Raw genomic sequence first — 72,089 nt, 5'->3', positions numbered from 1 at the left:
AATATGTGGCTGCAGCAACAACCTGGCGGCACTGAAGCAGCAACAACTTTCCTAAATAAAACCTGAATGTATTAAATCCAAGGCTTCATCCTTGTATTTTTTTTAAATGGACAGCATAATAAGATAAATTACAGGCTGCTGAACAACATGGTTTCATGGTTTCTAAAATTTCTAAATGTCTAGAATTTAAGAAATAATTAGGAGGTTTTAGACATTTTTTTTTTGCTTTAATTTATATGCCGCCCTTCTTCAGAGACTCAAGGCGGCTTACAATGTATTAAGCAATAGCCTTCATACTTTTGAATATTTATACAAACTCAGCTTATTGCCCCCACAAACTGGGTCCTCATTTCACCTACCTTTGAAAGGATGGAAGGCTGAGTCAACCTTGAGTCTGGTGAGATTTGAACTTGCAGTAATTGCAAGCAGCAGATGTTAATCTGTTAATAACAGTGCTTTAGTCCACTGTACTACAGGCTCTTTCACTACAGCTTTTTAATATTGACATTAAAAAGCTTTTTTTTATCTGTTATGCTTTCTACTGAGCCTTAGCATATGCATCTGAGTATCTTGCTATTTAATAGTACTTTTCTATTCAACAATTTATTTTTCATCATCTTTAGGAGCACAACCACCCAGCACATCTCTCATGGATCCAGAACGGCTGGTTCAGTGTCCCTATGACAAAAACCATCAGATCAGAGCCAGCCGTTTCCCTTATCACTTGGTGAAGTGCAAGGAGGTAAGGAGAAAATGAAATGTGCTATAATGGCAATGTGTGTTGACATTTAAAGCCAAGCTAGATAAAACTAAAGAGAGAGAAGTTCAAAACATTTAATTACCAAAAGTTCCAACCAGATGTGCTGTCCCCAATGTTGAACTGTTCTCTCTTGTTTCTTAGTCAACATCAAAGCAGAACTCATTCCAAGTGAGTTTTTGGAGTGAAAACACAAAGCAGACCTAAAATGAAAATACAAAACAGGCCTGTTCCATATCGTACCACTTCCTGAAAACTCACAACTGCCTACAACAGAACATTTTGCAGGTTCCAAAGCAGAATGTTAATTCAGTAAAATTGTGGATGAAAAATATATGGAAAATTTATACTGGTGTTGTTTTGCGATCTTGCCATAGCAAGCCCATACAGTTTCCTTGGAACAGTCAATTGTTCAATTTAATTTAAACTCTTTTCCTAAAGTAGGGAGATTTTTTTTTAATCTTGAAATTTCCTGTTGCCAAGATCTATTTTCATGTTCCACATGCCATTGCTCCTTAGGAAATTGTGTTACGTGTCAAAAGATTGCTAAATCCCTTAATTTTCCATTCCCGAGATATTCGTGGCACCAGGAGGGCTCCTCCATATTAAAAAAAAATGGGTTGACAATTACTTTTCTGCTGTATCTTTTATATTTCAAAAACATATTTCTTGCAGTATCACTGATGACAGGATTTTGGAGACAGCCATAATTTCTACATTATAATCATCTCTTGGGTTTTGTTTTGTTTTTGCCTAGAACAATGAGAAGATTGCTAAAAAACTAGCAACATGCCCCTATAATGCTCGCCATAGAATTCCCAAGGAAGAATTCAATTTCCATCTTGAAAATTGTGAGAATAAAATTGCTCTGGATGTGTCCAATGGTAAGAGTTTTATTCTTTTTTCTGCTTGAATGCTCGCTGTGACTCTTGCATGGTGTAATAGGTTATGTTGTTAACAAAAATTTGTGAATTAAGATGAGAGTTATGCTGGCTACAGAAATCAGCATCCCCAAATATTTCAACCAAATAAATACATTGCCTAGACTATACACTGAATATTCAAATGGGTTGTAAAATAAGGTACAAAGAGAAGAAATGAATTTATAGTGAGCAATGCAGGTATGAAAAGTATTTTTTTTTAAATGATCACGAGTCCATTCTTTTAAAAAATTAGACATCACGAATAAGAAGATCAAAGTGAAAAGCTAACATGACTGACATATAATGCAGTCAAATAAGTGAAGGAAGATTACAATAGCTACATATAAACCTTGGCATTATATGGGAGTCTACAAGGAGACATGGGAGGTTCAATGAACTTTTCAAACAGAGAAAGATGACCACTTTCTATATTTCTGTACATGCCATAAAATTAAATTTTCCTGGGCAAAGAATACAAAATACACTATTATGAAGTAGAATAAGTAACGTTCTGGAAAAGGGTTTGATTCCCCTCTGTTCTTTGATTTTATGAAATGAAATTTAGGAATATTTTATGCATTGTTCCTCCAAACAGAAGCAAAAAAGATATGCAATTAACATATTTTCCCCCACATTTAAACTTGGACAAGAAGCAATAAAGTGGGCAGTACTGAACCTTTGTTCCTGGAAGATTTAATGGTCCAATTCCCATGTTGATTGCCTGACTTAGATGTGTCTGAAATTATCTGTTGTACAAAGTAGAAGCTGTTCTTCTGTTCCCCTTTCCTTTCTCAGTAAATAATCAAGAAACGTTTATGTATTTAAGAAGGGATCTCACCTGAGACAATGGAGAGCTTCCATTAATTTTCATATTTGATGCCAAAGCAAGTTCTTCCTCATAAAACGACCCCTTTTTTATTTTTATTCATTTAACTTGATAGAGCAGTTATCAAAGTTTAAAATGAATTGTACATTTAAAATCAACGTTAAAAACATTTCATTAAAAGCGAGTAAAGCAAATGTAAAATCATTAAAATTAACAACTGTAGTCTGCAGTTAAAAGCCTATACAAAATTATGTATTTCAAGAGCTTGTTTTTAAAAGCTAAGAAAGATACTGGTTATCAGATCTGATCTGTTATCAGTGACCAGGATCTTACCCTTTGCTCTGCCTTGCAACAGAGTTGCTTTGAATTTCAATATCTCATTATGTGAATTCACAAACATGAGCTCTAACGTCGTAAAGAGACACGCTCGGCCCGGGAACTAAATCATCACTCTACATAACTGTTCATAACTGCTTGATATCAATATCACTGTTCATAACTGTTTCTGAACATTGTGCTTGCAGGGGCTTCCAATCTAAACATGGGAATCAAAGAGGTAACTGGCGCGCAATGCCCACCTTCGCAGGAAGACTGGGAAGCTGGTGAGTTTTTATTTCCAGAATGCAGCACCACAACTGTGCACAATTTTTCTCAAATTGAAAAACACATTATAATTGAACTGAACGCTTTTTTTTTTTTACGATAAAGCAGTAACTCCTTCCCTCTTGGAAACCCCAGCTTAAAACAGATTTAAGGAACCAGATCTCTTTCTCGAAATGATTAGGTGTTCCTGCCGATTTAGGCCAAGAGGTCTTTTTCCACTTTTGAATTGCAACCATCGAGACAAATTTAGATTTAGATAATATGAAAACTTGAGAGCATCCTTTACCTGTTTGTCTGGAATGCTCTATGAAGTATAGTGTTGTCCTTTGATGAGAAAAATGTTCAAAACAGCATGCAGGGGTGCTGCCCTAGATGATGGGAAGAACAGCAAGGTCACTCATCACTGATATAAGAACAATGGTTTAAGAAAGAGCTTAAGTAGACCTGAGACTTAATGAAACTGATCAAACAACTCCACCTCCATCTTTCTCCTGACAGGAGCTTGAGTATTATACTCGCTGTCTTCCCTTCCTATTATTTTTTGCTTAGGCTATCCCTGCTTCTTAGATTCTGAACCAATGGGTAAGATCCAAACAATATTTTTGTGTTTGTATCTAGAATGCTTTTGATTTTTTTGGCAAAATAATTTTAACAGTGCCATTAAGCATAACTATCCCATGAGAGTATGTAGTTCATGTCTTATCAACTTGAGCGCTTCGGGCAAAACCCAAAAGAGAGCTTCCCAGCTATGTAATTATGCAAACAGCATCGAATACTTGTTTACTACTTTTCTTTTTTTCTAAAGATGCTGATAAATGTCCTGCTCCTCTTTTTGTTTTTGGGAAGAGGTGAGTCAACAAAACAACTGCTTTGCCTGTTATTTCATCTGTTAATTCAGCATCAAAATGGTTTAACAAATGACGCAAGGTCAATAGCGTTTCTTAAATCTGGGACAATCAACTTTTTATGTCAACGGGGTGTATCATGTTTTGTGGTGTAAAAGACCTATGTAATAATATGCCATATTATGGGGAATGGAGGGAGAATAAGCATAGTACAATGGGTGTAAGTTGCATACTAAAAATGCTTTTGCTTAGACAACATACATGTTGTTTCTGAGTCGTCTACAAATGCAACTGCATATAGAATGCAAAGTAGTGGAAACAAGACGAACAAAGCAAGAGTCAGTATTGGCAGGCATCAGTCGTTTTTGGATAGTTGTTGTTTTGAAGAATTGATTCTATAACTAAGTTATCAAATATGTCTACATGTTATCAAACATATCTATGATATGTCAAATATATCTTCTCTCAATCTCTGGATATTGTTTCTTTTCCTATTGACTCTGAGAGGGAATTCTTCATAGAATAGTATATTAGTTGTCCTAGGGTCAATTTCTATTTTGGAAGAAGGAATTGCATATCTAATCTTCCATACAAATTAAAGCATAGAATCCCAGCACTGTATCATTCCAGTCCTATTTGCATGAAAGAAAGCTGCTCTACTGTTATTTGGAGAACTGTTTAAGTCCATTTTATTTTATTTTATTATTAGAAAAAGAATGTTAGAAGAGGCTAATTTAAGACGTACACAATTACTGATGCTCATATTTTTCTTCCTGATAGCTATTCTGAACAGAAAAAGTAGAATCTACAACTTCAAGGGTAATGTATTATAGAATTAAATAATCTATTATAGAATTTCTAATTTTTAGCTTGAGATGTTCCAGGCAATCCAGTGTGATTTATAAACCATGGTTTCCTTGAGACATACTGAGGTGCAGATTGTTTAAGGCCTATATATCCACAAAAGCGAACAAGTTTCATTGCTAATGAGTAATTGTAAAAGCTAGGTATTTCTCTGGGGAGATGGCACTTTAAAAAATGTTGTTTGGCCATTACAAAGGCCATCTAAGTTAATTATAACAAGCAACAAAAAAGGCTCATCTTTTGAGGTGAATTTTTTTTTTGAGCCAATAATATTGGTACCACAAGAAATTGAACCACAGACTACCATGTGAATTGACACCAGTCAAACACTGCTCATAATAGAGGTTAAATGTGGTGAGAGGTTATAAGACTCAGGGCTAGCCGCCCTGAGTCTTCGGAGAAAGGTAGCATATAAATTGAAATAATAATAATAACTAATAATAATAAAGTTTCCCATTATATCTGAGCTGCTACATGGTTAAATTTACATTAGCTTAGTGATAGCTTGTTGAATAAGCTAGAACTGAATTGGTTAGCACATGTTTAGCAAAGTACTGAAGCTAGTCATTTTTTCCTATTTGAAATGGTACTAATGTAGTCAAAGTGAATGGTGAAAGGATAGCAAGAAAAGCAATTTTTTTTGCCTACGATACAAGAAAATGGGACTAGAGGCTGTGCTAGGAAAGGCAGCCTTAGAGTCTCAGCATCGGTAGTATATGCTACAATTTGCAAAATGGTGGATGTGGCATAAACACACTCTGTGGATATCATTGCTTGGAGTTTTGACATAGCTTTCCCTAGCTTAGGACTTCTTGTTCAAATAAACTAATAATAGTGTCGGGGGCAGGGTTCTTTTCACAACTCAAAACTAGTATATGCTAAACAATAAATAATTAACAGTTTCTCCCCTTCCTCCTCCTTTGTTTTGGACCTTTATCAACATTGACAGATTGCAAGCAGTTTGAGGGAGTGGTATGAGCCATTCTGAGATTATTAAAAATTAATTAACTCCTGTTATTCCAGGTTTTATCATGAAGATCCCATTGGAAGAAGAAATCGGGACAAATTTTTTTAAAAATTCAAGACAATCCTTTTAAACATTTTAATTTTTTAAAAATGTGTTTTATTCGAATGTTTTAATAAAATTGAAAATAAAGAATCGCCAACTCTTTTTTTTTTGTCTGTTTTGTCTGTTTTTTTATTACACATTCAGCTCTTTCCGAAAACATGAGACTGCAGATACACGATTCTCTCCTTAAAACAAGAGAGCCTTAGCTAAGAGGGAACGATTGCTTCAAACTTATCAGTGATCTTTATAATTAAGTGGGAAATTTGAATTTTGCTTGGTCCTAACCACTCAAAACAGTTTGCCACACTGGCACTCACGTGCTGCTACTTCTTAGCAGCCATTCTCAGGAGAAACCTCTAGGTTCTATCTCTCTATATTGAAGTAGAAGTGAGATTCTTTAATGTTGTAAGAAGCTTAAAGATGGCATTCTGATCAGAAGAACTGTACTTCATGAACATAAAATGCCTCTCGGCCACAGTCCCTTCCAAACTACCATACAGGGCAAATAGCAATAGCACTTAGACTTGCATACCACTTTACAGTGCTTTTACAGCCCTCTCTAAGCAGTTTACAGAGTCAGCATATTCCCCCCAACAATTTGGCTTCTCATTTTACCCACCTTGGAAGGATGGAAGGCTGAGTCAACCTTGAGCCTGGTGAGATTTGAACCGCCAAATTGCAGTCAGCTGGCAGTCAGCAGAAGTAGCCTGCAGTACTGCACTCTAACCACTGTGCTACCCTGGCTCAAATGGACGACTATAGAATGCAGATCACTTGCAAAACTATAGTCAAAAGCTTTTCATGCTATTATTAATCATATCTTTTAACTTTCATATTCGTTCTTCATCCTAAAAATTTAAAGTATACTCCGGGTTGCTCTTCTATCATTCCATATCTCCCTTATTTCACAACCCTTCCTCTGTATGATTAATAATGGCTAAGAGATTGTACATTTATGTATGTTTATGAGAAATAAAAATAAAAAAAAACTTTCTACAAAAAAAAGCTTTTCATGCTAAATGAGAACTCGAGAGTAAATTCCTTTGTAGAGCACTCACCAATCTTTGTTCTATTTGCATGAACTGTCACATCATGCCTAGCCAAAACCTAAACAAGGTTCACTTACATAGGGATTATGCATGAGATAAACCAAGAATTTAGCCAAACCCTCATCCCTTTTCTGGACCTAAAGGAGGAGAGAGGAAGGATAAAAGTAAAAGGTAACTATCCCTAGAAACTTACTGTCTGGCAAAGTGTGAATTTTGTAGGATTTCTTTAAGCTCTACTCTTTACAACATATTTTTACGCATTTTTACTTTTCATTTCTTTAAGGATCACAAAACTGAGCCAAAAGAGGACAACTCCAGCAATTTCTTTTTTGTCTCCCTTCTGTGCTCCAGGCATTCTTTCTGGCTGTCAGGAAATTGTGAAGTCTTCCTTACCTTCTTTTTCACCAGGGGTGGGCTTCAAAAATTTTAGCAACGTGTTCTCTGCCCGGTTGCTGGGTGGGTGTGGCCATGGTGGGCATGGCCTAGTCAGCCTCCTGCACCACGGTGGGGGGATATTTTTGCCCTCCCCAGGCTCTGGAGGCTCTCTGGAGGCCAGAAACAGGCCCATTTCTGGCCTTCCGGAATTTCCGGGAAGTCCAGTTTTTGCCCTCCCTGGGCTCCGGAGGCTTTCCTTGAGCCTCTGTGAGGGCAAAAACAGCCTCCCCTGGGTTCCAGAGGCCCATCGGAAGCTGGAAATGGGCCCATTTCCAGCCTTCCGGAGCTTCCGGGAGGCCCGTTTTTCACCCTCCCCAAGCCTCTGCGCAGGCCCTACACTTACCTGGCATCCAAAACAGGCCACATGGAGACTTCTGGGAGGGGAGGGGAGGGGTGAGAGCGGCCACCCAGAAGTGGGATTTGGGAGTTCGCTGAACTGCATAGAATCTTCACTAGAGGATCGCCCGAACCCAGGCAAATTTGGAGCAACCCACCCCTGCTTTTCACTGGTCTCTCGCTGTTTGCCATCAGTTCAATTTCCCCTCTTTTTTAAATCCGTGGCTACTGAACGTGCTTAGTCTCTACTGGGCACTTCCACAATTCAGATCCCCCTTAAATTCTTGAAGGAAATTTATACCAGCTTTTTAATATGCAGCAATACTCAACTAAAAGTAGAAATCAACTGAAGATGTACTACTTACACAGTATTCAGAGACTGCTTTGAACATAACAGCTGTGTTTAACCAACTGCAATGGACGATATGAACCTAATTTGTACAATACACTGAGACACCAGCCACCCAATTGCAAGTTAACCATGGCTATGTTCACATGATGCATTACATTGTAAAGTTCAGTGACGAATCCCTCCATACTACCACCAGCTGCATGAAGCTCTTTACCTGACATTTTGCAATGTATGGTATTGCATGGATCAAAACATTTTGCTATCTTGTCTAGAAACACCAAGACATGCACAATAAGGTACATATGACAGTTTACACTAATCATCCAAAAGTTATAGCTTTGTATATTGTGTAGATAGAGCTAATGCCTGTGTTCATACAATGTACTACAATATGCTATGGTTGCTATTATGCAGTGTAAACCTAATCAACTATAAAATATTAAATCTACCCTAATTACAACCGGCTGGGTTGCAGCTTCCGGGAACTGTTAGCTGATCTCAAGAAATTAAGTAAGATCAAGATATTACTAAGACAGGTGACCATCAGGAACTCCTATGGTTGTAAACTGGATTAGAAAATGAAAACAAACCAAAGCAAAACATCCTGGAGAAAGCCAATGGCCCATCACTTTTATTCTTCTGCCTAGACATCCATGTGGATATGACCATAAATCACCAGGTCAAATTAAAAGGAGATTTGCCTTAGTAGGATTAGACAATTATGCTTAGAGTTGCATTAACACAACTAGTGGCTTCGTACTTCATTAAATTACTCTTTTGTTAGTGATGCTACATTAAGGAAATCACAATTGGTTGGCTTCATGTAACACACTAATCCATAGTCTGCTTTGATTTAGCATAATATCTGAAGCCAATAATCATAGTTAGACATAGTTTAAAGCTAATGAGTACATGAAGTGTATGAAGCCAATTAGTGGAAATTACGTCTGACTAGACTGGCATAGGAATGACTGTTACAATTGGGTAAAATCAGATATTATGGCCATTGTCCAAAGTTAATCTTATGCAGGAAAAAAAAAAACCCTAATTTCTTGTGAATGCTTTCCGTACTAAAGAGTCTATAGGAAGCCATACTTGGTTGCAAAGTTCCACCTAATATTTCTGGCAGTTCCTCTCATACCTTGACAGAAAATACCTGCATATATCTATATTTTTGAATGGCACAATGGCATCCATTTTGTTCCACGTCTTTCTGGGTGTGGGGCGCTTTATCCATGAACCAGGACATGATGTATTGTTCCACAAACTATGGTTAAATAAAGCCACCACTGAGAGCAACAGACATACAGGTAGTGCTTGACTTATGGCTGTATTGGAGCCTGCCATCACGTTACCTATCCGATTTTACAACTTGTTTTTGCAGTGGTTGTTATGTGAATGCTGAGGTCATTGAGCAAATCCATTGTTCATTATAGGGCATTTTTGGCAAAAAAACTGGAAATAACTGCCAGTTTTCAGCAAAAATCTAGTAAATCACTGTCAAATTACCACAGGACACTGCAAATGGCCATAAATGTGGGCCACCTGCCAAGCACTTGAAATGTGAGGGCAGCCATCAGAACTTCAGAACTGGGTTGTAAATAACCTTTGGGGATGAGATCCATTATAACTTTGAATGGTCATTAAGGGTTGAGTTGTAAGTCAAGGACTACCTGTATAGGTTCATTTTGAGAATGGGGATGATTATTAATATGATTGCGCTCTACATTTTCCATACACTATATATTATCAGGAATGAATGCAAGAAGGGTAATTAAAAAAAAAAAGGCAAGGTGGCAACTGTAACTATGCTGTTGAAGCCCTGTCTCTTTCGTATCAGCTTCATGTACACAAGACATGTAAAAAGGACAGGCCTCTATCTTTAAACTGGTTTGTATAATTCGAATTATTTGTCATTCATTGTAAGGTTTTTTGTATATCTAAATGCTTTCATCGTTTCTAGTTCTCATGCTGTAAAGTAAACTTTTATCTTATTCTTGATAATGCAGCACTTGGTTTTAAATCTGTTTAATGAAAACATAGTCTAAGGGTAAAATAATCTCCCATTTACTTGGTAAACAGTAATTGGGCTTTTCATAAAAATGTATTACAATGAAAGGAACAATCAAGATGTTCTCTCTCTCCCTTCTGATTTCTACTGACATTAAAATTATTGGCAAAGAAAATATGACAGGAAATAAAATTTCAAGAATTAAGTTATCTAGTCAAAAACCATTTACAACAATATGCAGAAGATATTCCATCTACAGTTATCTGCCTAAAGGACTTTTTAGAACTATTTACGGAATATACAAAGAAGCATAATTAATTATCTCAATATCAGTTTAATAACAAAACTCAAAATATGCCATATGAATGTCCTGTGAACCTATCTGAAAATGAAAAAATGTGTTTTTAGCAAAGAACGGGTTAGAATTAATGAATCTGGGTATTTTACAAAAAATAATGCTTAATTGACAACAATTATTCCCAGAAAAGTAAAGTAAAAGTAAAACGGTAGATATCTTAAGATAGAGAAAAATGTTTGGAAAAATTGCATCAGTAAAAATGAACATTTTACCAAGGCTTAATTTTTTGTTTCAAATTATTCTAGTAAGAATTGAAGACAAACAGCTGGTGGAAAAATCTGCTAATTTTATATGGCCTAATAATAAAAGAAGTCAGGTAAAGATTAAGAGTGTAAAAACTTAAAAGATCAAGCTGCACTGACAGGACCATATTTTAAACTGTACTACGTATTGTGCTTTTTGCTTAACTCCAATAATAAATTCAATTATAATACTTTTGGTTGGATTGCTTCTATGAACTTCTAGATAATCTGCACAAATATCTTTGGTGTGATATAAATAGAAAAAACAGTTAAATCTACAAAGGATATTCAATAATTAGCAGTTCTAAAATTATCTGACAAATATGGACTAGAAAAATAATAGTCTGGGTTTATCATCTCTTGCTTCAGTACTAAGTATCTATCTTTATGAACAGTGTACCAGGAATATGACCAGTCAAGATCTTGTGGTGTTTTTTTTTTTTTACTTCCCTTTGTGGATGACCCCAATATAACTTTCATTGGGTGTTTACTGCTGTTGCAAAAATCAAATCATACAGACTGTTCAGGCCCTATAAACCAAGGATCCATGTATTTGCTGGCCCTGGGTCAGGGGTGGGTTCTGCTTACCTTTACTACAGGTTCAAAACGGGGCTATGCGCATGCACATAAGCTTCCTGATGACATCGGGGTCGGTGGGCCGAGCCTCCTGCCAGTTTTAGTACTGGTTCTATAGAACCGGTCCGAACCGGAGGCAATCCACCACTGCCCTGGGTATAAGGGAACACACATATGAAGAAATTTTAGTCTCTTCTCTAGTTTCCATAAACTCCTTGAAAAGCAACATTTTGAACAGTTATAACCAAAGGCAAAAAAACCCCAATATCTGTGTTTCAACCCAACCCACTTCACAGGGTCGTTGTTGTGGGGAAAATAGGAGGAAGAAAAATAATAAAGACAGGATATAAAAATAAAAAATAGAATAGGAATAGGAATAGGAATAGGAATAGGAATAGGAATAGGAATAGGAATAGGAATAGGAATAGGAATAGGAATAGGAATGGGCAGGGCAGGGCAGGGCAGGGCAGGGCAGGGCAGAGCAGAACAGAACAGAACAGAACAGAACAGAACAGAACAGAACAGATTATGTGATCTTTGGCCATTATTACCATCCTGCATCCATGTTTTCAAAAATCACCACTGCATTTTGAAAACAAAAAAAAAATCATAGCTCTGTATCACACTCTAAATGTCATATAGACACCTTGACCTTCTGTCAGCCAAAAGGCAGAACACAAATATATTAAATATTTTATTAGAATCGAATGATGTATCATGAAATAATGAGCAATTTCCTGCAGTCAAAACTGTTATCCAGGTTTAATCTAAATAAGACGCTGCTCTATCTCACCTATGACATATTGCTGCATTGTAGCTTGGCTCACCATGCCATCCATCCACCTTAACCCAAATTGTGTTTAGAGAACCATGAATACAATCTGTTACTATTACCTTTTTAAAAAAATTAATTTACCTTAGCTGCAGTCTGGCAAGTTCTCCACGCCTCCGTTCTTATCTCATAGTTAAGTAGCCATTAGACCTTCTGAAAAATAAGAAGGCATAAATAACAGTTCCTGGCTATGTGTGTATTACTTTCACTTCAATTGAAAACAAAAGGTCTGAAGATTAGCCTTCCTTTACCTGACACAGGGTGACTCTGATATTAGTTAAGCCAAAAGTGATTGCAAATTAGATATAAATAAATAACAGCTCAGAATGCAACTAATTTAACTTAGATTGCAAATAATCAAATAAATTAAAGCAACTGACTGCAGGCAGAACCATCACTAAGTGATTGAATTCTTTGGGAGGGACAGAACAATTCAAAGAAAAAGTTACTAAATTGATTAGTGGAAAGGAAAACAAAGAAATGAGCATGATGCAATTGAACTATCAGGATAACGGCTTAAAATATTTTAATCGATGGTTATGTTTGTACAACACAATGGACTAAATATGGTCAAACTCATACAATTTGATTTAATTAACTTAGTATAATACTGTATAGGAACACAGGGAAGAATTGTATTAAGGGAGATTCTTACTGTTTGGTTTCATTGACAAGTTTGTACAGGTAGTCCTTGACTTACAACCACAATTGAGCCCAAAATTTCTGTTGTTAAGTGAGCTAATTGTTAAGTGAGTGTTGCCCCATTTTACGACCTTTCTTGCCACAGTTGTTAAGTGAATCACTGCAGTTGATAAGTTAGTAACCTGGTTGTTAAGTGAATCCGGCTTCCCCACTGACTTTGCTTGTCAGAAGGTCGTAAAAGGTGATTCCGTGATCTTGGGACACAGCGACCATCATAAATATGAGTCAGTTGTTAAGCATCTGAATTTTGATCATGTGACCATGAGTATGCTACAAAGGTCATAACTGTGAAAAACGGTCATAAGTCACATTTTTCAGTGCTGTTGTAATTTTGAATGGTCACTAAATGAACTGTTGTAAGTCGAGGACTACCTGTAGTTGGGAGTGGCAAAAAAAAAAACATAAATTCAGTACACTATTTTGGGATGTCATCCTTCATTATGAAACTAAAATAGTAATTCTGTTCACCAGCTGCTCCTTGAAGGCAAGCCCCTAAAGTACATGACATCAGTTCAGCTAGGCCTGCTTATCAGGTTTTTCTACCACAACACTAGTGTTTTATCTACAGAAGGGAAGTGTGATATCATGCTCTGCCCCAAACCAAAGGAACAGAGAGCCAAGCTATTTTACAACTGTTCAGCAACGACTTGTGCTGAATTCAGATCTTCAAAAGCTATTGAATGTAATAATACAAATAATAATTAATGATCTCAAGCAACTTTACCATCGATTAAGTCATCTTTGCGTTATCTGTTTAAAGTAAGCCTCTACTATTAATCTTTAGAGCACCAATATGGTGCTAGAGCTTTAATGCATGGAATTAGGCCACAGAGTACATGATTAAGATCACGTTGGTAAAGTTGGATACCTGTTTTTTGTGCAATCACTAACTTCTATGCCAGTTCTATCAAGCGGTCCATACAGTCCTCTTCTTTTCTCAGTGGGTTACTCTTCATCAGATTCTTCACTGGTTTCATCTGGAGAGGTAGCCTCTGGAGAAGAATGATGTCCAAAATGGCATAACTCTTGGGGGCCAACATTGTCCCACGTCTTCTTTCTTGTCCCACCTAAGTGGAAAGAAAGCCATCCTGGCAAGGATATTTCTGCATTTACAGAAATATCTTTACAACATTTTAGTTTTACAACTAAAATATGTCATGACAGCCTATCCTTAAAACAAGAAGCTGCATTGTCAGCTTCTGACCTGAAGATGAGGACTTCCATTGACCTTGGTCACTAGACGTAATGGAAATCTTTTGCTATTGTTGCTTCCATTAATTGCATTAAACCAGTTTGCTTTTTGACATCAAGCCCAATCAACCAACCAACCAACCAACCAATCAATCAATCAGAGTAGAGCTGGAAGGGACTTTGAGGTCTTCTAGTCCAACTCCCTGCTCAAGCAGGAGACCTTATACTATTTCAGACAAGTGACTGTCCAGACTCTTCTTAAAAACTTCCAGTGATGAAGCGCCCACAACTTCTGGTGACAAGCTGTTCCACTGGTTAATTTTTCTCATTGTTAGGAAGTTTCTCCTTAATTCCAGGTGCTTCTCTCTTTGATTAGTTTCCATCCATTGTTTCTTGTCCTGCCCTCTAGTGCTTTGGAGAATAAGTTGACCCCCTCCTCTTTGTGGCAACCCCCCAAATACTGGAATGCTGGTATTATGCCCCTCCTAGTCCTTTTCTCTAGTCCTTTCTTCTTTTCCAGTCCCTTCAAAAATTCAAAACTGGTAAAGAAACCTACCATCTACTCCAAATTGCTCTTCTACTGGATATTCACCCATCCTTAGTAATCCAGCACTACCTTAGTCCTCTTTTTACAGTCTTTGGTTACCGGAGTGGTTTAAACATGGAAAGAAATATTAATTTTGTCCAACCTCTAGACAACACTCCCACCATGTGGCCAGTGGACACTTCTTCTTAATCAAATATGAGTGGTCATATCTAATTCAAGTCAACTCTTTTTACCATTAAGACTTTTATTTAAATGTGGAATATTCTTACATTCTTCCTTCACTCTCACCAGATATTTGCATTTTTGAATTGTGCAAGCAGCAGGCTCCCTGCAAGAGAGACAGAGCATTTTTAAAATCAGTGATGTGGAAAAGAAGAAAATTACTGTACGCAGACAGCAGTCCCCCTGTAATTTTATTTTGACATAAGGCTGTCAAGGTTTCTTTTCTCCTTCTTTAGGTTTTATTGAATTTCAACACAAGTCTCAGGAAAAGTGCACCACAGCAAGAGAGCAATTCACTTTTCAAGCTCTTTTTTTTTTTTTACTCTGCTCAAGGGATTTATCTCTTTTTCAAGGATGGTAACCTTGAGAAGGTCAAACCAAAAATGGCTCAAGAGCAGAATGAGTATTCTCACTTTTGTAAAGCTATTATTTGCAAAAGTACTTTTGCTGTTCAAATGAGCCAAGCAAAGTTGTATTTTTACTCCAATACATTCTAACGTTTTTTAAGCATAAATTCCATCATTGCTCATAGCACTTTAGGAAATTGGAGGCATCTGTCTAACAGGTATATAAGATATATATTTTATGAGAAATCAACAGTGCTATGGTTTTTTTTGGAAGATTATGTTCCCTATTCATTTCTACTAATGAAGGATGGGATGGTAGATGGAGAATTATAGTTAAGCTTAGATTCAAACATCGGCAAAGGCATAGATGCATAGTTTGGTTTTTATCAGCCAATCTTTTCAATACAGTATTTAATAGCTGGCCTCATAATAATGCTAAGCCATAGTTAGCAGAAGCCAGAGACTGGAAAAAAAATAGTATCCTGCTTCTCATATCACACTAAACTATTAATTATGGCTTAAAATTCACAATAGCCAATATTGTGTTACAACAAACTAAACCAAATTAGGGATACCAGAATAAGGAACCATGAGGTGACATTCAGAATTCTGTACTGTATGGTTTTCTGTAGAAACACACAGGTAAACCAGAGGTGGGCGGCACATGAATTAACAACTGGTTTGCCCCAGCACAGAAAATGTAAACGTGCGCATGTGAATGGCTCAAAAACCGTGGCTAAATAGGACGGCATAGCAGTGAGGTGGTGGGGTGGGGGCACCCACAGGTCACAACTATCGGTTCACCTGAACCAATCCGAACCACCAGCAGCCCATCACTGAGGTAAACTCCCTTGTTCTGCAAAATGACAGAATGGAGACTTTGTAGTCTCAGCTGGTGCAAAGGAGACAGACACAAGGGCCAAAGAGAAAGCAGAAAATTACAGTTGTAGGTGACAGCATCAGGAATCTTAAAAACAGACTCAGCTAGACAATGTTATATATTGTATAGTTTCCCTCAAAGACAAAATTACTCTATGCCTGTTATGCTATAATTTATTCTGTAATAAAGATTTAAAAAAATCTTTATGCTCGATCTTTGCAGCAAACACTGGCCATATAAATAAAGAGTCTTAAATGAATTTATTACTTAGCTGCAGTGAAAGTTACCTACTTGCATGCTATTCATTTCATGCAAATAGCAAATAGCAAGCCTGCTCTTCATGTTTTCAGCTAGCTTATTTTTAATATTCTTAAGACTGCTGTACTTTTATACTTTACGCAAGAAGGAACAATACATTTGAAGGAGAAAAATCATGGGCTTAATTAGGCATGCATGATCTGTTAGGCACAATTATTAGACATAATTCTTCATGATTTATTTTCCAGGAAGAAACCAGACTGGTTTAATTTAAGGTCTACAAAGCCATTTTTCTCTGGAACAGAAATCCATTCAGAAGGCACACAATCTAAAAGGCTACAGACCATTTACATGTAATTCTGATCTATATCTAACATTATCCATAATGAAAGCTCAGCCACGTCCAGTGCATCCAATAACACATCAAACTGCTTCTGATATGATTAGCTGGTCATTCATCTCTCTCTGGCTGATACCCAGCCATCTTTGTGCTAGGTGGCCTGTTTACACATTTCTTTAATTTATATGCCGCATATCTCACTATCAAGTGACATCCTGCATTCTGATTTTAAAAAATAAATAAATTTTAAAAACTGGCACATGGTTCTTAAGCATTGAATGCAGCCAAGCTTTAGGGTTAGGGAAGGCTCTTTGATTTTAAAAATACCAATCTCTTTGATTTAAAAAAAAAATACCCCCATCCCCACCCCACTCTGCAAATCCAAGCACACCTGCAAATACCACCATTTGCTCTTTTTTTCATCCATCCTGTCAAAATCCAGAATGCATATGGGATAAGATTCTCCATCTTCGCTCAACCTTAGCACAATTCCTGATCAAGCAATCTAATCACAGCATGCTTCCCACCTCATCCATAATGTGAAAATTGTTTAGGGAGCCTTTTCTCATCAAGTTGAAATGAGTTGGCCTTTAGTTCCCAGGATATTCAACTAGCATGGCCAACACATTTGGAGAGCACCAGGTTATGGCAGGCTGCTATTTCCTCTATGAATTAAGTTTACCTGCTCTCTCTTCCATTCCTTTTCCTAACATCATTGTTATTTCTCAGGTCTGTCACTAAGTAGACTATTGATCTCTGAAGGAACTGAAATACAGGTAGTCCTCGACTTACAACCACAATTGAACTCAAACATTTGTTCAACATAATCTATATAAGGGATATGAGAACTTATATCAATTTTTTTCACGAAGTTTTGCTACAGTCCAGTTGTTGCTGTGCTTAATAGTGCGATTTTATACTATTTCATATGGTTGTGTAATAATCCAAATTCAGAAGGGGGAATATACTTTGGGGTGAAGGCTCACTTTTGTGTTTGCCAGCAAATGTTTAAAAGATTTGTGCAGTGGCGCAGGAAAAAGCACAATGGATGTGAGCAATTGAGAGGCCTGAAGTGTGTGCCCACACAAGCTATGAATTCCTCTTCCCCTTTCAAATCCAGATTGTTGTACAGCTTCAAGAGAGGTAATTTAAGATTTGAAATCTTCATTTTTTGGCCTTTTTCGGGCTGCTTTTGGGGCCATTTTCGGCTGTTTTTTGGGCTGTTTTGGATGTCCAGTAATAGTAAATAGAGAGGGAAATTGTACCTTGTTTGAGGCCTTTGACTCAATTTCCCTCTTTATTTATTACTACTGAACATCCAAAACGCCCTGAAAAACGCCCTGAAAATGGCCTGAAAAACGGCCTGAAAAACGGCCCAAAAACAACTGAAAAACAGCCCGAAAAATGGGCGGGGGTGGGGTCAGCCAGTGGTGGGATTAGCTGGTTCGCTGAACTGGGCAGAATTTTAACAACTGGTTCGCCCAAACTAGCTGAATCCCACCTCTGGCACCATACAACAGGGTGAGTTCTTGTTCTTGCCCAATTCCCGTCCACCTAGCAGTTCGAAAGCATGCAAATTTGAGTAGATTAATAGGTACCACTTTGGTGGGAAGGTAACAGCATTCCATGAGCCTTTTCCATATAGCCATGCTGGCTACATGACCACAGAAAATGTCTTTGGACAACGCTGGCTTCCTCAGCCAAAAAACGGAGATAAGCACCACACCCTAGACTGGACACTACCTTTTTACTGTATTCACTTTCAAATTATTTTGCAGAGAAATTGCTTACTGCCCCAAGCAATCATGTCAATATGATTAACATCTTGGCCGATCTCCTGTAATAAAAAATTAGACTATAATTGATAGACATGCCAGAGAACAAAAATATACAATATACTTACATAAAGTAATCCTTTTCATCTTCTCTTTCAACAGAGAACTGCTACAGACATTTCTTCAGTTATCCTGTTTAGATTCTAAGAGGTTGCCACAAAGAAGAGGGAGTCAAGCTATTCTCCAAAGCCCCTGAAGGCAGGAGAAGAAGCAATGGATGGAAACTAATCAAGGAGAGAAGCAACCTAGAATTAAGGAGAAATTTCCTGACAGAACAATTAATCAGTGGAACAGCTTGCCTCCAGAAGTTGTGAATGCTCCAACATTGGAGGTTTTTAAGAAGAGAGTGGACAACCATTTTTCTGAAATGCTATAGGGTTTCCTGCCTGAGCAGGGGGTTGGACTAGAAGACCTCCAAGGTCCCTTCCAACTCTGTTATTCTGTTATCCTGTAAAAATATTCTAACTTTCTTTCTTCAGCATTTTATGACCAAGAGCCAAACTTTACTAGTGGAAATGGTTTGACTCTACAGCAGGCTTCTAATATCAGGGTTACAGTCTGCATATTCACAATGCCTTGATTTTTGCCATTACGGAAACACACCTAGCCAACTGTGGCTAATACAGAAATCTAGCAGAGACAAACCTAATATTTGGATGAGAAGCCACAATGAAAAAGTGCCATACTTGATTAGACTAAGAAAAAAATCCTGGAAGAAAGTAGTAGCAAGCCTTTTTGTTATCTATTTATTTGTACAGGTATTATATTCTGCCACAAATCTAAAGAACTTCATATTGTTAGCAAGAAACTAAATGAATGTATCCACTATCATTTGGAATTGGACTCAACGTGAATGAGATTTGTTACTGATTTCTACATTTCATACTTTCCTTAAAAGCACAATAATAAACAACTGAGCTCCCCATATATTTCACAACCAGGTTATTTACTTTTTTAAATCTCTCTCATGCATCTGTTTAATGTGTTATAATCCTTTGGGAATGCCAGGCAGAATGCTAATCCAAACACAAATGTATTATTATTTTAAAAGCTGGCTTCAGTTGCAATAGAGGCTAGTCTGAAAATGAACAAGCAAAACTGATGTTTGAGACAGTTTCACCTTAAACTGACATTTGTTGATGTTAAGACTCTAGAAAAAGTGCAGAGAAGAGCAACAAAGATGATTAGGGGACTGGAAACTAAAATATATAAAGAACGGTTGCAGGAATTGGATATGTCTAGTTTAATGAAAAGAAGGGCTGGGGTGACATAATAGCAGTGTTCCAATATCTAAGGCATTGCCTCAAAGAAGAGGCAGTCACGCTATTCTCCAAAGCCCCTGAAGGCAGGACAAGAAGCAATGGATGGAAACTAATCAAGGAGAGAAGCAACCTAAACTAAGCAAAAATTTCCTAACAGTGAGAACAATTAATCAGTGCAACAACTTGTCTCCAGAAATGGAGTGAATGTTGTGAATGTTCCAACACCCGAGGTTTTTAAGAAGAGATTGAACAACTATTTGTCTGAAATGATATAGGGCCGTGATGGCGAACCTATGGCACGCGTGCCACAGGTGGCACACGGAGCCATATCTGTGGGCACGCGAGCGTTGCCCTAGCTTAGCTCCAGCGCACATTCACATGCAGGCCAGCTGATTTTCGGGCCTTCTGGGCCCACTGGAAGTCGGGAAATGGGCTCTTTTCAGCCTCCAGAGGGCCTCTGGTGGGGTTGGGGAAGGCTGTTTTTGCCCTCCCCAGGCTCCTAGAAAGGCTCTGGAGCCTGGGCCCACTGGAAGTCGGGAAATGGGCTCTTTTCAGCCTCCAGAGGGCCTCTGGTGGGGTTGGGGAAGGCTGTTTTTGCCCTCCCCAGGCTCCTAGAAAGGCTCTGGAGCCTGGGGAGTACAAAAAATGGGCCTTCCGGTACCACTGTGCCATCGCATGCCAATAGCAGGGAGACCGCGGGGGGTCGCACGCACATGCATGTTGGGGCAGGGTGCACTGAATTATGAGCGTGGGCACATGCATGTGCGGCACCCCTGCGCTCCCCCCGCTTTTGCCACGCGATGGCAAAAAGGTTAGCCATCACTGGTATAGGGTTTCCTGTCTGAGGAGGGGGTTGGACTAGAAGACCTTCAAGGTCCCTTCCAACACTGTTATTCTGTTATTCTGACAAATCTTTCAAAACAATGAAACAAAATAAATTGCACAGCAACAACTTTCTTCTGAAAATAAATGATGGTAAATGAACAAAGACTGTCTTCAGTCTGATTTTTATTTTTTGGAAGGCTCCCTATTTTTGATTTAAAATTTTAGTTGGTTAAGTTCAGAAACAATAACCGTTATGGCTCATTCAGTATCAGTGAAAGCAATTTTTTTCTGATTATCGCAGCTTTAGAATTTGAAAATGGGCTCAATCTGATGTGTTTGAAATAAATGAGGGGCAGAACTGCCATATTAAAATAATCAGCAAGTGTAAGCATGCAGAGCAATGATGAAACAACAGTCCAACAGGTTCATATTCTCACGACAGGATAACTTGAAAGAAAAGGCAGTTAAAAAGGTTTGATCAGCTGCTTAGGGTTCAGTCTAACACACCCCTAGGATTAGGAGTACTTTTACTCTGAGGGGCCCATTATTAGAAAGTGTAATCATAAGACTGACATTCTACTAGATAGGAAGATATATGTGGTAATCGCTTACAGTGGAATTCGCTTACTGACAGCAACAGGGAATGCTGGGGTTGCCATTGCTAAGTAATGCAGTCATATGACATCATGCTTTATGACTGTATCACTTATAAACGGTATCATTTATAGACAGAAATTTCAGTCCCAATTGTGATCGGAAGTGGAGGACTACCTGTGAATATATTGTGCCTCTGAGGTTCTGTCACACCATTCTGAGGTTCAGCAAAATTGAAATCCAGGACATTTTCAATGTTTGAAACAAAATCTGGAGAAACAGTATTGGACGAGTAGAGAAATATGGTGCATCTTGTTTGTCTCTTTCTCTCTTCTCATGTCCTCCATGGCCTATGTGTTGGTTTACCTGCATTTTATTATCTTCACGTCTGTTGGGAGACAAACCCTGTAAACATGCTTCTTCCAAGATTTCTTGCCTGCCTTGCTGACTATCTTTTTTTCCATCAGAGATGTAAGAGGATGTCAAACCCTGCTAAACATGGATCTTCTATGACAGGGCTCCAAACTCCCGGCCTGTGGGCTGGATGCATCACACTCTGGCCACGTCCACACTTGGTTTAGTGAAGGGGGGAAAGTCCTGATACATCATGTGATGCTGCCATGACCTAAGTTTGACACCCGTTCTATGAAATGAAAGACCTATATTATTGACTGGTCTTTACTTATTAGTTTTCCCTAATGATTAGGATCAAATCAAAAATAGCCTTCCTTTTTGAATGGGAAGGAGATTCAAAAGGTATTTTTGATTTGATTTTAATCATTAGGTAAAACGTAGTAGGCAAATATAAGGAGTAGGAACTGGGGATGGGAATGAGCATCTAATGCCAGAATTTTTGATGTTAAGAAAAAATGAAGCTGAGTGGTATACTGAATTTTGAACTTTAAAAAACATTACTTTTATGTACTCGGAGCACTTACAGACCAGACTATACCACAAAATAAACTAATGGGAAAAAGATGGGTAGGAATTTCTAAAAATGAAATATTGAAATGAAACAATCACAACCAATTCCAATGAGGAAAAATGGATGCCCATAAAAACAGGGCACTGTGGTTATCCTGAAAGATTTGTGAAAAACAGAAAATCAAATGACATGAAGTCAAAAGAGGGACAGGCACCAATCAGCACATATAGGAAGTTGGGTTTGTGGAGATGATGCCTGGAAAGCAAATGCTCAGAATAAATCCAAGTTAACAAGTTAACAAAGGGTTTTGTAAATACTGTATTTTTAAAAAATACTGTATGTATTTTTAAAAAATATTGTATGTATTTTTAAAAAATACTGTATTTTTTTTTAAAAAAAGGATGAGAAGTGAAACCATGTCAGTTGTTCACTGAAGATAGCAAATGGTATCAGATCACAAAGAAAAAGCACAGCTCAATGTTGTTTGCAGTCTTTTCTGAGCAGTGTTCTATCTGACCATTTAATTGGTTATTAATAGTTCAAAGAGCAGAATTCCAACTTGACAGGAACACAATTTAGCTCTCCAGGACCAGATGGATTACATGCTAACTGTCCAGCTCTTCACAGCAGGAAGCAAGTATTACACAACATTCCCTAAACTACTCCAGGATCAGCAGTAAAATACTGCAATCGGCAAAAACTTCCAGCCCTCATTATTAGTTTGTTAAGACAGAATCTTAATGATTTGAAACTTGACCTTTTTGCAGCCTGGCCTAAGCTGCTATTTTTGGGGCAACCTATTAACAAACTTTTATTTCTTTTGCATCTAATATTCCTCTCATTATTTTCCCAGCCTCTTTATAAGCTCCTATAGTAAGAAACTGAAGAAATCTACCATTACTATCCAGAAATCCTGGAAAACAGGTGAATTGATAGATGCACCAATTGCAAGGACAAAGAGTGCTCTTTTCCAGGAAGAAAAAAAAAGAGGCTTCCGTTGAGTTTGACTGCAAAAAGAGATAAACTAAGTAAATCTGGCTCAGTTAATGATGGGTAAGGGCATCTTAAAGGAAATCGACCCTATCTTTTGGAGGGAGAGCTGAAGAGCTGAAACTCAAAAATATTTTGACCGCCAAATGAGAAGAGAGGATTCACTGGAAAACACCCTGATGTTGGGGGAAAATTGAAGGCGGAATGAGAAGGGGAAGGCAGAGGGCGAGGTGGTTAGATAAGTGTCACCGATGCAAACGAAGATGGGTTTTGGCCAAACTCTAGGAGATAGTGGAGGGCAGGTGGGTAGCTGGCGTACTGCGGTCCACGGAAGAGCCCGGACACGACTTAGCGTCTGAACAACAACAAAGGGCATTTATACATTTAAACCAGTTTCTGGAAACAGCGAAGATCAAAAGTATCGGCAGCCCGTCCTACTCCAACCCGATCTCGCTCCAGCAATCCTCGCGTGCTAAGGCGGGACTCAGCATGAGCCACAGACCAAAGGTGCCGATTGTCCCCGCCCCGTTCACACCTATGGAGTAGCGGGTCCTCAAACTTGGCAGCTTTAAGAGTTGTGGACTTCAACTCCCAGAATTCTCCCATAGCATAGCTGGCTGGAGAATTCTGGGAGTTGAAGTCCACAAGTCTTAAAGCTGCCAAGTTTGAAGACCTATGGAGTAGACAGACAGAGAGAGAGAGAGAGAGAGAGAGAGAGAGAGAGAGAGAAAAGAGCGGGCGGAAGTGAGGCCGTGCGCATGCGCTCAAAAAAGGCACGTTGGCGGGGTAAGGTTCTTTTTGCATGTGATTCCCAGCAGCGCGTTTTGTAGGTAACGGATCCTTTACGTGGTTTCGAGAGTTTCGCTTCTCGTCCTGTCTCTCTCTCTCCCGCTCTGATACTGGGGGTGGTATTTTCCAAAGGACAGGGCCGTCATTTATTAATTTCCAGAGCTCTCTTGAGATTTATTTATTTTTTTCTCCCACCAAGCATTTTACCCATTGCTCCCGCGTTAAGAGGTTAAAGCTTTTTTATTTGTTTTATTTTTTGTGAAGTTAAGGCAATACATGTCGGTTTCGGGTCTGTAAAATAAGTAGGCTGTTAAATAGCGTAGGGTGTATTTCTGTAGAAGGAGGGAAAGGCGCGTTACAACAAATTCATTTGGCGTCAACGGTTCTATAAGGTTGAAAAACTTGGGAAAACATCGGCGCTAAAAACATTTAAAGATTACAATGGCAGGAAGACGTCTTACCTTCCAGTTCTAATAAAAGGCCTTATGGCTAATAGAGATTAGCCAGCAATGCTGGAACCTTCTACCAATTATACTGGCTAATCTGTTCAATTTGCAAGATGGGTACTGGTTACCTACTGCATTCACCTGACAAATAAACAAATTAATTAATTAAAAATCAGCTCAAGGTGATGTACGAAAAAGGAACATGGTGGCTATCTGACAATAAATGAATAAGTAAAAAAATAGTTCACGGTGATGTACACGATGGATCCCAGTCTTGTCCTGCCTCTCTTTTGTTACTTGTTTGCTTATTAGGCATCTAACCCCCTTTTTCTCCAAGAGCGCCAAGCGGTGTGCAAACCATTCGCTTCCATTTCTCTTCACAATAACCACCCTGCAATAACAGTTTCCCATAGAAGCAGCATCTTTCCTTAAGGAGCCTGGTTTCAGAGTGACTTAGCGATGGTCCTCTTTCTCTTGATATACTCAGATCAACGGTATCTCACATAACTCTGATAGTCAGGGTTTCATGTCTTCAGGACCAGCAATTTATCTACTTTTGTAATATTCTCTTCCTCCTTTCACCCTGGCTCTCAAAATTTCAAATGGAAACTGTGCATAGTTGCAGCATCCTTAACATCTGGCCTACATGTGTCTTAGTTGGATTTCCTGATTTTCTTCTTCCCTCCTTCCATCTTTTTCCTCTACTGTTTGTATGAGTTGAAGAGTACAGGTAGTCCTCGACTTAACAGTTCATTTAGTGACTGTTCAAAGTTAGAACCGCACTGAAAAATGTGACTTATGACCATTTTTCACACCGTTACAACCTTTGCAACATCCCCCAAGGTCACATGATCAAAATTTAGATGCTTGGCAACTGGTTCTTATTTATGACCGTTGCTGGGTCTCAAGGTCATGTGAGATACCCCTTTTGTGAAGTTCTGACAAGCAGAGTCAATGGGGAAGCCAGATTCACTTAACAACCAGATTACTAACTTATCAACTGCAGTGATTCACTTAATAATGGAGGCAAAAAAGATCATAAAATGGGGCAAAACTCATTAACAAATGTCTCATTTAACAAATTTTGGACTGAATTGTCGTAAATTGAGGACTACCTGTAGTTAAATCTGATTCTTATCTAAAGAGCTATTCTGATAGTAAATTTTCTGGTGGGCTTTCTCCAAGTTCAGTTCTCTGAGTTGGTGTAATCAATGTTGGGAGATCTATTGTTTAGGTTATTTGTCAGATAATACCTCTGTTCGAGTGGCTTTATAATTTAGCTTTTTGTTTACTAGGAAGGTTATTTTAGGAGCTGTAGACATCTTTCCCAGTTTTATCCAGGAAATATTTTGTCTATTTTATCTATATTATCACTTAGAAAGCAGATTACTATCATTTTATTGGACTTCAATTATAAGAATTATAGCAGATATCCTGTAATTGTTTCAAATGCTCTTAGGGCAAGATGAAATACATGCTTTGCTCTAAAGGGTTATTATTGATTTGATTTTTTATAAAGATTAATAAGATACTTTTATAAATGGTAAAATATTTAAACGAGCAAGAACATATGAATAGTGCTGTCTTTAAAGTTTTAGATTTATTAATTAAATAGACTCAGTTTGCAAGTTTATACTAAAATGCTAATTTTTTCATCAAGTATAGTATTTTATATATTTTGAATAATGGCAAGACTTGGAAAAAATATTTTTGCCTATATTTATGTAAAACTAAAGAAACTTTAGGAAAATACATGTGATTAACATTTTATTCCTGGAAAGGGAAAGTGTATTCCTCTATTCAAACTGCCCAATCATATGAATAAGTAAGGTCACCCTATTGAAATTTTAGACTTTCAGCTTTTTTCAACATACAGCTATCTCATCTTTATTTCAACAATATTGATAAAGGAGGTAGACAATAACAAATATGTACCATTTACATTTGATAGTCTGTTATATAACTTAAATCTAAATGCAATTTTTACGTGTGAAAAACAAGTACATTCCTACATTTATCACTATCTCAAGTACCTATAATTAGAATCGAGTACATCAGATCAGGTGTAAATGATTAGAACATAATTAGGAAGTAGATGAGACTTCTTATTTAAACCTCAAACTTTCTATTTATTTTTAATCTATTATTTTTACAAATAACCCAAGATGGCAAACATATCCAACACACCTTCCCAGTCCTATTTTTCCCACAACAACAACCCTGTGAGGTGAGTTGGGCTGAGAGAGAGTGACTGGCCCAAGGTCACCCTGTTGGTTTTCATGGCTAATGCAGAATTTGAATTCCTAGTTTCTAGCCAGCAATTTACTCTTTATTGTTGAAGTGTGCGTGGAGTCACCTTGCTTGGATCAAAAGAATTCCCTGAGGCATTTGGAAATAAGGTTATAGATGCCTAATTAATCTAGAAAGGGATCTTAAAAGATCATCAAACAATTGGGCGTAAATCATTTCATGTCTGGAAGGTCCTCTACAAATACCGAACACCCATCTACCAACACCAACTGCTCTGGTGGCTCAGCAGACTAAAGCACTGTTATTAACATCCACTTACATCTGCTGCCTGCAATTACTGCAAGTTCAAATCTCCCCAGGCTCAAGGTTGACTCAGCCTTCCATTCTTTCTAAGGTAGGTAAAATGAGGACCCACATTATGGGGGCAATAATATGACTTTGTATAAATATACAAAAGTATGAAGGCTATTGCTTAACGCATTGTAAGCCGCCCTGAGTCTCCGGAGAAGGGCGGCATATAAATCAAATTAAAAAAAACAAAACAAAACTTGTCTATGCCAGGCCATCCCAGCAAGTTCAGTCCCATATCAGAATGCAAAATGCTGAAAGTCTCTTAGGATCACAGACCTTTATCATACGATTTACAGGTGGTTCTCACCACTGTTAATGCCAAAGTGCATTTGTCTATTAGAAGGAAGCTGCACAAATTAATTCTGCATGTGGAGGAGCACGAAAAAATGTCACGACCGATACTCTGTCTGTAACTGGAATGATAATGTTTTTATGTTTGTTTTTGTTCTTAAAAAATAAAAAAAATTAAATTAAAAAAAATTAATTCTGCATGGGGTGTGTGCCAGGAGGAAGTATTTGCCCTCCAGGAAGAACAGGGCAAGACTTAAATTTGGTTGTAAACACTGTCCTAGACAGAGACCAGGATTTCTTCAACAATATGCTCTGAAAAGTTGAGGCAAAGATAGAGTTCTGCCACAGTATCAGAAGACATTTTGATGATGAAGATATGGAATTAAAAGATGTTTGGAGAATACATAATCCAAATGAATTGGATTACACTTTCTTTTCTGATAGACATAGATCCTTTTCTAGGATTGATTTTATTCTGTTGTCAAATGATCTACTTGTTAAGACAAAAAGAACAAAGATTTTTCCAAGAACTTTGACTGACCATAGCCCTGTATGGATAGAAATTGAGATGGATAAGGTTGAGAGACGTTCTTGGAGATTAAATGAGAACTTGTTTAGATATGAAAAAAATACAATAGAACTTAAAAAGCATTTGAAAGAATTTTTTGAAATAAATTTGAATAAAGGTACCCCAATTGAAATTGTTTGGGACGCAAGTAAAGCTTATATGAGAGGGGTACTTATCTATATGAATTCTAAACATAGACTGCTCCGACAAAAGAAAAGATCTGAGTTGGAAATGGAAATAAAGAATAAAGAACAGTTACTTATTAAAAATCCATCAGATGAAAGAATACGAAGTGCTATAAAACTTTTGAAAGATCAATTTCAAATGCTTATGGCGGAACAAGTTGCAACAAGCCTACAATACGCGAAGCATAACACATTTTGCAACGCTAATAAACCGGGCAGATGGTTGGCTTACACATTGAGGAAAAAACAAAGTGCACGGATTATCGATTGTATTGATATTGGAGGGAAAGAAATCTTTCATCAAAAATTAATTAAAGAAGCTTTTGTGGGCTATTATACTAAATTATATGCCAAAGAAGAGGTGCAGAATGGACTTATAGAAAAATATTTAAATGATAAGAGAGTTACAAAAATTACCGATCAACAAAAGGAAAGAATGAATTATCCTATAACAGAGGAGGAGATAACAGCAGCAATTAAACAGCTAAAAACAGCCAAAGCTCCTGGCACGGATGGTTTGACTGCAGTGTATTATAAAACTTTACAAGCTGAAATGGTGGGACAACTTAGAGATTTATTTTGCAATATTCAACAAGGGGGTAAAATACCCCCATCTTGGACAACTGCTTATATATCTTTGATACCAAAAGAACAAGTTGGTCCTAAAAAACCAGAGAATTATAGACCAATATCTCTTTTGAATACAGACTATAAAATTTATGCGAAGGTATTAGCCAACAGGTTGATGCCAGTAATCCAAAAGGTGATTCATGAGGACCAAGCGGGATTTATTGAGGGTAGACATATGAAGGACAATGTAAGGCAAGTAATAGACTTATTGGAATATCTTGATAAGAATAAACAGATTCCTGCAGTGCTGGTTTTTTTGGATGCAGAGAAGGCCTTTGATAGAGTGGATTGGAATTTTCTACTAAAGACTTTAAAAAAGATGGGCTTTGGGGACCAATTTATACAGGCGATCTCAGCAATTTATCAAGAGCAAAAAGCACAGATTATTATTAATGGAAGTTTGACGACAGAGTTTAAAATTGAAAAAGGAACAAGACAGGGATGTCCGTTGTCCCCACTTTTATTTATTTTAACATTGGAAGTCTTGTTAAATACAATACGGGACTCTAAAATTTTGAAAGGCATAATGATAAGGCAAGAGGATTATAGAATAAAGGCATTTGCAGATGATCTGGTCGTTACCCTATCACAACCAATGGAATCAACAATCCTGATGAACGACATTATACAAGACTATGGTAGAGTTTCAGGTTTTAGACTGAATTCAAAAAAGACTAAAATGATAGTTAAAAATATGACACAAGATCGTAAACATGAGCTTGAAAGGAGGGCAGGTTTTGAAATTGTACCTAAGGTAAAATATCTTGGAGTTCAGGTTGCAGAATCAAACATGAAATTGTTTCAAAATAATTATGAGGTGTTGTGGCGAGAGGTTCAGAAGGATATGAAGACTTGGAAAAAGCTGCAACTGTCTCTACTTGGAAGAATAGCAGCAGTTAAGATGAACATTTTGCCAAGATTTCTGTTTTTGTTTCAAATGATTCCGGTGCTTAAAAGTGATAAACAACTGAAAGTCTGGCAGTCTGGTGTGAATAAGTTTGGAACGAGAAGAAGCCGAGAGTGAAATTGAAAATTATGCAAGATGTTCCAGAAAGAGGAGGTCTTAAACTCCCAAACCTACAGTTATATTATGATGCAGCAGCTTTAACTTTAACAAGTGATTGGTTTGGAAGTAAAAAGACTGGAATATTGAAAGCAGAAAGTTTTGACCTTGAATTTGGATGGCATGCCTACTTATTCTACGATGACAAAGTTGATAAAGTATTTAAAAGTCATATACTTAGAGACTCTTTGATGAGAGTTTGGAAGAAGCACCGACTCAAATGGGATTACAAAATACCGCTATGGCTGGATCTTGGTCATACTTTGTGGAATACAAATATAATGTCACTCGGGGGGTTTTTATACAAAGAGGTTCTTTTTACAGATGCGGGCAGATGGCAGCTGAAGACATTACAGACACTGTTGGATGAAGGGCTTAATCTAACTTGGTTACAATATAATCAATTACAACTGAGATGGAAAGAGGACCAAAAAACTGGTATTATGTTGCATGAGGAAGAATTGGTTAGACATATAAGAGAGAAAGGTCCAATGCATATTAAAAGGCTTTATAATGTTTTGCTAGAAAGAGATTCAGAAACTGAATTAGTTAAAGACTGTATGATTAAGTGGGCACAGAATTTTGAAGAACCAGTGATGCTGGAAACATGGGAAAAAATTTGGGTTCAGAATGTTAAATTTACACAGTCGCAAAACGTGAGAGAAAATTTTTATAAAATGTTTTATAGATGGCATTTAGATCCCAAAAAGTTGTCATGTATGTACCCTAATGTTCAGCCAAAATGTTGGAGATGTGAATGTTTAGATGCCACGTATTATTATGTTTGGTGGACCTGTAGGAAAGTTAAGGCTTTTTGGATAAAAATTTGGTGGGTCATGCAGAATGTTTTGAGGAAAAAAATTCAATTTTCTCCACAGTTGTTTTTATTGGGTATAGTTAAGGGTTTTACACGGGGTGAGATAAAACTGATATTGTATATGATAACAGCAGCGAGATTGTTGATAGGTAAATATTGGAAGAATGAAGCTTTACCCACTATCGAGGAATGGACTTTGAAGATGGCCAGTTTTGCTGAGATGGCGAAGATTTCAGCATATTTAAAAGACTGTTCACAAGAGACTTATGAATGGGAATGGAAAAGGTGGATAGAATATGTTCAGAACAAATACCAAACTAGAAAGTATCAAATAGCTTTTATTTGAAAATAATGTATTAGAAATATTTTAATGTATTAGAAATATTTTAATGTAAAGAGATAAAGAGGAAAAATTATACAGGGGGAGGGATGGGTTTAAGCTTGTTTATTAGTGTTATTAGTTATGAGTATATAATAGGGAAGTCTGGGGGGGGAGGGTTAGGGAGGGTTAGGGAGGGTTTGGGGAGGGAGGTGGGGGGGGTGAAAAAAGGGGTGAAAATTTAATTGTAAAACTTTTGCAATAAAAAAAAAAAAAAAAGAAGAAGACATTTTGATGAACGTCCAAGACTCCATTTCACCTGAAGAACCTGATGCCACCTGCAAAGCATGGTAGTGGAAATGTTATGATTTGGGCCCAGTTTGCTACCTCGGAGCCTGGGCAGCTCAGTATCATAGAATCCACTTTGAATTCTTCATTGTACCAGAGTGTTACGGTAATGATGATTTAATAGCTGACAAGCTGCTGTAAGGCTGTAAACCGAGATGATGTAATGAGAATGAGTCAGCAAGATAATCACTTTAAGAGGCTGTCTGTATAAGAGACCCTGTGAGGGCAGTCTCTCTCTCTCCTCATGTTCTATCTCCATTGTAGTTCTCCGTGTATTTTCTCTCTGTATGCTTCATGTTATAATTGAAGATTTATTGATTGCCTGGCTTTGCTGAGCATGTGTGTGTATGTATGTATGTGTGTATATATATATATATATATATGTATATGTATATGTATATATATAATATATGTATATGTGTATATATATGTGTGTGTGTGTGTATTTATGTATATGTATATGTATATTGTAGATAAACCACTGTTTGAAAGATAAAACCTCTCTACTGTATTTTGCTCCTGGGTTGTCTCAAACTAGCAATCACACTGCACACTCTGACACAGAGGGTGCTTGAGGATAGTGTGAGATCATCTATCAGAAAATTGAACCTTAACTGAAAGTGGACCTTTCAACACGACAATGACCTTAAGCTTTCCAGTAGATCCATTAAGGGATGGTTGGAAGGGAGAAAAAAAGGTTTTTGGAATGGCCAAAACAAACCCCAGATCTAAATCCCATCAAGATATTGTGGGGTGATTTAAAAACAGTCTGTGCATGCAAGAAACCTCCCAAAACATTGCACAGCTGAAAAAAGTCTTCATGGAGAACTGGAAAAAGAGACTGGTAGACAGTTATAAGAAATGCCTATTGAGTTTTTTGTCAAAGGGCAAAACAAGGTATTAGAGTCAAGGGACTCTAGTTTTTAGTTTTTTGTTGAATAAATAATTGCAAAGTCAATTTTTACTCAGTTACTTACCTTTAATGATGATAAAATGCTAATATGTCCACATTTTGTAAAAGAAAAAAAAGAAAAAAAACCCTTACATGGACATACTTATATTTTTCACATGACTACTGTTCTATGAAAAGGATCTATTAATACAGCCCATTCTTGTTATTCATAGAAATTCTCTAAAATTGCTATGAACATAGAATTATCAAATATTGAAGCAATGCTCCTAGGAGGATAATTTTTTAAATGGCATGAGAACTGAAACAAGGTGTGTGTGCAAATATGAGAAATTATGATAATCAAGCTTTAACAATATATATACTACAAGGTGTAAATTGGCCCCAGTCCAGAATGTCATGAGAAAGTGAAGTCAACCACAACTGTCAGTAGAGCATACACCAGAAAGAAGCCACATGTCAATTGCTGTTGTAGTCATGTTTTAAAGAGCTCACTGTAGCATCTTTGAAGTAAAAGGGCTATATTGAAATGTATTGAGAGCTAAGTCAAAATATTAGTCAAATAGTCAAATATTCTTCATCATCTATCTATTGTCTTCTTACTAGTTAAACAGTTTGTTTCAGCTTAGTGTTTTCTTTTTTGCATATAGTATAACTCATCCTGGTTGTGCTGAAAATGAGGTAGAAATTCAAACAAAATTTAAAAGTTTTTTGAATTCTTTTGAAAACTGATCTTTTTGTGCCTTATTTTTTGTATTTATGTGAATAACAGTAACAATGATAACTTAAGAAATGACTTATTTCTGTCTTGAACCTTGTATCCTTTCCGACTTTATTGATATTCTCGATCCAGAGACCACTTTGTTTTATCCAAAATGTTCTGCTACCCAAATAGTACTTCTAGGTGTATTCCAGGGGTGGGTTCTAAAAATTTTTATTACCGGTTCTGTGGGTGTGGCTTGGTGGGGATAATGTGACTGGGTGGGCATGGCCAACTTTTTTTTTTTAAGCATTTTTTCTACAACCTTAAGAGGTTGCAGAAAAAAATGCTTTTAAAAACCTCTGACAATCAGGCAACTCAGCTAGGATCGCCAGAGGCTTTTGAAGGCATTTTTTTCCTACAACCTCTTCGGCTGAAGAGTTTATAGAGAAAATGCTTTTAAAAGCCTCTGACAATCCCAGCTGAGCCGCACGATCATCAGAGGCTTTTTTTTTTATTTTTAAAAACATTTTTTCATCGGAAGAGGTTGTAGAAAAAATGCTTTTAAAAGTAAAAAAAAAAAAAGCCTCTGATGAGGTGGGCGGGGTAAGCGAGCGGCGACCGGGCTGGGGACCAGTTCGGGGCGTGGCCAGCCAATGTTATTACCGGTTCTCTGAACTACTACAAATTTTTACTGCCGGTTCTTGCGAACCGGTGCGAACCGAGAGCAACCCACCACTGGTGTATTCCATAATATTCCACTATCGGTAATTTCAACAACTTGTTGGAATCTAGAATGGTACCAAAAAGTAATTAAGGGACCACTTATTGCTGGCTGTGTGCTAGGGGACAATAGTGCCTTATTATTTCCCTTGGTGTATATTTCTCTCTTTATTGTTATGGTTTGTTGCACAGTCAGCCAGTTGTTTAGACTGGATTTAGCATATTTATCCACCTATCAAGTCCTTCCCAGGGATCTGGGATAGATATTGTTTGGTGGTGTTAAAGGTATCATCATATGATGAAAGCTCTTCCAACTAAAACTGGCTTTTGCAATTGACTGATGGTGATTTTGCCAATGCTGACAGTGTTCAAGTGCTGCCCCAAATGTTTTTGGGATTGAATCCAAGGCACCTATCATTATTGGTACTATCTTTTGCCACAGTTGTCCTACTTCTATTTGCAAATCTTTGTATTTTATAATTTTCTCTTTTATTCTGTGTCTCCAAATACTGCCACTACCTACTGTTCAGACTTTTGTTAAGTCTGGGTTGTTATGTACCAGGTGCTTGTCTGTTTTAATTATAAAATCTTGAGCACTTTAACTTCTAGATTTTCTATTGTGTCTATTTTGTGGTGCCACCAGTTATTGCTTGCAGGCAAATGATATTCCAGTGCACCATTGTTGCTATTTTAACATGCCATTGTTTACAGTCTGTGATATTATTTCGTAATGGTTGAAATCTTAAGTGATCTGCAAATCTCACAGGTTTTTGGCATTCTTAACAGGCTCAAGACTTAAAATGGGAATACAAAAATAGTACAGGGTTTGGCACTTTTCCACAAATTGAACCATTTTATGTATAAGAATTAAGGATATTTAATGAAGCAGAAACACTGAGTTATGGTCCATAGGTACCAGTTTGCCGGATTTTAACACAAATAGCAGCCTACAGTTTTAAAAGATGATACACCCTACATAAAGGAAATGATAATAAATTACTTTACAAAATTAGGGAGCATGTTTCTGGCTGTAATCTTTTTTCAATCATTTTTTTTCAAAACAGCCAAAGATTATAGGGAAGGAAATTTGTTCTTATAATTTACACAGCAGAAACCTTTTCACAGTTTTCAATAGTTCAGGTAAGTGCCCATTTAGAAAGTATAGAGATTTGTGTAGTAATAGTCAGCATTTGCTAGATTACTTGAAGTTTCTCATAAATTCTGTGATTGCCTCCAACCCAGCTTTTCTGACAACTATTATATGTGTAACAGCTGTATGAACCATGAAAAGTATTAATTGAAATTTTCATTATATCCTAGTTTCTGCTGTTTAGAAGACTCTGAGTCCTAACAGCAGTGTTACCATAGTTTTCGGCAGGCTTTTAACATTTCCCAAACAATGAATACAGAAGACAGCTATGGTAAGATAATTAATAAAAATAGCAGCTAAATGTAGACTATATGTACATGAATAAATACTATGTGTTTTTACTTTTTAATCTTAGTTGCCATCAGGGGCCTTGATAATCACCTTGTGGCAACTTGGAGATTAAGGGAAAAAGAAGACATGTTACATGTTCCAGAGGAGGGAGGAATCAAAGTAACTAAAATTGGGTGACATAAAGGTTCACACATTGTGTGGTTGGTCTTGCAGTCAAATGTTTGCATTGAGCAGAGTTCAGTCTGTCCTACTAGAAAAGGACAAGGGGAAAACGTTTTATCCCTGACCTTGTGCAGTTCTAAAACGCAGAAGAACACCAAACACAATTCCCTGTTCCATTCTCATTGGTTGAGAATAGGACTAGAGTGCACAAATCTACTAGTATTACTGTTCATCTTCGTTGTATTGCATCTCTGTAGTGTTGACAGCTTTTCAGACATACAGCAATCTCCCAGCTCTGTTTGACCTGGTTGAGCAGTCTGGAAACATCTCTGTAGGTCACTGAGCTACTGAGTCCCATCAAGCATTTCTGCAATTACAGCTCAGTTGGTCCTCGACTTAACAACCATTTGTTTAGTCTCCTTACGAAGTGGCACTGAGAAAAGTAATTTAGGACCAGTTTTCATACTTATGACTGTTACAGCATCCTGATGGTCATCTGATCAAAATTCAGGCACTTGGCAACTGGCATGTATTTGACGGTTGCACTGTCCCAGGGCCATTGGCTTCTGACAAACAAAGTCAATGGGGGAAACTGGATTCGGTTAACCACGGCATGTTTCACTTAACATCAGCGATTTGCTTAACTCTGGCAAAAGTCGTAAAAGGGGGCGCAACTCATTTAACAACTGTCTTGCTTAGCAATGGAAATTTTGGGCTCAGTTGTAGTTTGTAAGTTGAGGACTATCTAATGAGTCTAACATCCTGTCCAACTTAAAGCTTAAAAGAAAATCTGCTTTCCATTTCTAAGGTATCCTGAGCACTCGAAAGTCCAGGGAAATTGTACTCTTGTGATTTCCACTTGTAAACTTCACATTGGAGGAAGTGCTGGAGCTCAATTGAATCTGATTTGCTTAAACATGCTGCGAGCTATAGAAATTATTTGTCCTCCCAAAGAATCCAACCCCAGAGTCAGGAGAATATCATATTCAGGCCTCCTTTCTACAGCAGGTTTCATTACATGAAGACAATCTAATGTGCTTTGTGAACTCACTAACTCAGTCAGTAAGTGAGAGGGTGGTTATCAATTCAGTTTGCTCCCAAATAACTCTGTGGGATGATACTATCTCCCTAAGGCAGCCACGTCATATATATGGAATAAAAGCGTTAATATGACCTGGTAAGGTCATCCTTCCCAGCCAGCATTTGAAACACATGAGGGCTTACGACGGGGCTTCTTGTAGGTAGTCTGTTCCCCTCTACGCCCATAGTTGCCATCCGGGAATTTGGAAGAAAAAGATTAGTCCCAACCCTAATCAGGGCACTACAGGTTTTTAGACCTTTTTTCCTTGCTGAGGGTAGAAAACCAAGTGACAGCCTCCTTTATGGCAAATAGGAGGACTTTGAAAATGTCAATTTTCAATTTTGCCAAGATACTGAAAAAAGTGCATTTCCAGTGGATAGGGTAAGTCAGTTGCCAGAAGAATGACTAGGCTGATTTAGTTAGTTTACTAGTAATAAGCATATTATAGGAATTGGATTCCTTTGTTTGAAAGTATCTAGTGCTTTCATCCGTTGATCACATCTCTTAAAATATGGATGTTAAACTCGCTGTGTCATGTTGCCATCACATGACATATCATGTCGTTTTTTCCCTTCACAGAGCTCGGGTGGGTGTGGCCTATATGTGATGCATCCGACCCACGGGCTGCCAGTTTGACACCCCTGTCTTCAAAATTTATCAAGTAGACATGATTTTACTGCACTTGGGACGGCGATCTTTGAATTGTTTCTAGATGGAGCATAAGTATATTGAATTGTACTTTAGTTGTACAATTCAAGAACATCTCACATATGCTATGTTGTTAAATGTAATCTTTTACACTGATGGAAGAAAAAAGTTTTCACATAGCATCTCATTGGAAATACCCATATTGAAGAAAAGAAAAAAGAATGAGAACAGTCTGCTAGCAAAGATTCAGGGTTTTTTTTATAGATCACTTGAGATTTTAATAATATAGTCCTCAGATTTTTTTTCCTGTAGCTGTGTCCTGTTGTGGTCTCTGAATTGAAAGCAGAAAGGTGTAGCCTAACACAATGCCACTTATCTTATAAGGCCAGTGGGGACCGTGAGCAGCACCTCTTCAATTTTCTTGAATAACACTTTTAATTGGACTGTCTAATTGAGTAGCTTCAGGGATACAGATTTTCAGCAGCTTTCTCTTCATTTCATAAATGTACTCATTAACATCTGCCGCATTGTCTTGCACTACTGACTACATTTCTTTGTTTAGTACCCTAATCGCCTAAACCTTCTGAGTGAATTTAATTAGCCAGAAAACTTGAAGTAATTTTGTGGTTATGGAATACTAAGAACTGATAGCTTTTCTTACCTATCTGATTAATTCCAATGCTTTGGTGTGTTTTTGCATTGCATTTAGAAGAGTACTTGTGGGATACTCATTAGACCTTCAATGTTCTTTTCTAATAGATGCTTTGGATCCAGAAAAACTAATGCAGTGCCCCTATGACAAAAATCACCAAATCAGGGCTTGTAGGTTCCCCTACCACCTTGTCAAGTGTCGTAAGGTAAGCTGTGGAAATCTTTTCTTTAAATGTAGTTGACAATGCAGTGTATACAGAATATTTGCCTACCTGCTTATTTCCCAAATGATACATTTACTTGTTTTTGGGACAAGTCAGTGTTACTGCTCTTCCCAGTTTCTTCAGGGTATGTTTTAGTCTTAATCTCCTTCATTCCATTCCTGTTGTGGCCCGCCAGCGGCCTGCGCGGATCGTGGCTGATCCCGACGAAGAGGAGACTGGTGTATCGTGCCAGAAGCCTGCGCAGCCAGCACTTGCGTCGGACTGCGAGGAGGCTGAAGAGGATGGGGTGCCAGAGGCAGAGACTCAGCCAGGGCCTTCAGAACCTCCAGAGGTTCCTTCAAGTGGAGAAAGCGAAGTGGAGGAGCCTCTCCTCAATGCTCGAGCATGCAGGGCTGCCAAAAGGCAGGAGTGGCTACTCAGGAGGAGGAGGTCTACTTGAGAGTAGGACTTGAGGATAATTGGCCACTCCCTTAGCCTATTTAAGTCGCACGCAGCTAGTGCTTTCTTGCTGGAAACAACTCGTATTTTATTATCAGAGTATTTTGGTTTATCATATCTTGTTTTCTGGGCTGGTTGCCAACCTTTGCCGGTCTTGTTTATTCTTGCTACTTAATAAATTTGATAAGGACTGTTGGTGTGTGTCAATATCCTCGGAAATCCGGAGCTAGGGCAGAACAATTCCCTCCATTTCAAAATGTGGTCCAGTGTTCTTTTTTTTTTCTCATCATTTGCAAATGATAGCGAAAGAACTGGCTATCTTCATTGGGTCTTGAGCGGTACCAAATTTGAAATGGCATTTTTGGTCTTGTAAATATGATTTTAGCATGAATCATTTTCCAGATAATGAAAACGATCTGACCTGTTCATTACATTTCCAGCAGTTTTTAGAGAATTAGTAAGCCATTTTAGTAATTAAGACAGAAGTAATATACCAACAATAGGAAAGTAGTGTACTGAGTAACTCAAATCAGGAATAGCCAATACCCTAAATGATAGGCTCAAGAACCAGATGGATTGTGACAGAGCAGAACGTTGCGCCCTATCTAACAAAATGAAATTCAGTGTAGAGAAAAGTAAAGTCTTACACTTAGGTAAGAAAAACCAAAAGTACATGTACAGATTATGTGAAACCTGGTTTAATAGCAGTAACTGTGAGAAGGATATTGGAATCCTAGTGGACAATCAGTTAAATATGAACCAGCAGTGGGTAGCAGTAGCAAAAAAAGCCAATGCAATCTTAAATTGCATTAACAGAGGGATTGAATCAAGTTCCTTTGAGGTATTAATACAACTCTATAAAGCCTTAGTAAAACCACACCTAGAATATTGCATTCACTTTTGGTCATCGCACTATAAAAGATGTTGAGTCTCTAGAAATAGTGCAGAGAATGGAGGCTAAAACATACAAAGAACGGTTGCAAGATCTGGGCATGGCTAGTCTAGTGAAGAGAAGGACCAGGGGTGACATAGCAGTGTTCCAATATTTGAAGAATTGTCATAGAGAGGATAGTCCCAAAGCACCCGAAGGCCAGACAAGGAACAATGGATGGAAATTGATCAAGGAGAGATTCAGCCTAGAAATAAGGAGAAATTTTCTGACAATGAGAACAATCAACCAATGGAACAGCTTGCCTTTAGAAGTTGTGGTGCTTCATCACTGGAGGCTTTCAAGAAGAGACTGGACAGCCACCTGTCAGAAATGGTATAGAGCAGGGGGTTGGACTATAGATAACCTACAAAGTCCCTTCCAACTCTGTTATTCTGTATTCTGTAATCAGGGAAGTAGTCAATGGCTTGCTAGGAGAGGGAATGTTGCCAGCTGCTGTGAAAGAGATGATAGGTTAGCTTAGGGGTGTCAAATTCGCGTCGTCATGGCACTGACGTATCAGGACTTTTTCCCCCTTCGCTAAACTGGGCGAGGTGAGCACTTGATGCATCCAGGCCACAAGTTTGGCATCCCTGGTTTAGCTTCTTGGATCCAACAGATTTAGACAGAGCTTGCTTAGTTTCCTTCCTTTTAAGGAAGATTGTCAAAAAAATGATGAGGTGGAAGCAGTTACACTAACTCAATCCATAGTCCCCAGTTAGCTTGATAAATACATAGATGCAATGATATAAAATAACATAGTGAAAACACTTGGCTGAAATATTGCAATGCACTCTGTATGGAACTACCTTTGAAAACTGTTCAGATCCTGTGCCTGGTACAATCTGTTTGCCAATGCATGAAAGCATCCTGAATTATATAGCATTCGTATTGTGGGCACTGCTTGGTCACCAGAGTCCTACATGCTTTGACACTTAAGTATTATAGGACCAGTTAATTCAAGGGGAGTTGCCCCATTCAGTGAGTGCTTCCCATCAGGGATAGTGAGTTATCTTTCCATGTTAGGGGAAAGCTGGTTAGAAAAAAATGTTTCATAATTTGTGCACCATCTCTATTTAACACCGTAACTCTTAGAACTTCGATATCCCTACTGCTTGCTTTTAGAAAGACAGTTCCAAAGAACATTCTTAATGTAGCTAGATGTTTTATTCAATGTTACAATATTATGATTGGATGAATTTATATTGCCAAGATTCCATATAGTTAGTAATATACAAATGTTGTAATATATACCAGTATCCGTTGACTAAATCCTTTTCAATATAAAGTTAAGTAATTATAGCCGCATTTATTGTTCAATGAAGGAAGTCTTTAGGTTCATGGAAAATATCAGTAATTCTTGATGATATATAAAATTGTTCCAAGTAAACATGATTCTTATTGAAAATAAGGTGCTTCTCTAATTGAATACTTTTAATTTATATTCTTCAAATTGAAAACTAGGCCAGAAAAGAGATTAAGATAGGAATGTCCTATGCGACAATGCATTTACTACTATAGCTTTTTTTTTTTTGTATGGGAGATGTTTCAATAATGTGAAGCCCACACAGCTGCATACTTAAGTGGCATATCTCAGAAATAGGTTCATCAATTTAGTGAGAATTAGGCCATAGGCGTCTGTTGTGAGAAATCAGGAAAGGATGTAAAATAGTATATCTTCATTAAAAAAAAAAATCTGCCTATGCAGGTGCTGATTCTATCACTTGTTTAATTTAGCTGCTCATGAAAAAAATTGTAATATTCAAGAATTCAGGTGTTATTCCAGTACATAGCACCTAAATAAACAATCATACATCAGCTCTCACAGTTTAGGCAGAATTTGCTTTATTTCAGAATATATTTGGAGGCTCATTCTCCCTCCCAAATATGACATAAGCTATTCATTTATTGTTAAGTTGATATAATGTAAAATCCCTAGAACCAATGATTTTATTCATCTGTAAGAAGTTAGAGAAGAAAATTTTATATAAACTTTAAAAATAGTAAATTTCCATTTTGGCTTTATTCCAGCTCAGAAAAACTCTAAACTTGTATCTTTCTCAGTGAATCTAAACATTTCAACATGTCACCTCAGTTTAGGCCAGAGGTCACCAACCTTTCAGACCTCAAGGTCCACTAAATTCATAATCTTAAATCCCACGGACCACTAATATGATCTGCCTAATGACCGGCTGGGTGGGCGTGGCTAGGTTGTCATGCGACTGGGTGGCCGTGGCCAACTTGATGTTACGTCGAGGGGCACCTCGCCAGCCTCTACTCACCTCTCCCTCCCAGCCACTCCTCGCCTCCCCGCCTGGGCTCCTTAGGGCCTCAACAGGAAGCAGTTGTTGGAGCTAAGCAGCCATCATGAAAAAGTTGGCAAAACAGTTCAGTTCAAATTGGATCTGACCAAGAAGGAGGCTAAGTAGAGGCACCTCACTGAGGACTACAAGCATAGGCTCTCCAAGCAGAGGGAAGACCTGCAGGAGTGCAAGGCCAGGTACAGGCACCTGGAGGCTCACGAGCTGAGATAGTCAGCTAGTTCCAGGCTATGATGAAGTCCCACTGGAACAAGGTCCTCCAGCTCTTTGCCACTAGCGGCACTTCCCTCCAGCCTTCACCCAAAGCCCTATACCAGGAGGCTGAAGCAGACCCCAAGTCGGAATTTCTGTCCCCCTCCAATCCACACAAAAAGACCCCGAAAGGGGAGACTCTCTGTAGAAACACAAACATTCATTGCACATATCTGTCCCAGGGGCCGTCGTTTGAGGGCCCCTGATTTAGTGCAATATAAAAAATGCAAATAATTTTTCTGCGGACCACTAAAATTTTCTTGTGGACCACCAGTGGTCCATGGACCACGAGTTGGTGATTGCTGGTTTAGGCAGCATACTCCTCAATAATGAGCCAAATGGGCTGCAGTCCTTTCTTAGCACCCACCAGACAAATGACCTATCAGTAGCATTGAGATCACCAAGTTTTTACATGACAACAGTTTGCCATTGCAAGCCAGAGTTTTGTTAACTCACACATTTCTTGATAATCTCCAGAGATTAAGTTCCAAATAAGCAGTAATCAGTGGAGCAGAATGGTTTGTCTATTGTCTCATTGCCAGTCTCAACAATGGAAGACAGAATCTGAGTAGTTTGCCCTCAGCCAGTCCTTGAATTGTTACAGTATCCTCACTTAACCTAACATGTTTAATCTTTATTCCTGTTTCCAAGGAAGATGCATTTTTAACCATACTTTACAAACCGGTCCCTTAACTGCAGGCTCTTGCCTTCTTCCAGTAAATTTACTTTCCTAAACTAATATAAAACATATTAGCTTCTGAATATTTTGAATCTGATAAAACATTTCAAACTGGATTCAGCTTCTTTTTCTATTCCTTTCCCTGGAGCACTTGGCCTTCAATTTCTTCATCTAATTGAGATTTGGCATTATAATGCCTTTCCGTGTTTACTTCATCAGAGCAACTCATTCAGTGCTAATGAGGCAAACTACCTTGTCTTTCACTTCCCTGCAAAATAAATCAGTTATCTAATTCTCTTTTATAATAAGACCCTGAAAATGAAATGATAGAAACTCAAGTTGCCTCACTTCAAGAAAAACACAATATGTTTCTATCACACAGCTATGTTTTCCCTATGCAAGCTTATCAAAAAGTTTAATTCCTGTTGAAATCAATGTTTGTTATCCTCAATACGAATCAGTGCTGAAATACCTAGGCCAGGGGTGTCAAATTCGTGGCCTGAGGGCTGGATGCGTCACGTGCTGGCTCCAGCCTCACCCGATTTACCGAAGGGGGAAAAAGTCCCGATATGTCACATGACGATGCAAGTTTGACACCTCTGACCTAGGCTATATATGTCTGCCCAGAAGGAAGGACAAATAACAGCCTAAAATGAAATGTAGTCAAGCTCATTTCTCTTCATAAATTACAAAGCCACACCTGTAATCTTATAAATAAGATTATATTATATAATCATGCATTTTCCTAAAGGTGCTTTTTTCAAGGGGCAACTGGACTTTCTTGTTTTTCTTTGAAGATGTTTAGCTTCTCATGCAAGAAGGTCCTTCAGCTCTGACTGGATGGTGGGGAATGGAAGGATTTATATTCCTTGCAGACAGCTGGTCATTTGCATTGTTTTCAGAGAATCGTTGAGGCCACCTGGAGGTTTATCTGTGTCATCAGGGTCACCTGAGTAGTGCAAATGGGTGTGGAGCCTTCTTGGAACTGCTGAAAGGACTGTATTGTAGATTGCAGATAGATGGTGTCGTATCCCTCCCCCTCTGTTGACAGAGGGAAGTTCAGTTTTGATATAGATGGCCTCTTTGACCTCTCTTTCAAATCAGCGGTTCTCTATGTCCAAAATGTGGACTTTGCTGTCTTCAAAAGAGTGGCTTTTGTTTTTTAAATGCAGGTGGACTGCTGAACCTTGTCCTGGGGGGTTTGTTCTCCTATGTCGTGCCACTTCATAAACACAAACCATCTAGTCAGAGCTGAAGAAACTTCTTGGATGAGAAGTGAAATGTCTGCAAAGAAAAATAAGAAAATCTAGTTCACAGAGAAATGAGGAAACTAGAGTACTTACTTTGTGTCACAGTTATATGTCACTGCTTGTTAAAATTTGAATTAAAATGCATTCATGTTGTTAAAACAATGTCCTGGTGACCTGTCAGTAAGGCTGCTATGATTTCGTTATCTGTACTTATCTTTTTAGAACCATCCTGGGATTGTGGAACAGCTGGTCACTTGCCCATTTAATGCTCGTCATCAGGTGCCCAGGGACGAGATCAGCCAACACATATCAAGCTGTGATGACAAACGATGCATCGAGCAGGACATTGGTAAGAATAAATCTTTAGGAATTGACTGTTGACAGCTATATCAGTCCCTTACTTTGCTGTTAGAGTTTCAAAAATGGTTTGTTGAATAAGTTATCTTTTGCCTTCAAAAGGACTTTCAGCAGGTGCTGCAGGTATTATAGACTGGTTCCCTGTTGAATGTGATTTGGAGTGGCATAGGTAAAATAGCTACTTTTTTTAAAATGACCTAACAGGTCCTTTGAGTCCTTGGTTTCATAAATCAATGACTTTTTATTGTCAAACATTGTGACATAAATTGTGCGTGTTATAATAAAAGGTAGTCGGGGTTAGGTTTTGGAAATAATAATTTTGGGTCACTGGCATCTCCTGTTCAGTGGAGTGTAGCAAGCGGGGACAAAAGCTATATATTACTTTCCCTTTTATGAAATAAGTGAATGTCATTGTGTTCTTAGTCCATAAATATATATAACAGAAATTGAACATTAGCATCATACTTGGAGGTTTATTGATTGATGTAATCATTTATAGACTGTCCATTGCTGAAATAACTCCAGATGATTTACTGTGCTATGCATAAAAAGTGATTAAAAATCATCAGAAAACCTATAGTCAGTACCATCAGCACCCAAATGACCCATAGTATAAAATATTTTGAAGGGTTAAAACTTCTTAAAAACCAGGAAGTGTGAGGCATTTCTTATTTTAAGAAGTACCTGGGCATCTACCAAGAAGAGGCATTCTGGAACTCCTAGCTAACCCCTTCCCTTTCTGTAGTGTGGGAATCAAGATTGCATGGAACATATTGAATCTAGACAGAATAGACCCTTCTGTAGGTACCAGGGCAACTTTTTCCCATCTGCTAGTTGAGTTGATACTGCAAGGAGAAAGCATTCTCTCAGTTAGCTCTTTGGATTGAAAAAAATAGTAACGTTTTAACCACTCAGATTGAAGTACTTTGAAAATCAAAATCTCATTAGATATTTACGACCTCGTCTCTAATATATGTATAAATGTGCCAGGATAAATAAGTATGAAAGAACCAATATAGCTTGAATATCATTTGGCATAAACCTGAATACTTATCCCTTATTAACTCAATGTACTGTAAACCTGGGAGTAACTACTGTTCTGAGCCAGTGTGACAGTGATTCATAGTAACTGAGTACCAGATTGAAGCCTGTATTTAACAGAATATCATTACACTGTCTTAATTGTTGTCAAAAGCTTGGCATAGACATTAATTGCAGTTAAGATCGGCCAAGGAGCCCCTTGATCTGGATCTGAAATACTCATCCCATAATTTTAACTTAAACTGTGTTAGTTATAATGTAGTTTACATCTTGAATTAAGGCAGGAGAAGGAGATTATTCTGAGAAAATAACATGTTCTTGCAGCTCGACTCCTGATTGTAAGTTAAAAAGTAAATTGGGATAAGAGAAATAAGGAGAACTAGCATTATATTTGCAGTTGGAGAGGAGTTGGATTTGAACTCAGTATTTCAGAGTTTTAGTTTGGTGTTTGAAAAAAAACAGTGTTTTAGTTTCATGCTCTTAAGCGTTCATGCGTGGGAAGCAATGGGGACCCAAAATAAATTCCTGCTCCTTCATTTTCTAGAGCCTCCAGATAGATGTTATAGAAGATGTAGACCCTACTGAGTGCTACTGTCACTCAAAGCAATGGAAGAAATGGTCAAGGGGATTTTTTTTCTTGCAATGTTTTAAAGAATGCCCTTCAGAAGCAGTTATATTGCCACCAAACCTAATAGCCATTAAGCCCCATCATTTCTATAAACTGAAGCCATTTGTAGACTACCCCTTAGGATGGGTTAGTATACTGTAGCCAAATGTGATTCCAAAAGATTAATGCTGACAGCACTAAATTGGGTCATTTTAGAAGCATTTTTTTCCTCATGATTTAGTCTTTTTTTGTTATAGCAAGTCAAGCAGAGAATAAAAGAAAAGTGAATGTGATAAGTTCATGGCAATCTCCTCCATGTGAAGAAGATTGGGACAAAGGTGAGAATTGTGTAGGTTTTTTTTTTTTTTTTAATTTGATTTATATGCCGCCCTTCTCCGGAGACAGGGCGGCTTACAATGCGTTAAGCAATAGCCTTCATTCTTTTGTATATTTATACAAAGTCAGCTTATTGCCCCCACAAACTGGGTCCTCATTTCACCTACCTTAGAAAGGATGGAAGGCTGAGTCAACCTTGAGCCTTGGAGAGATTCGAACCAGCAGAAATTGCAGGCAGCTGTGTTAATGACAGGGTGCACTAAACCACTGTACTATCAAGGCTCTAGTTGATAGAATATTGCAAGTTTGAGCCTTCCCTTTCTCTTTTTGAATGATATTTAATATGAAAAGATGCCCCTGTTCTTGCATTATTTTCTATCCTGTGCTGTTATTGTCCTTGGCTAAGCAGAAATTAGAACATTTTACAACCTAAGGTTATGCATTCTCATGTAGATTAATTATATTTCTGCATTGCTTCCTTTGACACCAAACCCTAGATTAGTTTTACCTTTAATAAAAAACAGAACTTATTTTCTTTTCTATAAGTAAAAACTGATATTTTTCTGCAATAATAGATATAGCAGATCAATCAGACTCTACTTTTGTTTGGGGCACAGGCTGCTATGCAGTGAACAGGTAAGTTGTGTTTCCTTTCCATTCTTAAACTTAAGATCATTTTCTCAACTCCTATGCATTCCTGTTTGCTCTAAACGGAGAATTTTTTTTTAGGAATTTTTATTGAAAAGTTTTGTTATAAATTAGAAACATTGTGGTTTATTGCTGACCTTTAAGAAAGTTATTACTTTATTCTTTAGTGTATTGTTACAGACAGACCTCAACTTATAACCATTTGCTTAGTGACAGTTTGAATTAATGATGGCCTCAGAAAAAGCACTTCCAAACAATGCAAAATATCACACATGCGCACTGCAGTCATGTGATCACGATCTGGGCACTTTGCAATCTGTTCACACTTACGACTGACTGGTCGCAAAGCTAGCATCGCTGGCATTGGGGGAGCAAAGGATTGTGAAGTAAGCAAAAGCAGCAGGATTTCTTCTCAGCTTCCCCAACGTTACCAACTGCATTTCTTCTTCCTGCCACCACTTCATTTCTTCTTCCTTCACCACTCCACCCCCCACCCCCACCCCCAGGACTAACAATCTTAACTGGGGCTTATTTGTGGGGTAGGGCTTATGAGCATCCTGAAAAATCATGATAGGGCTTATTTGTGGGAAAACACGGAACTGGCCTCCTGTAACTGCTTTTTCAATCTGGTTCCTTGTGATGGAACTCAGAGAAGTTTAAAGCATCATTAACATTTTATATGAGTTACATATATCATTGTCATTGAGTTTCCCAGTTCTTGGTTGAAATTTATGCTTGATAGAACTGCCAGATAGGCAAATCCAGTTTTAGACCATTGGCACTGAAAACTATAGCAATGTAATAATTACAATCAAGATCCACCTTTAATGATTCAGCTAGAAAGGTAATTGAAATTTACTAATTGCACTAAGGTAAAATCAAAAGCGTGGGTGTATGTAGCTGCCTTCTAGCTTTACTCCAGAGATGTGGGCTAGAATAAAGTAGCATTAGTTAACCAACTTAAAGAGGGCTTTCCTAATGAACTGCATAATGAATTGGTTTGATAGGACATTCCATGTATCTTAGCATAGCTAATGCAGGTACCTTGTTTCCCCGAAAATAAGACCCAATCTTATATTTTGGGGAGGGCTCCAAAATAAGCACTACGGTTTATTTGGGGGGGAAACACGATTTCAAGAGGATCAGCCCAGCTGGGCACCTCATCCCAGCGCACGCACAAAAGGTGATGAATGCACGGGGGCTGCCATTGTCCGGCACAGCTGCAGCTCGCTGGCCCCTTGGTCGGCACACTCAGGTTGCGCAGCCAGCGCAGCACAGGTAAGTTGACTACCTGTCCAAGTAGCAGACGGCAACAGAGGCGTGGGGGATAGCAGGCAATCTGGACACACCATGTGGGCTGCAGGAAAGCCAAGAGTCGGTGGACCAGAGCGGGCAGGCAGCCATGGGAGGCTCATCTTCGTGCAGTGGCACCGGCAGTAGATGAAAGCGGACAGCAAGTAGACCTCAGTGGCCAGCTACAGCAATATATCCATGCTAGGTTTCTATATTGTGGAGTTGTTAAGCAAATAAATGCCCAAATCAACTAAGCTGGGTTTTCTCTTTGTTTTTGTTATTCTTTTTTTTTTTTTTTTGTCTCCATTCTGTTTTATTAAGTAAAGCAAAAAATAACATTACTTCTCCATCTAAATATCAGAGAACTATTGCAGTAATAACCTATTACTTGAAAGGTCCTGTCTTAGGGCTTTGTTAAGAACTAATTTGGTAACGCTGCCTGCTCGTTTCTCGATCTTAGTTTAATTATAAAATGGCAACAAACCTGGGGGGGAGGTGAATAGAGATTGTTCAGTACTGGAAATAGCACAATTAAATGCTAAGTAGAACTGTAGCAAATGTCAGTGGCAAATCTGTTTATCTTTCTTTTACAGAGGTATTAGTCCTGACCTGCAGAAACTTTAAAAATTCTTGTTGAATAATGAACAAAGCAGTAGTCCTTGAGTTATGACAGTATTTGGAACTGGAATTTCTGTCACTAAGTGATACGGTTGTAAAATGCAGCATCCCATGACCGCCCCACTTAACCATGGGCAATCCAGGCATTCTCTGTTGCTGGTGTTAATCGAAACCCCCTGGTTGTTAGGCAAGGACCCACCCCAACCTAAACCATTCCCCCCCATTTCTGCCTTTTTGGCTGCCCTACATTCTGATTGTCTCGCTTGCCCTGGTCTCTGCTCACCCCATGGAATGTAATTGCGCCTTGCCCAAACTGCATATAGCCTTCTTGCATAAAACAAGAAAGTTTTATCTTTTAGGAAGAAATCCTGGTGTGGCCAGCAGCTGCCTCGCAAAGGGCCAGGCATCCCTCCTCAGCAGTGTGAGGAAGAAGAAGGCAAAGGTCAACTCAGGGGAGGCGTGCAGGGTTGGCAAAGAGGAGTCCAAGACGGTGGAGGTAGCAGAGCCCAGAGGCAGCAGAGTGCAGGGCAGCCCAAAGAGCAGACATGGGGGCAGATGACTGTCGGGAGTCCAGGCTGTCGGGCATCTGAATTTTGATCACATGATCATGCAGGCACTGCACAACCATAACGTCAAGGACTGAGTGCAACTACCATTCATTCACTGCTGTTGTAGCTTCAAATGGCCACTGAATGAATGCTTGCTAAGTGAGGACTACCTATATATTATTCTCCCTCCTGTAAAAATACACATTCAATTTAAGCAAAAGCAGGTGCATGAACGTTTCTTTTTTTTTCTTTTCCCCAGTCCAAGATCCAACCCAATAATAGGACATAGGAGCCATCTAGCTTCAGGCCTGCGAGCTCCTAGAACTTTGCCTTTCGTTCTGCCATGGAAGAACTGTAAGTAATGATGTTCTCTGCATAATAGACCTTAGACTGTGTACCATAAAACACTCCTATACAGTATAGTGTTTCATATTAAGAATTTATTGTGGTTTTTCTTTTTAAAACAAAAATGCCTATAGCCTCAGTGCAATATGTGCTGACAACTATGTCCATTATGGATAAAAGGTAAGGACCTGGGAAGATTTATGTATGCATTTCACCTAAAGTTAATAATACAGTTTATTATTCATAGATAACATCTGATGGAAATATTTATATGCCTGAGCATTATAGCAATCATTATTTGTCATTAAGAGAAGCTCATAATTGATGTTTGGTAGATAAATATACTGTCTGTTCACCTTGATGAGAGACAGTTGTCTCTGCTAAGGGTTAAGGGGTTGCACCATAAAATTAAGACATGGACCAGCTGTATATATGTAACTAATATGAATATGGGTCAATAAATATAAAGGTAAAGATGCCCCTCGCACATATGTGCTAGTCGTTCCTGACCCTAGGGGGTGGTGCTCATCTCCATTTCAAAGCTGAAGAGCCAGCGCTGTCCGAAGACGTCTCTGTGGTCATGTGGCCAGCATGGCTAAACGACAAAGGTGCACGGAACACTGTTACCTTCCCACCAAAGGTGGTCCCTATTTTTCTACTTGCATTTTGTTTTTAATTTTTTTTTATTATTAAAATATAAACACAGATATAAAGACAATACAATACAAAGACAAACAAAAAACCCACCACCTACAAACCCACCTAACATTTTACATTTACGCTTTTGTCATCAACAGAATATATGTCATTGAGCTTATATAGTTTAATAAAGAGTAATTATTAAATGTCTAATTCCAATGTTATAACTTTTCACTACAAATTTACATTTCTTATGGGTTCATCTCCTTGTGAAAGTCTTTACCCTAATTTCTGTCCTCTACATTTTTGCTGATTTTCCTTTCCAGCCATTGATACCATTGGTGCCATACAAGATAGTATTCGCTTTCTTCCTTTTCCTGGAGTTCCAGCATCAATCTGTCCATTTCAGCACACTCTGTTATCTTTGCAACGATTTTGTCTTTGGATGGGAGTTGGTCTGATTTCCAGTTTTGCGCGAACAATAGTCTTGCTGCTGTCAAGATATGTATGATGAGATATTTCGTTTCCTTAAGATGTTGTGCTGTTATCATGCCAAATAGAAAAAATTCTGGACTGTTTTCTATTTGAATGTTCGTTATTTCTTCGATAATATTTTTTATATCTTGCCAATAGTGTTGGGCTTTCCTACATTTCCACCAAGTGTGGTAATATGTCCCCTTTTTTGATTTACATTTCCAACACAACGCCGAAGTGTTTGGGTGTATTTTGGCAAGTCGGGCTGGTGGTAAGTGCCTCAGCGCGTTAGGGACAAAAGGGACGGCGCTCCGTTCCTGAGTCTCTAACAATCCCACATCTGGAGCCGAAATAGGCGCTATCGATCTCGGAGGGATTGATAGTTTAAAGGGGAACGTCTTAGGACCTCGGAGGAGACCGCAACTCCCTCGAAGGTACAAGACAAACCCTTAATCCAGAGTGAGGAAAAACCAGCCTTTCGAGACTGGCCGGAGGCGCTGACAACTCCGTGAGTGGGAAGCGAAGATTGAAAAAAGAAAAGAAGTCATCAACAGAGGACTTTAACCTAAAAAAACCCAAAAAGCATTTGATGAAGAAGCAGACGCTGGTGGCAGAGATACCGGGAAAAGACATTAGACAAGCAGCGGCAGAAAAGATCGAGCGGATTGGAGCCATTTTGAACAGAGATGACAGCGCAAAAACTTTGAACAGCCGAGAGAAAAGAGAGAGCGACAAGAATTGCGGAGGATTTAACTCCGATATAACCGGATTTTATTGGGGTGGACTGGATCGAGAGGACTAAACTGAGAATAAGAATAAGAACAGATCTTGCGAGATCGGAAGGAAATAAAGAGAGAGTGAGGAGAGCGGTGTGTCGGAGATCGGAAGGAGGATTCTGGACGGACTTCTAAAAACTGATTGCATTGGACTCTATTGGCTTCGGCAGGGCAGATTGGATTAAATTGGAAAACCGAGTGTGAAATAGACTGAGGAGAGCGGTGTGCCGGAGATCGGAAGGAGGATTGAAGGAAATAAAGGGAGTGTGAGGAGAGCGGTGTGCCGGAGATCAGAAGGAGGATTCTGGACAGTTCCTAAAAACTGATTGCATTTGACTCTATTGGTTTCGGCCGGGCAGATTGGACTGAATTGGAAAACCGAGTGTGAAATAGACTGAAGGAGAGTGTGGACATTGCATTGACAGAGACGAAACAAACTTTGATACAACGTACTTTGAGCGGACTCTTAGAAGCTACCAATATTTTCACCATTTCCACTGGCACTCTTCTAAAAAACTGGGATATATAACGATCTAACCGTTAAATATCGAACTATTTAACTATTGAATCACTGAAACAACTGGTGAACAAATGGACAATATAGCTATTAATGGTCTGGCTTAATCTTATCATAATATATTAGAACGCAATAGAATTGAAAAGAATATTTAATAATTTAGTAGTTTTTCTTTCTTCTTTTTTCTGTTGGTGTCTATATAGGAATAAGTTGATTATAATAATAACAAGTTGATCACTCAAACAACCATAGAGTACTACATGTGTGATAAATATTGATTGAAAGCTAATTAATTTAAACAATTTAATACAGTTATAACAATTAAGATAACTAGCAATATAAATTGATATAGAATTGATTTTAGAATTACTACAAATACTGCTAGTGAAATAGATCTTTTAACTTGCAATTAATTTAAGAATAAGGTAATTTATGAATTGCTAGAAACGTGCCCTTTCCCCGCTGTTTTCCCCATTTCTACCTTCCCTCCCCCTGCTTTTCTCTTCTTTCTATATATATTATTATATTGCTGATTGCTGATTAGAAGTATTTCCACTAATATTAATCCCAACAATAACGTTTCATTTAAGCCATTAACATAAAATAGGCAATACATAATTATATGAAATTGTGGACAAGACTAACACGTACAATAGACATGGCTACTTCAAGTATATCAACTACTATTAAAACAACCAAAAACGTACCCCAAACTCAAACACTACTAGTAGCCTCCCCAGTACAGCAAAAGACGGGAGAAGAAAAGACCAATACTATCATAGGCATGCAGAATATACAGGCTGCCCTCGCAATGATACAAGAGGGAATGAAAAGGATGGAAGATAAGATGACGCTAAATCACGATGAAACTAGAAAAAACCATGAACAATTGCGACTGGATGTAGGAGAAATTAAAGATGACATCAGAAATATAGATGAGAAGATAGTGAAAATCCAGCAAAATATCATAGAAAATGAACAGAGAATACATAAAGTGGAGGAAAAAACAGAAGCTACAGCCTTGAGGCTGGAGAGGCTGGAGAACCAACAAACGATGAGGAGCCGGGACACCGAAGATGCACTCACGTTTCTTGAAATGGAAAAGGCATCCTTCTTCCTTAGATTCCAAAATATAGAAGAACAGAGAGATGAAGACCTGGGCGAGATTATGATCGAAATACTGGCAAAGGCAACACACAAAGATAAGGACGAAGTTAGAAATGGAATTGATGAAATTTACAGAGCCTTTACAAATTATGCAAGGAGAAACAAACTCCCCAAAGAAGTCCATATTAGGTTTACAAAAAAAACAATGAAAGAAGAAATATATAGAAGAATGAGAGAGGAGACAGTTATGTACAAAGGGAGGGAAGTTCTAACATTGAAACAAGTACCGAGAAGAGCCAGAGACAGGAGAAGAGACTACAATTTCTTAAGTAGACAACTGAATAAACTCAAGATAAAATTTAGATGGCTCATACCGGAAGGCCTACTTATTTCATGGGAAGGAAGGAAAATCAGAATAGATAACAATAGAAAAAGCTCAAGACTTTATGGACCAATATCTAGGAAATGAAGGAGAACAGGAAAGCAGAGATAGTAGAGAAGAACATAACCCAAGTGACCAAGAGACACAAATGACAAACAAGGAAGACAAAGAACAAAAGAAGGGAAGGTTGGAGAAGGAGGAAACAGCGGGGATCTCACAAAGAGTTACAAGAAACACAACAAAGCTCAAAATAACAGACAAATAAACACTAGCGGAAATGGAAGAAGAAATAAAGCTCATTTCCATAAATATAAATGGTTTAAACTCACCAAGCAAAAGACATCAAATGTTTACAAGGTTGCAAAAATTAGAGGCAGACATAATTACATTACAAGAAGTACACATAAGAAAACAACAGAAAAAACTACTTGAAAATAAAAAATTAGGAGTAATATATACATCTTTAGGAGATTGCAAAAAAAGGGGAGTGGTAACATATATTAGAGATCATATAAGATCTAAACTGATTTACACTGATAAAGAAGGCCGAGTCTTAATGGTAGAACTAAAATTGGAAATAAAAACAATATTGTTAGTAGCTATTTATGCTCCAAATGGAAACCAATTAGATTTTTACAAAAAATTACATGACAAACTAAAGGAGTTGGACTACGAAAATGTATGCATTGTCGGCGACTTTAACGCGATAGTAAACTTACGAGAAGATTACCACAGCACTAGGAAGAATAAAATTAAAAGGAAGACATTGCCACAAACATTCAAAGATTTAGTACAAGAAATGAGCCTACACGACACCTGGCGAGAAATAAATACCAAAACAAAACAATATACATATTTCTTGGGCCCACATCAATCGTGGTCCAGGCTGGATATGGCTTGGATGACACCTCAACTAAGTAAAGAAACACACGAAGTAGAAATTATGTCTAGTATATGGGCTGATCACAATCCTATCAAAATAGTCTGGAAAGGTTTCCGAAAACAGAAGAGATGGAAAACGAACACAAGTATAATAAAGGAAAAAGAATATCAGCAAATGATAGAAAAGGAAATCAAGATATTTCTACAAATAAATACAAAAGACACAACATCATTACAAAACCTATGGGATACCACGAAAGCCTATATTAGAGGCCTAACTATTGCATATATGGCAAGAAAGAAAAAGGAGAAACAAAGAATCAGAAATGAATTATTGGAAGAAATTAAGACAGAGGAACTTAAATTACAACAACAGCCCAACAACACGAGTGTGCTACAAAAGCTAAATTTGGCCAAACATAAACTGAATCTAACCACAAAAACTGAATTGGCACAGAAAATAAGAATGGTAAAACAAAATAATTTTGAACATGCTAACAAAACTGGACGCTGGTTAGCATATAAACTAAAAAAGCAAACAGAAAAAAGAATTATACACCAACTCCAAGACGAATCAGGAACTCTTTACCACACACATCTGGAGAAGAAAAACATAGCCAAAAATTTTTTTCAGAAACTTTATTGCCAGGAAGAGGTCCCGGAAGACCAAATAAAAAAATACTTCCAAAAAACCAATCTTATGCACTTCACAGAAGATCACAGAGAGATGTTAAACCGGCCCATAACAATGCTGGAACTAATGGAAGCCCGCAAAAAACAAAAGAACAATAAGACTCCAGGACTGGATGGAATTCCTACTGAATTCTATAAACTTTGTCAACAATCGATAGACCAAATACTGTTACAAGTTTTTAACGAAGCACTACTGATAGCAGAAATTCCAAAATCTTGGACAGAAACTATTATTACATTAATATACAAAGAAGACTCAGATCCGACGCAAATTAAAAATTACAGACCAATTTCATTACTCAACGTGGACTATAAGCTATTCATGTCAATACTAGCTCAGAGACTCAAAGCAATAATACATAACTATATACATCCAGACCAAAATGGTTTCATACCTAAAAGACAAATAAAGAATAATTTGAGAATGATTATAAATATTCTGGAATACTATGATCAGAAGATAGACAGAGAAATGGCCATAATCTCCCTTGATGCCCAGAAGGCCTTCGACAATTTGAATTGGTCTTTTTTCACAAAACAACTCGAACTAATGAACTGTGGAGAGAAATTTCATAATCTGATTAAAAAAATTTATTCCCAACAAACAGCAAAAATCTCAATAAACGGTGACATGACACAAATTTTTGATATTCAGAAAGGAGTACGACAAGGATGTCCCATGTCACCACTAATATTTATAATAGCATTGGAGGTATTATTAAACAAAATAAGGAATGAGGAAGAAATCAAAGGACTCAAGATCCGGGGAGAGGAGTACAAATTACTCGCCTTTGCAGACGACGTAATTTTCAACTTGGAAAACCCAAGACGATCTGGACCCAGACTGATGTCGATGATAGAACAATACGGGGAAGTCGCGGGCCTCAAAATAAACAAACAAAAAACAAAACTAATGACGAAAAATATGACCCAGACTCAGAGATCGGAATTAGAAGAAGAATTAGGAATCCAATTAGTAAAGAAGATAAAATATTTAGGTATTTGGCTGACGGCGAAAGCAACCACAATCAAAGAAGACAATTACACGAAGTTACTAAAAGAAATTAAAAAAGATCTGGAAATCTGGAACAGGCTACAATTGTCATTGATGGGCAGAATCAGTTCAATTGAAATGAATATATTACTGAGGGTACTATATCTATACCAGGTAGTACCATTACATCCAGGAAGGGACTTCTTCAAAAATCTCAACAAAATTACAATGACCTATATATGGCAGGGAAAGAAGGCCAGAATTAAGATTAAAGCGCTACAAGACACACGAGACAGAGGAGGCCTTGCAGTACCAGACTGGGAGCTATATTATAAAGCAGCCGGATTGACCTGGATTAAAGAATGGATGAGATTAGATGACAAAAGAATGTTATATCTAGAAGGCTTTGATCTCATACGAGGATGGCACGCGTTCCTATGGGATGGGCCAGACAAACAACACATGTACTTCCAAAGACACATAATTCGGGCCTCACTCTTCAAGATTTGGCAGGGAATTAAGAAAACTTATTATACTAAAATACCAAAATGGTGGTCCCCGATGGAGGCATTGATATTTCCAAATACCCTTGAAATCGGAAAGATGATGAGATACCAAGATTTACTGAATCATGAAGGAGAACTCACTCCAAGACATCAACTCCAAAATGGCGATATAAATATTGATTGGTGGCACTACACTCAAATACACTCAAGATACAATGCGGATAAAATCAAATATGGAATTGCAAAAGATCTGAACGAACTGGACAGAATTTTATTAGGAGCAGACCAGAAAATGATTACTAAAACATATAACTACCTTTTGAGAGACAAATTAATAGAAGAAACAGTTAAACATAATATGACAATGTGGGCCAGGGACATAGGACATAATATTCAATTGGCAGACTGGGAGAAATTATGGAAGCAGAACATAAAAATGACAAGAGCCACATCTACTTGCATTTTTTACGTGCTTTCGAACTGCTAGGTTGGCAGAAGTGGGACAAGTAAAAGGAGCTCACTCCATTACGCGGCACTAGGGATTCAAAACGCTGAACTGCCGTCCTTTCGACTGACAAGCTCAGCGTCTTAGCCACTGAGCCACCGCATCCCTTTCAATAAATATAAGACGTATTTAAAAATATGATTTTACAAGCTAATTTTAATTGTCTTCAGACTGAATGCTTATAATGAAAATCAGTCATTGAAATGTGAAAAAAATGAAATTGGATTTCAAATGAATAGGTTTTCTGTTTATGGGAATTATTCCCTAGGCAGATAATTAATAAACTTTAAAACTGCTATGCTGCTCAGTTCGTCCCGGTTGGTGCAGGAATAGAAGGCAAATTACTAGTCTTACTGATTTGTCCTGAGAAATTGGTTTTAGTCAGGGGCGGTTCTAGTCCTGCCTTGGACATGAAACCAGCTGGGTGACTTTGGGACAGTTGATCTCTCTCTCTCTCTCTCTCTCTCTCTCTCTCTCTCTCTCTCTCTCTCTCTCTCTCCCTCTCTCCCTCCCTCCCCCTCCCTCTCTCTCCCTCTCTCCCTCTCTCTCTCTCTCTCTCTCAGCATTAGGAAGCAGGTGAAATCAATCCACTTCTGAAAAACCTTGCCAAGAAAACTGCAGGGACCTATCTAGGCTATATCTGAGAATCGGGCATGATTGAATGGAAGAAAAAAAGGGCAGGGGGTTAACAAGAAGCCTTTTCTGGCCAAGTCTATTTGTTATGCTTGCACAATATGCTCCCCCCTCCCTCCTCTGTTTAAGCTTACTGAGTAGAATCCAACCTTTATGTAGCTGTCATGGGAGAAGTGTTTTATTTCATTACCCTTGTCTCACTAGACAAGAGAGGGCGCTATATACCCCTAACTTCTCTGAAACAGCTGCTTTGAAATATAAGTGCTAGAGAAGAAGAGGCATAAATAGCATTTTAACAGTTGTTAGATTTTTAGTATTAATTCCTGTTAAATTTGGTAGGAGCTTCATAGTGAACAGCTGCATTAGGCTTGGTTTGCAGAGCCTGTCCCAGTTCAGTTCTCATAAGCTGCAACAATCTGGAATATGTTGCATCGTTATTCTTGTCTCTCCTTGGGCGTGAACAAAGGGGAATGACTGGACTAACCCTCATTTTTTTTCCTCTCTCCTGTTCTATCCCTGAGGTGACAAAATGCTTCTTCCAGTTCTAAATTTATAATCAGATATAAGGAAGAATGCAATTTTCTTCCAGTGCTTCTTTTTCTTGGTTATATAGCATGTGACTGGGTTTCTGCAAACTGGGCCTCTCATATTTTTCTTTTCTGACAAATTAACAATTTGTGGCATAAATGCAAGGATGTTCTTTTACATTTGCCATTTAAACATTGGGATAGGTAAAGACAGGGGAGGGTTATCTTGGGATTTTGGCTTCTCTGAAAGAAAGGGACCCATTTTGTTTTAGACAGTGGCATCCATGAGTCTAGTGATTCCAGCTATGTATAAAACATTGAAAGAAGAGAATTATGTGCCCATTGCTTAATGAGTCCATCCTCCAATTCTCAGGAGATTAGATGTTAAGACAATATAACTAAAGTAGATTTGGTTGTATAGATGTATGCCACATAAATTACTTTATAAATCAGCTTGCTGTAGATGAGAATGGATGTATGAAATATGAAAAGGTGTTTGGGGAAAAGTAATAGATAATTTTCTTTGGCATGTAAGTACATGCATATTTGCATATGTGCTGAAGGAAATGGAGGGAGAAAAAGATAATCAAAGTTATAGTAAGGATTTTCCATAGGACAATCCTTGGGTAGCTTTTTAAAAGGGGGGGGGCTATTTCGCCTAAAGCAGGGGTCGGCAACCCGCGGCTCCAGAGCCACATGTGCTCTTTGGGCCCTCTGCCGCAGCTCCCTGTCCCATCACTGGTTGGCCCCGCCCCTCACCCCTCTTATTTCTTTTTTTGGACTCCAGCCTGAAGCAGCAGGAAGTGAAAGCTGCCTTACACACAAATGTGGCGCAAAGGCAGGTACAGGGCAGGTACAGGGCTCCTGCACTCACCTTCCCCCCTGAGCTGGGAGTGTGCACACATATGGGGAGACCCTCCTCAAGCGAGCACCAAAGCACAGCAAAGGCGTGTGCAGGGTGGGCGACCTCTTGTTTAAGAGGGTCTTAGGAGGACGTGGCTTCTCTCCTGCGCTAATGCTCCGGCCATTGCCTTGCTGTTTCATCCCCCACCTCCAGCAGCTCTTTAGCCAAGTGCAGAGGGTGCGAACTCCAGCCTGAAGTGGCAGGAAGTGAAGGCTGCCTTATGTGCAAATGTGGCACGAAGGCAGGTACAGAGAAGCTTTGCTCCTGCACTCTCCTACTACTACTACTCTCGTGACGCCCTGGCTGTGGCTGAGCTGGGAGCATGCGCACGCACGGGGAGATCCTCAAGCAAGCACCGAAGCTCAGGAAAGGTGCACCCAGGGCGGGCAGCGGCTCGCTTAAGGAGCGTCTCCCCATGTGTGCATATGCTCCCGGCTCAGCCACAGCGGCCAAGGTATCACAAGAGTAGGAGGAGGAGGAGAGTGCAGGAGCGAAGCTTCCCTATACCTGCCTTCGTGCCACATTTGCATGTAAAGCAGCCTTTGCTTCCTGCCGCTTCAGGCTGGAGTTCGCACCCTCCGCACTTGGCTGAAGAGCCGCCGGGGGTGGGGGATAAAACAGCAAGGCGATGGCCAGAGCATTAGCGCAGGAGAGAAGCTGTGTCCTGTTAAGACCCTCTTAAGCGAGCGGCCGGTTTGATGCTCACTTGGGGAGGGTCTCTCCGTGCGTGAGTACGCTCCCAGCTCAGCCACGGCCGGCCAGGGCATCACGAGAGGAGGGGGAAGGAGGACGATGGTCACCCGAAGTGAGTGGGAGAGAGAGACACACACAAACATATATACAGAGAGGGGGAGAGAGAGAGAGACATAGAGACACATAGAATGATACATAGAGAGGGGTGAGAGAGGGGAAGAGAGGGAGAGAGATGGGTAGAGGGAGAGACAATGGATTTGTGGCTGGGTAGGCGTGGCTGGGGTCATGTGAGTGACATCGAGTTGGCCAAGCCCACCCAGGTTTTGTGGCTCCGGTGTGTTTTTTTTCTGTGAGAAACGAGTCCAAGTGGCTCTTTGATTGTTTAAGGTTGCCGACCTCTGGCCTAAAGGAAGATTTGAGCTGGGGCGTGCATAAGCGCACCAGCATGCCTACCATCCCTGTCCTGCTGTCCCCATTTATTTATATACATTTATTTCATTCATATCCATGTTTATATTTATACCTGCTATCTTGTACATGTTTGACAAACTAATAAATTATATATATATATATATATATATATATATTTCTGAGGTTTTCGCGGGTGTTTGTATGTAGGTCTTTGGTTATTCGGGTTTTCTCCCGCGTAAAATTGGAAATGTCTTGGCGACGTTTCAACGAAGTCTCATTCATCATCTTCAGGCTGGTGTTTTTGGCTTTGTGCTTCTAGGAGCAATGTGTGATCGCAGCTGTTTCTTCCTTTTAACTGCCAGTGAGGGTGTGAACTGATTGGGTGGGAGCTTGGCTGTGTTCTGATTGCGTGGAGGTGTGTTCTGATTGGTTGGGGGTTTGGCTGTGCTCTGATTGGATGGGGGGGTTGGCTGTGCTCTGATTGGATGGGGGTGTGTTCTGTTTAGGTGGGGGCTTGGTTGTGCTCGGGTTAGTCTGAGTTGCAGGGGGATTTGAGCTGGTGAGCTGCGTTGCTGTTGTTTGGCTTCGCGGTCGTGCCACATCTTCATGGTGGGTGTCAGTTTGCTTCATGTATGGATTGGAGGGGTTTAAAGTGGCTAATGATGCAGCTGTGGTCTGGCTTCTGGTTTGTGGTCGTGCCTCATCGGTGTGGGTTTGCTTTTTGCGTGGATGTGTGGTGGTGACATCCTGTGTGGTTTTCATGAGAGTGGGTCTGGTGTCATTCTTTGTGTTAGGGACTCGTTTGTCAATGAGGGTGGGTTTCCAAATGGCTGGTAGGTGGGAGGTATCATCTCGTTTATTCATGCTGTGTGGGCGTTTTTCTATCTTGATGGCTTCTCTGATTATTCTGTTGTTAAAATGTTCAGTTTTGATGATAGTTCTGGTCTTTTTAAAGTCAATATCATGTCCTGTGGCTTTAAGGTGTTGGACCAGGGAAGAAGTTGGTTCCTCTTTTCTGACTGAGTTCTTGTGTTCTTCAATGCGTGCACTTATTCTTCTGTTGGTTTGTCCGATGTATGCGGTGGGGCAGGTGGGGCATGGGATTTTATATACTCCTTGATTTTCTAACTCAATTTTGTCTTTGAGGTGTCTTAGGATGGTGGATATTTTTCGGTTTGTGCAGAATGCTGTCTTGATGTTGTGTTTGTGGAGGATCTTGCTGATTCTGTCTGTGGTGCCTTTTATGTATGGGAGGAGGGCTTTGCCGTTTTCTTGTTCTCTGTCTTGGATTTTGGTGGGGGTTTCTTTTTGGATTAGGTTGGTAGTCTTATTTTTTTGGAATCCGTTGGATGTTAGTACGTTAGTGAGAGTGTGTAGTTCGGTTTTTAGGTGTTGTTCGTCAGCTAAGCATTTTATTTATTTATTTATTATTTATTTATTAATCAAATTTCTATACCGCCCTACTCCCGAAGGACTCAGGGCGGTGAACAGCCAAGATAAAATACAGATAATACAAATATTAAAAAATCCCTTAAAATTATTAAATATTTCGGCCGAAACACAGATTAAAACACCCAATTTGTAAATTTTGTTCTGGAGATGAGTGTCTTGGCTACGGAGTTGATCTGTGCTGGATGGTGGTGTGAGAGTGCGTGCAGATAGCGGTTTGTGTGTGTTTTCTTCTGGTAGATGGTGTGTCCTAGGGAGCCATTGGATTTCTTGTAGACTAAGACATCCAGGAAGGGAAGTTGGTTGTTCGCTTCTGTTTCCATGGTGAACTGTATTTTGGGGTGTAGGCTGTTGAGGTGTGTGAGGAAGTTGTCCAGTTTTTCTTTCCCGTGTGAGAAAACCCAAATAACCAAAGACCTGTGTGTGTGTGTGTGTGTGTGTGTGTGTGTGTGTGTGCATGCAAGAGGTAAGTCTTACAACTTTTTCTTGTGCTTTTATTAAAAGCTCTGAATTTTTCTGAATATAGCTCCACTGGTCTCACTCTTATTTTAAAACTAGAGCATTTACAATGGAGTGCAAGACAGTGACTTAGCTTGCATAAGGTAATTAAGGAAATAGTAACAACATCAGCATTTGAGTGTCATTGAAAGTAACTTAAGAGTCACTCTTCTCTTTAAAATGCTCCATTAAGCCCAGTGTTTTAGAACAGCAATCTAAATGTCTCTTCTTTTTCATTAATCTGTCTAATTGAATTATCTGGAAAAGATCGCATAGGGGGAGTTTTATATCAAAATTGCTCTACAATTTTTTAGGAAAAAGTATGTGTGGTATAGATTATTCTCATCTCATTATAGATAGTTCTGGACTTGTGACCATTCATTTAATGATGGTTTGAAGGTACAATGGCACTGAAAAAGGTGAGTTACGACTGTCGCACCACCTTGTCCACAGCAGACGGCAAGTGTCATAAACCGAGCCAGTTACCAAACATCCTAGTTGCGATCATGTGATTATGGGAGTGGTCATAACCTTGAGGAGTGGTCATAACCTTGCAGATGGATCATAGTACACTTTTCAATGCCATCATAACTTCAAACTATCATTAAACAAATGGTTGTAAGTCAAGGACTACCTGTAGTTAGCTTTATATTGGGTTTTCTGTTCTAAATTACGGCTAAGATTATCTTTCAACTGCTTTGGAAAAATAAGCACTGGACTAAATGTGAAGTTCTTATTTTAACATCAACTGTTGTATCTGAAATGTTATGAAACATGTTAACATGAATTGAACAATGGGCCTTATCCAACAACATGACATTTAATGTGGAGAAAAGCAAGGTTTTACACCTAGACAGGAAAAACCAAAGGCACAAGTACAAAGTAGGCAAAACCTGGCTCAAAATTAGTAATTGTGAGAGAGATCTTGGAGTCCTAGTGGACAATCATTTAAACATGAGCCAGCAGTGTGTGGCAGCAGCCAAAAAAGCTAATACAATCCTTGGTTATATAAACAGGCATAGAATCAAAATCATGTGGAGAATTAATACCACTCTATAAAGCCTTAGTAAGGCCACACCTGGAATATTGCATCCAGTTTTGGTCACCACATTACAAAAAAGATGTTGATACTTTGGAAAAAATGCAAAGAAGAGCAACTAAGATGATTAAAGGCCTGGAGACAAAAACATATGAAGAACGGTTGCAGGAATTGGGTATAGTTACTGTAGAGAAAAGAAGGACTAGAGGTGACATGATAGCACTATTCCAATATTTGAGGAGCTGCCACACAGAAGAGAGGGTCCACTTATTTTTCAAAGCACCAGAAGGCTAGACAAGAAACAATGGATGGAAATTAATCAAGGAGAGGAGCAACCTGGAATTGAGAAACTTCCTAACAGTGAGGACAATTAATCAATGGAACAGCTTTCCTTCAGAAGTTGCAGAGGCTTCATCACTGGAGGTTTGTAAGAAAAAACTGGACAGCCAGTTTTTAAAATGAAATGGTATAGGGCAGTGATGGCTAACCTTTTTGCTGTTGGGTGCCAAAAGCAAGGGGAGCGCAAAGGGGTCGCACGTGTGTGTGCCCATAACCATAATTCAATGCTTCCCCCATGCCCCACCCCCCCTGTGCTTTCGTGTGCAACCCCCCAATGCCCCGTTTTGGGCCTAGCAGGCCTCCCTGAAGCCCATTTCGACTTCTGGTAGTTCCCCTTTTTTCACCCTCCCCAGGCTCCAGAGGCTTTCTTGGAGCCTGGGGAGGGCAAAAACAGACTCGCCTGCCCCCTAGAGGCCCTCCGGAGGCCGGACATGGTCCATTTCCTGACTTCCAGTGGGCCCAGCAGGCCCGGTTTTCGCCCTCCCCAGGCTCCAGAAGCTTTCTTGGAGCCTAGGAAGGGCAAAAATAGCCTTCCCCACTCCCCCGGGGGCCCTCTGGAAGCCAAAAATGCCCTCCCGGAGCCTCCATGCGAGCCCTGTACTTACCTGGCATCCAAAACGGGCTGAGTGGAGACTCCTGGGAGGGAGGGACGGTATGGGCGGAGCTAGCTGAAAATTAGCTGGGGAGCTGAGCTAGGGCAACAGCTTGTGTGCCCGCAGATATGGCTCCACGTGCTTGAGCAGGAGGTTGGACTAGAAGACCTCCAAGGTGCCTTCCAGCTCTATTCCTGAATAAAAATAGTTGGTTCTTCCTGCTGGAGCAAATGAAAGAAAACTCTGACTTATGACTCTACGGAGCCTGGAATTTCCATTGTAAGTTATAATTGTCATAAGTTGTGGCATTGACCTAATTTTTCAAACTTCTTTTTTTCCACAGCCATTAAGCAAATGCTACAGTGGTTAAATATGTGAATACATTCCTAATAGTTTTTTTTTTTTTTTTTTGCCAGAAGCCAATCAAAAAGGCCAATTTCTGGCATTCTCCCCTCCCCCATTGCATAATGTGGCTGTGGAACACTACAACCAGCTGTAAGGGTGAACCATTTGCCAAACATCCAAAATGCAATCATGTGACCATCGGGGGGGGGTATATGTCACTATCAGATCTCTGCAACTGGGTCATAGATATCTTCGGGGGAGGGGGGATTTGTCCTAACTTCAGATGATCACTAAACAAGGACTATCTTTAATGCTACTAAGTAAGTAATGCTTACAGCATAAGGAATTTAATGGAAAGGCCAGTGTTCTGTTCAAAGCCTTTATTCGATCACTAGACCAAATGTGCAAATTTTTTTTTTTTTTTTTTTTTTTTTGCATTTTAGGAAGTTATTTTTAGAACTTTTGTTAGACCAAAAATGTGAGGGATGTTGTCCCTTCGGAAGTTTTGACCAATTCCACAAAATATTCTGTCATTAACTGAGTTTAATGGAAATTGAAATCCAAAACATATAGAAAATAATAGGCAGTTAGTGCCTCTGTGTTAGATATTGTGCAACTATCATGAAAGTCCTTTGAAAGGTAATGCGTAATAGCTCAGTATTAGCCACTAATAGCTTTCTCTGTTATTTTCCAATAGGGAAAATAGATTGATGAGAAAATATTATAAGAAAATAACCTAATTGCAGAAATAATTGTCCCTTAGTATATCATTGATTTTTTCAAAAACCCTACTGCAACTTAAGGATAACATTTGAGAATTGTAATGGCTAGAAACAAATAGGATCTGATTGTAAAGGACTCCCAATATTTCTGTTCTTGCTTATGTTTCATCAAATATTTTGATTTTGCGAAATACAGATATATACAGTAATCACTTGCGTTCACTGTATTTCCAGGTTTGTTTTTGTCCTATCCTCTGTTTCGTATTTTTAATTCTAATTTTACCAGGTAGCAGGAGGTGAGAAATTAGCAGAGAATGTATGGAACTTTCCCACCTCCAAAAAGACTGGGCCTTGAGATTACAGTTTCTCCATGACAAATATAAATATTTATGCATTCATTAATTTGATTTATAGCTCATCTTTCATCCAGGAACTGAAAGGAGCACGCATAGGGGCCCTCTCCTATTTTTCCTCAGAACATAACCTTATGAGCAGCTTAGTTTGAGACATAGTAATACATTCAGTAATTTGATTTATACCCTATCTTTCATCCAAGGGCTGAAGGGAGAGTGCATAACACCCTATTTTTCCCAGAATAATAACTTTATAAATAGCTCAGTCAGAGACATTGTTACCCATTGAGCTTCTATTGGCAGAGATGGGTTTGAATTGGATGCTCTCTATAGACTTCCAATATCTGACCTACTGCACCACACTATTATGGAAAAGAATAGGGGAGAGCTACTGCTAAAAATTTTCCTGAGTGCCTCAACCATTGCTTCAAACTAGCTTAGAGAGAGACTCTTCTAGGAATGCCTGGAGTTAATTCAGACAATGGTATGATAGAACGTGCTTTGTTTAAGTGCATTGCAAAAGCCTCAACCAATTTCCAGCTTTTTGGATAGCTAAAAAAAATCTGTTAGACCACAGTACATATGGATAAGACAAATTCTGCACTTGCTCCTCATTCTGGTTAAAACATTTTGTTTGTCCTGCCTATCACTGCAAGCATGCTGTGTAAAAAATTGGTGGTATTTTCTTGAGGTAATGGCTGTTGTGGGGCCACAGAACTGGTTTGCCTGATACTTCTTATGTGTGGATTATCATAGCTTCTATTTTGAGATCTAAAACTACTTGCTTTTCATTTAATTGCAGATGCTGAAAATTGAAGGCCATGGCAAAAGCTGTTCCTTCCATTGGCTCTAAAGTATTCATTAACTATTCTCAGAAAGATTGAAATGCCAGAAAGACACTGATGTCAAGCTGTTTTCTTGTTTGAGGTTGCAAAACTAAAAGAATTCAAGTTCTTAACTGCATATGGGTTAACAATATAGTTGCCAACAGCATATTGCTTAATTGTTACTATGAATATAGAAGTTCACTCCTAAAAGGCTAGTAAAACAAATAAACTTGGTATAAAAGCAATGATGAAGAGTAGGAGAAATTTCCAGACCATGAAAATGGTTTACTGTAAGATATTAGGACTCTGTAACTTTCTAGATGTTGAGGTATAATTCCTAGCATTTGTTACCATCGGCAATACCAGCTGTAGTTCCCAAAAATTGGAATCCATCAATATTTGGATAACACATATTTTCCACCCAGTTAAATGTCTTGATATGGCGAGTTATGATTCATCCCCATTTCCAAGATGATAGATCTGTTTCTTAGCACACAAATCTGATGCTGCAATTCAGTTTTCTGAATGATTTATGACATATTTTTAAGGCCCAGTTTTATTTTATAGAGTCAGGGAGTATTGCAGAGAAGCCTTATAGGGGAGATGGAAAGCATTAAAAAAATAACATTGTTTTCTTGTATTCTTTATACCTTTGTAGATGTAAAAAGATGTATTTTGGTATGTTCAGATATACTTTGACAAATGTAATGGTCCCTCTTGCAAATTTTGGGGTTTGTATTTGGGGGGAAATGACAATATCAGTTGCTTGAATAAAGATTTGCAGTTTACTTGAATTTCTTCAATTTCTCTGGCTAGTTTCAGTGGCAAAATCCAAATAACAAATGTATCCTTATTTAGGAAAATTGAAATTTTCTGTGTTAATACAATCATTTTAGATGCTGAAGAGCAGTTATTTCAGTTACTGGTAGAATTTCTTGATCCCTTTTTCTGATAGTTTCTGCAAAAATGTTTATTGTGAAACTCAGTTTAAAGGTTTATCTAAAACAGTTCTCAGTAATTAAGTTGCTGTGTATTAATTTTATGAAAAACGGATAGTGCCGGAAGACAACCATTTGATGTGGATGAGGGGCTGCTTTCTCAGGAGTATTTCAGTCCCACCGCTACTTATTTGGCTGTCTCTGGGCATTACCAGAAGTAGGAATAAGAATATCTTATTTCTTTTGGTGTGTGAAATAGGACTTGGTAGCACACTGAATTTACTAATTGCTATTAGAGCATGCAAGGGTCCACTGCATATTAAGTGTTTCTTCAAGGTCTCACTGGAGAATAGCCATGGGATCCTGAAAAAATACACAGATACTTTAAGGAATTGTGGGGAACAGCTACACAAACATCTCAACCCAGTCTGGGATGCTTTACTTTCAAATCCAAAGTGCTGCACATCTATGGAGTCAAATACATCTGAGATTTGGACTTTGGAGAGCTTGTTCTTTGAAACTCAAAACTTTCTTCCAACAAACATTAACCTAATCAAAGATGTTGGTATTTATTTTGTAATGCAGAAGAAGCAATCTCTAATAACCTTAAAATGTTTATATCCCCAACAGTGTCTGCAGCAAATCATTATGCTTTCGAAAGTTTAAAATCTACAAGTGACAAAATCATACATGTCTGATGCAAGTATGTAAATTATAGCACCATCAACCCCTGGTGATCAATGGGGTGACAGATGTCACAGCCAGATCATCCCTCACATCCAAATTATAGCACTTGTATGATTACATCAACTCTTAACATATCACTTGCCCCTCCCTTTGCATAAAGATTTATTTATTTTTATTATTTATTATTTTGTCAAACATGTAAGATAACATACTAAATATAAACATGATTATGAATTCAGGATAAGGACACGAATATATGGGGACATATATTCCCATATATAGGATAGGGATAGTAGGCACGCTGGTGTGCTTATGCATGCCCCTTAAAGATCTTAGGAATGGGGTGAGGTCAACAGTAGACCGTCTAAGGTTAAAGTTAGGGGGTTTGGGGAAGTAACCACAGAGTCAGGTAGTGCATTCCAGGCATTGACTACTCTGTTGCTGAAGTCATATTTTCTGCAATCGAGTTTGGAGTTTACCTTAAGTTGGTATCTATTGTGCGCTCATATATTATTGCGGTTGAAGCTGAAGTAGTCATTGACAGGTAGGACATTGTAGCAGATAATTTTGTGTATTACGTTTCAGTCAGACCGAAGGCGGCGTAGTTCTAAGTTGTCTAAGCCCAAAATTTCAAGCCTGGTGACATAAGGTATTCTGTTGCGAGCAGAGGAGTGAAGGACTCTTCTCATGAAATATCTCTGGACTCGCTCAATTGTATTAATGTCCGATATGCAGTACAGATGAGCTGTATTTGAGAACTGATCTAGCAAAGGTTTTGTATGCCCTAGTTTGCAGTACAATATTACCGGAGGAGAAGCTTTGCAAGATTAGGTTAACAACTCTTAATTAACTTTTTGGCAATGCTGTTATAGTGAGCTCTGGCACTTAGATCATTACAGATGAGTACTCCAAGGTCCTTGACAGTGAGGGTCGTCAACGAGGTTGTATCCGCCCAGCTTGTATTTTGTGTTCTGATTTTTTTTTGCCAATGTGTGAGACAGCATTTGTTGGTTGAGATTTGGAGTTGCCAATTGTTTGACCATTCTGACACATAATCAAGGTCTCTTTGTAGGGTAGCGGCATTGTCAGTGGTGTTGAATAGTTTTATATCATCAGCGAAGAGAACACAGTTGCTTTTAATATGATCGGAAAGGTCATTTATGTAAAGTATAAAGAGTGTGGGTCCTAAAATGCTGCCTTGGAGGACACCGCTGTTAACAGGTGCAGGGTTAGATAGGGCACTAACTATTTTGACTACTTGTTGCCTGTTTGATAGGAATGCAGCTATCCACTATTCCAAGAGTATGCAGGGATCCGGAAATGCCATAGGATTTTAGTTTTAGAAATAGTTTGCCGTGTACCACTGAATCCAAAGCTTTACGGAAGTCTATGTAAATTGTGTCTATTGCTTTACCCTGGTCGAGTTGTGTAGTCCATATGTTTTTGCAGTGTAAGAGTTGCAGATTGCAGGACAGTTTTTTTCTGAAACCAAACTGCTTGTTAGAGAGTAGGTTGGTTTGAGTTTTAGCCCAACTTTATTACTTGATTGATTGATTGAATATTAAATGATCAGTCTTATGACCGTATAAAAATATAAAATAAAATACAGAATAAAATTTCAGGACAAAATAGTTAAAAGGAAATACAGTAATAAAATACGTATGTGGTAAATACAAGGAATCAATATTCACATAAACACATCAATTTCACAGAACACTTCAATCTGTTCATCGCAACCTGTTCTTAGGTCAACTGCCTTAATTATAAACTTAAAACTTCTGTTGTTATTATTTTATAAGTAATTCAAGACAGTGAACGCAACACTCCTACCTCCTATTTTTCCCACAACAACAACCCTGAGAAGTGGGCTGAGCTCAGTATGATTGGCCCAAAGTCACCCAGCTGGCTTCCATGCCTAGGAGGACCAGAACGCACAGTCTCCTGGTTTCTAGACCAGGAACTGCAAACTAAACTGCCTCTCCTCCTCCCCTTCTGGATCAGGATGTTTTTTTCCAAATCCAGAATTTAAAATGTGAAAATTTTGTGAATGTAAGTGGTAATTATATACCACAGTCTTGCTTGTGAGGAGGCCTTTCTTTTTGTGTTTCTTTTTGAATAAAAAACTCCCAACATTTTAGATATACTATATAAACATTTATTTGGAGAAAGGAAAAACAGAATAAGGTAGGTAAACAACAAACTATTGTATTCAAAGTCAAAGTTAGACAGTTATATTTTAACTGTTTGTATAGAATTTTGGGGTTTCTTAACAAATTTTGCAGAGATAGCTGATAAAACTTTTTTATCCCACCTTTATTGTTTTTACAGAAAGGTGGTGAACATACTTAATATTCCATCCTCTTGTTTTCCCCATAACAGCAACTAAGTGAGATATGTTGGGCTGAGAGAGTGACTGGCCCAAAGTCACCCAGCCAGTTTTCAAGATGCTATTAGTTGGACTCTTCATATAAATTTCCACCATCCCTTAGCAGAGAGGTGCATTTGTTGCCTGCCTAAATGATTTATGCCATCCCTTTTATCAGATGTTTAGCCAGCAATTATAAAATTTCTTAATTTGGGTCAGGTCCATCTAAGCCAGCGGTTCTCAACCTGGGGTCGCGACCCCTTTGGGGGTCAAACGGCCATTTCACAGGGGTCGCCAAAGCCCTCTCGCCCCACCCCACGCCTTCACTCACCCTCTGCCTCTGTTGGATCGCCGGTTGCCGTTCGCTTACCCCGCCCACTCCCAATCTATTGCTGCCTCCGGAGTCTCAGCTAATGGCTAGAGGGGAAAAAAACTTTAAATTCTTGCCGCGGAGCTTCAAAGAGCCGCCTTACTCTCAGCTGTTTTGCGGAGGGCTCTGTTGCTAGCTAGCTGCAAAGAGGTAAATTCCTGGAGCAGATTTTTTTTCCCCTAGCTATGCTGAAAAAGCGAAATTGAAAGTAAGCAGGGTCTTTGCTGCAACGTGACAAAATGAGGCAGAAAGATTTTCTTTTTCCTCATCAAAAAAGGTAGGTGCAAAACTGCAAACAATGGGAAATTTAGGGCAAAAGAGGAGGTTCAAGATTTTAAAACACAAAAGAAAGAAAGCTCTATTTAGGGAATTGTAATAATTGAGATACTATTAATTGTATATTGTGTTGAAAGCAGAAATGGTTGTGGTTTGGAGGAATATAGGGGAAGTTATTTGGTTTATTATTATTGGTAAATATAATTAATTGATTTGTAAGAAATTGGATTGCATGGAAATAATTAGAATATTCATGTTCATATTGATTAATATACAAAAAAGATAGTCCGGATAGTTTTTTGAACATCAGTACTGTAGGTGGGAGGGGTAGATATGGCGGGAGTAGGGGGCCATATCGTGTTAGGGGAGTGCGCACTCGCTGTCTACGAGCGGTGGCGTGCTCCGGCCCCCAAGGCTCTACTCGCTCCTCAGGTTGCATAGACCCTCAGGACCCAGGCCTTCGGCTGATGCTGTGCAATGCCAGGTCCGTAGTAAATAAAGCCCCCCTCATCTGTGATCTTGTTCAGGAGGGGGGTGCGGACCTGGCAGGTATTACGGAGACCTGGTTGGGCCAGGAGGGGGGGTTCCCCTCGTTGAAATGTGCCCGCCAGGTTTCCAAGCATTCCATCAGCCGAGGTCACGGGAGGGGCGGGGGGGTAGCGGTTATCATTAAAGAAGGTCTGAGACCGAGGGAGGCCACTGTTCCTCAGACGGCCGGCTGTGAATCCCTTTTTGTGAAATGGGGTCATGGGGTTCAGATGGGTTTGCTGATCACGTACCTGGCTCCCTGCCACGTGGCAACAGCCCTGCCCGAGCTACTCAACATCATCGCCGCGGTGGCGGTTGATACCCCTAAGCTTATGGTCATGGGGGATTTCAACCTGCCGTCCGTGGGTGAGACGTCAGAGATGGCTCGGGAGTTCATGGCTTCCATGACAGCTATGGACCTGACCCAGTTAATTCATGGCCCTACCCACACAGGGGGAAACACGCTGGATCTGGCTTTTGTCTCTGGACAGTGGTTGAGGGATCTTGATATAGGGGATATAGTTACTGAACCCTTGTCATGGTCAGATCACTCTCTCCGTCTCGACTTTCGAACCGCTGCACCCCGCCGCAGGGAGGTGGAGCCGGTCAGATGGTTCCGCCCCAGGCGCCTGATGGAACCTGACAGATTCCAGACGGAGCTTGGGCCATTTCCTGAGGTTCTGGCACACGCCTCGACTGGAGACCTGGTGGCCGCCTGGGATAGGGCGGCTGCTGGTGCTCTGGATCGGGTCGTGCCTTTGCGGCCTCTGACCCGGCGCCGATCTCAATTGGCTCCTTGGTTTACCGAGGAGCTGAGGGAGTTGAAGCGCCGGAAAAGACGCCTAGAGAGTAGTTGGAGGGCC

At 38.9% G+C, this 72,089-nt stretch overlaps 2 protein-coding genes across 2 annotated transcripts in view; both read left to right on the top strand.

The window, feature by feature from the left end:
• LOC139310772 (gametocyte-specific factor 1-like) overlaps nucleotides 1–4,756 on the top strand; it is an 8,167-nt gene extending 3,411 nt beyond the window's left edge. Inside the window, exons 3-7 of the mRNA XM_070934996.1 lie at nucleotides 624–742; nucleotides 1,515–1,641; nucleotides 3,031–3,108; nucleotides 3,915–3,957; nucleotides 4,735–4,756. Coding sequence (XP_070791097.1) covers nucleotides 624–742; nucleotides 1,515–1,641; nucleotides 3,031–3,108; nucleotides 3,915–3,957; nucleotides 4,735–4,756 — 389 coding nt within the window. The remainder of the gene's footprint in view (nucleotides 1–623; nucleotides 743–1,514; nucleotides 1,642–3,030; nucleotides 3,109–3,914; nucleotides 3,958–4,734) is intronic.
• A 29,962-nt stretch (nucleotides 4,757–34,718) lies between these two features.
• LOC139310771 (gametocyte-specific factor 1-like) lies at nucleotides 34,719–66,856 on the top strand. The gene is made up of 7 exons (XM_070934995.1): nucleotides 34,719–34,807; nucleotides 37,478–37,575; nucleotides 43,684–43,810; nucleotides 45,724–45,804; nucleotides 46,378–46,438; nucleotides 49,169–49,263; nucleotides 66,038–66,856. Exons 1-7 carry the CDS (start codon nucleotides 34,786–34,788, stop codon nucleotides 66,049–66,051), a joined length of 498 nt encoding a protein of 165 aa, XP_070791096.1. The 5' UTR covers nucleotides 34,719–34,785; the 3' UTR covers nucleotides 66,052–66,856.
• The last annotated feature ends 5,233 nt before the right edge of the window (nucleotides 66,857–72,089 follow it).

Source organism: Pituophis catenifer, unplaced genomic scaffold (assembly GCF_029215685.1).
Source record: "Pituophis catenifer annectens isolate HBS135680 unplaced genomic scaffold, rPitCat1.0.hap2 SCAF_2, whole genome shotgun sequence".
In the NCBI taxonomy this organism is placed as follows: Eukaryota; Metazoa; Chordata; class Lepidosauria; order Squamata; family Colubridae; genus Pituophis; species Pituophis catenifer.
Note: the sequence above shows the minus strand (reverse complement) of the source record. Positions and strands in the feature narration are given on the sequence as shown.

Coding starts and splice junctions, on each gene's coding strand:
- LOC139310771 (XM_070934995.1), top strand. CDS start 34,786: ATGAATACAGAAGACAGCTATG. Junction 37,576..43,683: donor ACCTTGTCAAGTGTCGTAAG/GTAAGCTGTGGA, acceptor TTATCTTTTTAG/AACCATCCTGGGATTGTGGA. Junction 43,811..45,723: donor ATGCATCGAGCAGGACATTG/GTAAGAATAAAT, acceptor TTTTTGTTATAG/CAAGTCAAGCAGAGAATAAA.